Genomic DNA, 72,089 nt, shown 5'->3' on the forward strand with positions numbered 1-72,089 from the left:
TTCCAAAGAATCTGGAGTATTGGAAAAAGAGGGTCAAGAAGGCCTCAGAATTCGCAGCTTCTGAAGTACTGTCTCCAAGAAATTCAGAAATTCATTGGACAGAGTCATAGATTTAAAAAACAAATGAGCAATTTGTGGACCATGATGGAGTTCTGAAGAAACTCAGGAACTGGGGGTGGCTGGGTGGTGCAGTGGATAGAGCACCGGCCCTGGAGTCAGGAGTACCTGAGTTCAAATCTGGCCTCAGACACTTAATAATTACCCAGCTGTGTGACCTTGGGCAAGCCACTTAACCCCATTGCCTTGCAAAAAAAAAAACCTAAAAAAAATATCAAGAAACTCAGGAACTGCTTGATGACTGGATGGACTCAAAACTTAAAATGGAATTAACTGATAATAAAGAAGATGATGGGGATGCTGTGTCCAATGTTACTTCTTCACCAGAAGAGAATGGTGCTGCTGATCCTATGAAGTATGAAGAATTTGATGATTTGTGTGGAAAAGGAAAGTAGGATGGTTAAACAATTTATAGACCATCTTTTCCATAAAGATAAAGTGGATTCTGGTATAGTGGAAGATCTTGGAATAAAAGAAAATCAAGAAAAGAAAAAGCAGAAGGATCCCCATCTTACCATGGAAGGTGAGACGAAAGCAGGTAGAAGGGGAAAAAAATCCAACAAAATTGAAACGAATGCTTCTTGTGTAACACATTTTCTTTTTTTGGCAAGGCAAGGGGTTAAGTGACGTGCCCAAAGTCACATAGCTAGGCAATTATTGTCTGAGGTAGCATTTGAACTCAGGTCCTCCTGCCTCTAGGGCCCATGCTCTATCCATTGTGCCACCTAGCTGCCCCTTTGTGTAACACATTTAATAAACTTCAATAAAGATTTAGACTTTGTTATGAAGGAAAAAAAATGACTTTGAGTGACTAAGTCATTTTGACTAGTATAAAGACCCAAATTTAAAATAAATGACATATAAAAAAAGAAGCTATCTGTGTCTAGAGAACTGATAATTAGAATTATATATAGAATAAATATATATATTATATATAACTTCACACACATATTTATATACATTTGTATTTCATGGCAACCAATTCTAGGACAGGGTATTGGGAGGAAAGAAAAAAAGAAATTTATGTGATAACTTTTTTATATAATTAAAAGGAATATCAAATTGTACATGATAGATTTTCAGTTTCATGTGCAATTTCTTTTTTTTATTATACCATCATGGAAAAACTTGTTTTATTCCAAAAATTAAAAATAAAACAATTTTAAAAATTTTTATTTATTTAAGGCAATAGGGTTAAGTGACTGCCCAAGTCATACAGCTAGGCATTTACTAAGTGTGTGAGGTCACATTTGAACTCAGGTCCTCCTGACTCCAGGGCCGGTGCTTTCTCTACTGTGTCACCTAGCTGCCCCCTAAAATAATTTTTAAAAGAACTCCAGACACCTTTCAAAAATTTCCCTAAACTGCACCTCCTTATCATGTCTCAACTGCTTCTTCCAAACCAAAAGAATCCAGAACACACCCAAGACTTCATAAGGTTGCTGTCTCTGTGTGCCTGACACCACCCCTCCAGTCTCCTCTTCCTGTCTCTATAAGTCCTATTCCTCCATTGCAGAATGGAGTTCTGCTGCTTTATGACCTGTGCATCTTCACTTATATAGTAACATTATGTCAAGCTGGGAAAGGAACATTTTCCTGGACTGAGGTGGAAAGTTGGTGCCAGAAAGGAAAGTGAGAGACCCCGTGTTAAGTTCTGAGTGAGTCCAGAGATCCTTTATTTTCCCCCCCCTCAAAGTCTTCTTCTCTATTTCTGATAAAAAAAATTGGTTCCTCAGTCTCCAACTAAGAATTATAAATCTGAATGTTGTCTCTGTCTGTATGTATAAAAAATGTCAAATTGTATAGTTGAGGAAATCAAAGAGATCCATAGTCATAAAAAATTGCTCTAAATCATTGCTTATTAGAGAAATGCAAATTAAAGCATCTCTGAGATACCACTTTACACCTCACAGACTGGCCAATATGACCATAAAAGACAATGATAAATGTTGGAAAGGATGCAGGAAATCTGGGACACTAATATATTGTTGGTGGAGCTGTGAACTTATCCAACCTTTCTAGAGAGCAATTTGGAATTACGCCCAAAAGGCAACAAAAATGTGCATACCCTTTGATCCAGAAATACCACTACTGGGTCTATACCTTGAAGTGATTATGAAAAATGGTAAAAACAAGACTTAGACAAAAATATTCATAACAGCCCTGTTTGTGGTGGCAAAGCATTGGAAATTAAGTAAATGTCCTTCAATTGGGGAATGGTTTAACAAACTGTGGAGTATGTATGTCATAGAACACTATTGTTCTATTAGAAACCAGGAGGGATGGGAATTCAGGGAAGCCTGGAAGGATTTGCATGAACTGATGCTGAGTGAGATGAGCAGAACCAGAAAAACATTGTACACCCTAACAGTGACATGGGGGTGATGACCAACCTTGGTAGACTTGCTCATTCCATCAGTGCAACAATCAGGGACAATTTTGGGCTATCTGCAATGGAGAATGCCATCTGTATCCAGAGAAAGAATTGTGGAGTTTGAACAAAGACCAAAGACTATTACCTTCAATTTAGAAAAAAAAAAACCCTGTTATCTTATTATATAATTTTGCTATCTCATACTTTATTTTTCTTCCTTAAAGATACTTCTATCTCATTACATTCAACTTAGAACAGTGTATACCATGGAAACAATGTAAAGACTTACAGACTGCCTTCTGTGGGGGGGGGGTGGAGGGAGGGAAACAAGAATATGGGGAAAAAATTGTAAAACTCAAAATAAATAAAATCTTTCTTAAAAAAATGTTAAATTGCCATGTCAAGACCCATCTCCTCCATCTGAAAGTTGAATATGTGTCAATACTATTTGGTCAGCTTTGTAGAAGCACAGAAAATTCCTTTACCTAGGTCAATAAATCACAAGAGAAGAGACATCTTGATTAAGAAGAGAAAATTCCTATGTTTGTTTGTAAACATTCCCTGTTCAGCCTAAGTAGGATTCTTATCAATAGGAATTTGAAGCAAATATAACTTATGAGAGGATCATATTACAGAACTGTCATCCAAATGAAATCTTATTGATTGCTTGACTCAGTTTTATGATTCTTTGTCCTTTCTATAAAAAATCCACAAAATTTTGTATCATGGTTGGCATCTTTAAAGATACTACCCACCCATGGGTTTGGTAAGATTCTAGGAGTAAAACTTCATGGCTAAAACTAGGTTTTGTTATTTCATTTTTAGCCTTAGTTAATACTATTTACCAGGCATCTAAGTTCAGGGGATGGGCAGGTAAAGCTGAGGACCAAAGGATTGATACAAACCTCAGATGAAGAGTGTCTTACAAAAATCTCTCCCTACTCCAATCACTCCAATAGCAGCTAAAGTGATTTTCCTGAAGCTCAGGTCCCATTGGGTAACCCCCCCGCCCCAATCATCAAGGATTCTTGATTACCTTCAGGATCAAATCTCTGGTAATAAAATCTTACTTAACTTCAGGACCCTCCCTCTGATATTTCCATTCTTCTTACAATCATGTTCTCCACAATCTACTTTTTTTTTTAGGTTTTTTTTTGCAAGGCAAATGGAGTTAAGTGGCTTGTCCAAGGCCACATAGCTGGGTAATTATTAAGTGTCTGAGGCCAGATTTGAATTCAGGTACTACTGACGCCAGGGCTGGTGCTCTATCCACTGTGCCATCTAGCCACCCCCACAGTCTACTTTTTGATCTAGTAACACTGGCTTCCTTGCTGTTCCCATGGACAAGATACTGTACTCCATCTCTAAGTTCCAGGCATTTTCTCTGGTTGTTCCAGAGGTCTAGAATGTTTTCCTTCTCAACTCCAGGGTAAATTCCATCTAAAATGCTATCGGTTACAACCAAAGGCCATTTGGATATTTATAATATCATTTGCCTGCTTTATTTGATCAAATATTTAATTAATTCAGCCCTAAAAATACTCCTAGATTTATTGAATTTCTAAGTCCTACCTGCAGTTGTTATGGCAGTGCCAACGTAAATGACCCTGAAGTTCCCCACCCCTGTTCTACAGCAAACCCTTCCCAACCACTTTTAATCTTAGTGCTTTCATTCTGTTGATAATATTCTGTTTATTCTGTATATAGTTTGATTGTATGTATTTGTTAGCTTGTTTTCCTCATTAGATTATGAGCTCCTGGATGTGTTTAGGAGAGTGTCTGATTCTTAATGCTAGATTTGGAATGAGATTTGGGATCAACTCTGACGTATTTTTGTGACCTTGGACAAACCCTCTCTCTGAGTCTGAGTTTTCCCTAGGAAATGGGGAGCCACTAGGAAAAGTGGGGGTGGGGTAGGGCAGGGGATGTGACCTGGAACAGAAACTTATAGTTGCTTCTAGCTCTAAATGTAAGATCCCCATTAGGGGACTTCTTTGCTAATATTTTGGATGTATATGCTTGTTCTACCTGATTCAGGTTCCCCTGGGACACCACAAAGAGTGCTCCTCAAACTCTGGAGTGTACTGAGCCATTTTTTTTAAAGAAAGATTTGAGTTTTACAATTTTTCTCACTTTCTTGCTTCCCTCCTCCCACCCCCACAGAAGGCATTCTGTTAGTGTTTACATTGGTTCCATGTTTTACATTGATCTCAGTTGAATGTGATGATAGGTATCATATCCTTAAGGAAGAAAAATAAAGTATGAGATAGAAAAATTACATAATGATATAATGCTTTTTTCCCCCTAATTTGATGGTAATAGTCTTTGGTCTTTGTTCAAAGTCCATAATTCTTTCTCTGGATACAGATGGTATTCTCCATTGCAGATAGCTCAAGATTGTTGCTGGTTGTTGCACTGAAGGGATGAGCAAGTCCATCAGGGATGATCATCACCCCCCCATGTTGCTGTTAAGGTGTACTATGTTCTTCTTGTTCTGCTCATCTCACTCAACCTCAGTTCATGCAAATCTTTTCAGGCTTCCCTGAATTCCCATCCCTCCTGGTTTCTAATAGAACAATAGTGTTCTACAACATACATATACCACAATTTATTAAGCCATTCCCCAGTTGAAGGATATTCACTTAATTTCCAATTTTTTGCCACCATAAACAGGGCTGCTATAAATATTTTTGTACAAGTGATGTTTTTACCCTTTTTTATCATCTCTTCAGGGTATAGACCCAGTAGTGGTATTGTTGGATCAAAGGGTATGCAATTTTTGCTACCCTTTGGGCATAATCCCAAATTGCTCTCCAGAAAGGTTGGATGAGTTCACAGCTCCACCAACAATATATTAGTGTCCTAGATTTCCCATATCCCTTCCAACATTGATCATTGTCCTTTCTGGTCATATTGGCCAGTCTGAGAGGTGTTAGGTGGAATTTCAGAGATGCTTTAATTTGCATTTCTCTAATAAGTAATGATTTGGAGCAGTTTTTCATATGACTATGGATTGCTTTGATTTCCTCAGCTGTAAATTGCCTTTGCATATCTTTTGACCATTTGTCAGTTGGAGAATGGCTTGTTTTTTGAAAATTTGACTCAGTTTTCTCTGTATATTTTATAAATGAATCCTTTGTCAGAAATAGTAGTTGCAAAAATTGTTTCCCAATTTACTACATTTCTTTTGATCTTGGTTACAGTGGTTTTATCTGTGCAAAAGCTTTTTAATTTAATGTAGTCAAAATTATCTAGTTTGTTTTGAATGATGTTCTCTATCTCTTCCTTGGTCATAAACTGTTTCCCTTTCCATAGATCTGACAGGTAAATGACTCCTTGATTTTCTCGTTTGCTTATAATATTGTTTTTTTTATGTCTAAATCCTGTATCCATTTGGATTTTATCTTGGTATAGGGTGTGAGGTGTTGGTCTAATCTAAGTTTTTTCCATACTAACTTCCAATTTTCCCAACAGTTTTTATCGAAGAGAGAGTTTTTATCCCAATAACTGGATTCTTTGGGTTTATCAAACAGCAGATTACTATAATCATTTACTGCCATTGCACCTAGTCTATTCCACTGATCCACAACTCTGTTTCTTAGTCAATACCCGACAGTTTTGAGGACTGATACTTTATAATATAATTTTAAATATGGTAAGGCTAAGGCACCTTCTTTTGTACTTTTTTCCATTAAATCCCTGGAAATGCTTGACTTTTTATTTCCCCATATAAATTTACTTACAACTTTTTCTAACTCATTAAAATAATTTTTTGGAATTTTGATTGGTAGGGTGCTAAACAAGTAGTTTAGTTTTGGTAGAATTGTCTTTTTATTATATTAGCTCAACCTATCCATGAATAGTTGATGTTTGCCCAGGTATTTAAATCTGATTTTATTTGTGTGAGAAGACTTTTGTAATTGTTTTCAAAAAGTTTTTGAGTCTGCCTTGGAAGGTAGACTCCCAGGTATTTTATTTTATCTGAGGATACTTTGAATGGGATTTCTCTATGATGCTCCTTCTGCTGTATCTTGCTAGACATATATGGAAATGTTGAGGATTTATGAGGGTTTATTTTATATCCTACAACTTTGCTAAAGTTGTTAATTATTTCTAGTAGTTTTTTAGATGACTTTTTGGGATTCTCTAGGTATACCATCATGTCATCTGCAAAGAGTGAGAATTTTGTCTCCTCCTTCCCTATTCTAATTCCTTCAATTTCTTTTTCTTCTCTAATTGCCAAAGCTAACATTTCTAATATGATATTGAATAGTAGTGGTGATAAAGGGCATCCTTGTTTCACCCCTGATTTTATTGGGAATGCCTCAAGCTTATCACCATTGAATATAATGCTTGTTGATGGTTTCAGATAGATACTGCTTATTATTCTAAGTAACAAACCATTTATTCCTATACTCTTTAGTATTTTTATTAGGAATGGGTGCTGTATTTTAGCAAAAGCTTTTTCAGCATCTATTGATATGATCATATGATTTCTGATAGTTATTTTATTGATATAATGAATTATATGAACAGTTTTCCTAATATTGAACCAACCCTGCATTCCTGGGATAAATCCTACTTGATCATAATGTATTATCCTAGTGATAACTTGTTGTAATCATTTTGCTAAGATTTTAAGATTTTTTGCATCTATATTCATCAGGAAGATAGATCTATAATTTTCTTCTCTGTTTTAACTCTTCCTGGTTTAGGTTTCAGCACCATATTGGTTTCATAGAAAGACTTAGGCAGAGTTCTATCTTCACCTATTTTTCCAAAGAGTTTATAAAGAATTGGAACCAATTGTTCCTTAAATGTTTGGTAGAATTCACTTGTGAATCCATCTGGCCCTAGAGATTTTTTTCTTAGGCAGTTCAGTAATGACTTGTTGAATTTCTTTTTTCTGAGATAGGGTTATTGAGGTTTTTAATTTCCTCTTCATTTAATCTGGGAAACTTATATTTTTGTAAATATTCATATATTTCACTTAGATCATCAAATTTATTGGCATATATTTGGGCAAAATATCTGAATTATTACTTTAATTTCTTCCTCATTGGTGGTGAGTTCACCTTTTTCATTTATGATACTAACGGTTTGATTTTCTTCTTTCTTTTTTTTAATCAAATTGACCAGAGGTCTATCAATTTTATTGTTTTTTTCATAAAACCAGCTGTTGGTTTTATTTTTTATTTATTTTTCAAGGCAAACAGAGTTAAGTGGCTTGCCCAAGGCCACACAGCTAGGTAATTATTAAGTGTCTGAGACCAGATTTGAACCCAGGTACTCCTGACTCCAGGACTGGTGCTTTATCCACTACGCCACCTAGCTGCCCCTGGTTTTATTTATTAGTTCAAGTTTTCTTGCTTTTGATTTTATTAATTTCTCCTTTAATTTTTAGAATTTTTAATTTGGTATTTAATTGGGGGTTTTAATTTGTTCTTTCTCTAATTTTTTTAGTTGCACATTTAGTTCATTAATTCTTTCTCTAATTTATTCATGTAAGCATTTAAAGATATAATATATCCCCTGACAGCCACCTTGAGTGTATCCCATAGGTTTTGGTATATTGTATCATTATTGTCATTATCTAATTATCTAATTATTTAATTATTTAATTTTAATTTAATTTAATTTCTTTAATTCTTTAATTCTTTCTATAATTTGTTGCTTGATCCACTCATTCTTTAAAATAAGATTATTTAGTTTCCAATTAGTTCTGGGTCTAGATCTCCCTGGCCCAGTATTGCATATGATTTTTATTGCATTATGATCTGAGAAAGATGTATTCACAATTTCTGCCTTTCTGCAATTGATCATTAGGTTTTTATGTTCTAGTACATGGTCAATTTATATGCAAGTTCCATGTACTGCAGAAAAAAAGTATATTCCTTTCCATTCCCATTCAGTTTCCTCCATAGGTCTATCATATCTAGGTTTCCTAACAATCTATTTACCTCTTTAACTTCCTTCTTGTTTATTTTATGATTCGATTTATCTAAATCTGAGAGCAGGAAGTTGAGGTCTCCTAGTAGAGTTTTGCTGTCTCTTTCTGTAGCTCTTTCAACTTCTCTTCTAAGAATTTGGATGCTGTCTCATTGGGTGCATACATATTTAGTATTGAAATTACTTTATCGTCTATGGTACCTTTTAGGAGGATACAGTTTGCTTCCTTATCTCTTTTAATGCCATCTATTTTTGCAGCTGCTTTGTCTGAGATAAGGATTGCTACCCCTGCTTTTTTTTCACGACAGCTGAAGCAAAATATATTTGCTCAAATGAGTTTCTTGTAAACAGCATATTGTAGGATTCTGGTTTTTAATCCTCTCTGCTGGCCACTTATGTTTTAAGGGAGAGTTCATCCCATTCACATTCAAAGTTATAATTACTAATTCTTTATTGCCCTCCATGCTATCTTCCTTCTGTTTGTATTTTCCCCCTTTTTCCCCTTTATCCATATTCCCCAGTGTTTTGTTTCTGAATACTGCCACCTTCAGTGTGTTTGCCCTCTTAAATTGACCCCCTCCCCTATCTTCCCCTTTCCCTTTTCCCCTTCTTCCCTTCCTTCTGTTAGTTCCCCTTTTTCTTCCCCTCTCCTTTTCCCCTTTTAATTCTTGAAAGATAAGATAAGTTTCTTAACTTGATTAAGTGTGTCTAAATTAACTTTAAGCCAAGTCTGATGAGATGAAGATTCAGGTGGTTCTCACCTCCTCCCTTCCTCCCCTCAATTACAATAGGGAGATTTACCCCATTCAGTCTCCCTCCAACCTCCCTTCTCCTTACTGCCCCCCTTTTTAAGGAGGTATTGTTTTTAAATCATTCTGAGTCACAGAAGAGTTATGAGTTTCCATCACTTCTGGCTATGTATATACTCTCTAATAGAGTTACAGTTCTCAAGAGTTATGAGACTTTTTCTCCCAAGTGAGTATATAGCCAGTTTCATCTTACTGTATAGCAGTTTTTTTTGTTTTTTTTTTTTTACCTTTTCACATGTCTCTTGAGCCTCCTGTTTGAGGTCCAAATTTTCTATTAACTCTGGTCTTTTCATTATGAAATCTTGGAAGTCTCTCATTTTATTAAATGTCCATCTTTTTCCCTGGAAGAGAAGGCTCAGCTTTGCTGGGTAATGGATTCTTGGCTGCATTCCAAGCTTCCTTGCTCTTTGGAATATCTCATTCCAGGCCCTTTGATCCCTTAATGTTGCTGTGGCCAGGTCCTGTGTAATCCTTACTGAGTCTCCTTGGTATTTAAATTTTTTTCTTTCTGGCTGCTTGCAGGATTTTTTCTTTTATCTGATAGTCCTGGAATTTGACCACAACATTCTTTGGTGTTTTCATTTCAGGCTCTATTTCTGGAGGGGATCGATGTATTCTTTCAATAATTATTTTGCCCTCTGTTTCCATGGTATCAGGGCAATTTTCCATCACTAAATCCTGTAATATGAAGTCCAGGCTTTTTTTGTCTTCAGTGTTCTCAGGAAGGCCAATAATTCTCAGATTCTCCCTTCTCTATTGATTCTTGAGGTCAGTGGTTTTGCTGATGGTATTTTACATTTTTTTCTATTTTTTCAATCTTTTGGTTTTGTTTAACACAATCTTGTTGTCTCATGAAGTCATTAGTCTCCACCAATTCCATTCTTTTTTTTTTAGAGAAGATTTTTCTTCCTTTATCTTTTGCAACTCCTTTTCCAGTTAGTCTGTTCTATTTTTGAAGGACTTTTCTATTTTCCCAAATGTAGTTTTGAGAGAAGCTCAAAATCTCTTTTTGCATTTGCCCAATTGAAGATCTGAGTTATTTTCATTTTTTATTTGTCCAATTGTTTTTTCCAAAGATTTGTTTTCTTGTTGCAAGATGTTAATTTTCTCTTGAGTTTCTTTTCCCAATTTTTTCAATTGATTTTTTTTTTAATTTTTGCAAGGCAATGGGGTTAAGTGGCTTGCCCAAGGCCACACAGCTAGGTAATTTTTGTGTCTGAGGCCAGATTTGAACTCAGGTATTCCTGACTCCAGGGCTCGGTGCTCCATTCACTGTACCACCTAGCTGCCCCCCAATTGATTTTTAAACTCCTTCCTGATTTCTTCAAGGAAGTCTTTCTGGGCTGGAGACCAATTCATATTCTCCTCAGCAGTGCTAGATCTCTCTGGGTTAGAATCTGTCTCTTCTAAGTATTTCCCTATGGGCCCCCCTTTTCTCTGGCCTTTATTCATCTTGTGTTGGGGGGGAGCTGACTCTCAGAGGTTTGCTTTTGAGGATCCTAGAGGCTTTGTTCACTTGGCTTAGTAATTCCAAGGGTCAGCCAGTAGGGGGTGCTGGTTGCTTTCTCTGGAGTGTTTGAGGTCCTCAGCAACAGGGTCTGAGTTGACCTTGAAAACTGGGCTGGGCCCTGGTAGAGGTAGTTAATCTCTTTCTGTGGAGTGAGCTCTGCTGCCCTGAAGGGCTGGGGGTGGTGGTGGTGGTGGTGGGGTTAATTGTTTGTTCTAGGCAAAGGGTTCTGCCAAAAGTATGGAGCTCAGGTCCCTGGCCCAGCTGGTTATTCTCCAGGCCTGAGACTGTGCTGGAACTCACCCTCCCGTAGCTCTTCTCCCCCAGCCAAAGACTCCACAGTTAAAGCTGGATCTCACACCTGCCACTCACCGGAGTTTCCACTGCTGAGGCTGACCCTCTGGTCCTCCTCCACCCTCCAGCTGCTGTCCCTAGCACTGATCCTCTGCTCTCGGCTCCTGGTTCACCCGACAGACCTTCTTGGTAGGCATTCTTCTAGCTTCTCTTTCTAGGTTTTGTTGATCGAATTTCTATTAAGAGGTTTCTCTCATGTTATTTCTGAGGGGAAAGAGAGAGCTCCTATCACAGTGTCTGTGTCTCTCAGTCATCTTGACCGAAGTCATACTGAGCCATTTTTAAAAAAAATTCAAATACCCTGGAAAAAGATCATAGAGAAGAATGTTCAGTAAAGCCTGATCTCTGAATTCCTGCATCCAAGACCAGTCAGAGAACAGCAAGTAGAGAAGAGGGTCCTGAGCCATCCAAGTATACTTTTCCAAGCTCACTAGGACTCCCCTTAAACTACTTTTAAGTTCCAGCCCTCTAATTCATTCCCTAAGTGATCTTGTAACCCTCTTTTTAAAAGCTTCCGTGTATGAGCCAAAGAAAGATAAAGTTTTTGCTGCACTGAAATAAACTCTTGAGTTGAGTCAGGAGTAGAAATCCTAACAGCCATTTAATAGCTGTATGATTTTAGAGGAATTATTCAGACTCTCTGGGTTTCAGAAAAGTAAAAGAATAGGAGGGAGCTATTAAAGAAAAGACCAGCAGGAAAGACAAGGACATAAGGAAATGTGAGGGGCAAAAGGTGCTGACTTTTCAGAAACATAGTGCTAAATTAGTCTAAGCCATAGGCCTCAGTTTCTATTTCTTAAGAATCAGGTGAGCATATGAACCCGGATCTCCAGCTAGAAAAATTATGTCACCCTAACCATATAAGATGTAAACAAAGACTAACTTTCCTGGGAACGCTTAGGCATACTCCCCTTCTCTTTGGACCATCAAGTTTGACCAATTGTTGTAAGGGTCAGCAGAAAAGAGGAGGGGGAATGGGTTGTGGTTTTTGTGTTTTTTTTTTAACCCTGCTTCAGCTTCTGTAATTTGGCTTTTCCTGCTCTCTTTTTCATAGTTAGGAACTGCCCCGCTTCTTGAAAGAACCGAATTAAATTTTAACTCTTTGCTGCCACTTTGAGAGGATTCCGAGTCAGTCATTTTGGGTTAGGTTTTCGATACCCCGTACAAAAGGAAAGGCACAAAGAGGGCAGAGGACTATAAGGGGGTCAGAAAGAAAGGGAGTTGGAAGAAGATTATGTGATAAATCAATAGCCTTATCTGGGTCAGGTGGAGGACATGAGAAAGACAATGTCCGCTGTGATTCTGGGGAGTTAGTAACAGAGATAGGTGATAATAAAGGTTTCAGAGTAGAAATTGTGAAACATGTGATTTTCGAGAACAAGGGGGATGGGTTTGACATGAAGGCAGAAAGAAAAAGAAAATGAGGATATGGCTTAGGAAATTGATGAACTGGGATCAGGGGATAGAAAGCAGTTTGGAAGCACATACATGGAGAAGCAGATAAGTGAAATATTCCCATGCCTCCCCAATTTGGACAATGAGAAATGAATTCAAGAGTCTGTTTCAGAAACACCAAGAAGACTTGGAGGAGAGAAGGACACTTTCAGTGATGCCCCTGAAACCCTGAACTCTCAGTAATTTAAATTCTTACTCTTGGGCTCTACCTTATTTACATTGTGACCCTTGACCCTTTAGGGACCTCTAATCTCCACTAATCCCTGATTTTTAACCCTTCACTGTCCTATTAACTTCTGATTCCATGGACCTCTAGATGGACCACCTGGAACAAAGGGCTGCCCTTGTCAGTGTCTGCAGCATCACCCTGGATATGAGATTCCATGAAGAGAAGAAGGGGAGCACAAGTTGCAGGATAGGAATGGGACCATAGACATAAAGTGGAGTTTGAGGTGGGTGGTACAAAGGCAGATATTGGGAGGAGCATTCAAGCATCTAATTCCCTTTTTCCTTTAATCCTTATCCTAGTGTGATAGAGATTGACTTTAAATGTCTGCATATCCTCCTAAGCTCCTAGAATAGCTTGGAAGACTTTGGCCAAATCTTCTTGGGCAGCAAGTTCCCTGACCACGAACATCATCGTGATCTTCCCATCTCATTCCATTCTCTTCAATGATCCGTCTATGACATGTTATGCTTCCCCTCTACATATCAATAACTTAATACTCCATCACTGTCGTCTTTCCACTGACCATTTTATCCAGAATTATCCCTAAAGGAAACTCACTTCAGATCTCTCTTCCTGGTATCTGAGGGTGGGAGACACTGAGGAGAGTTTGAGCATAGAGATCCCTAGAGAACTATGATCTCTGCATCTGCTCCTAGAAAGGGTGCACCAGTCCTGGGAGGATGATGACTTTTTTGGCTACCAGTTTCTCATTGGTGTCAATCCTACATTCCTGAAAAGGTCCACTTTATTCCCTACTAAACTTGTAATACTACCAGAAAACACAGGGTCTTCAGGACCAGCTGGAAAAAAGTTACAGGTAGATATCAAGCTATGAAGCAAGTGTCTTTGCCCCCAAAGGACTTACAAAGAAAAGAAAGAAAATAAGAGTCTCTTCTCCACTCCAATTCTTTCTCTTCCTAATCATCTTGCTTATTATACAGAATTAAGAGATCAAATTATGTCAGTTTCTGAATATGTAATACACTGCTTGGAGTCTAGGGGAAGGAATAGGGTAATATTACATAACAATAATAGATTTGTTAAAATGGAATTATCATTTTCATAGTGATCAATATGATATTTGTCATGAATTTGTTAATATTTAGTTTCTAGAGACCTTTTTCACAGGTAGACTCTGGTCTGGGAATCAGAGAAAACAAAGCATCCTGGAGTAATTTGTTAATCCTGACAAGTCTGTATTTTTGCCCTGGCCTGTACTTGCCTTTTTTTTTTTGCAAGGCAAATGGGGTTAAGTGGCTTGCCCAAGGCCACACAGGGCCAGTGCTTTATCCACTACACCACCTAGTTGCCCCTGCCTTCCTTAAATGAAGTGAATCACAAGAATGTAAAACCTGTTCTGTACCCAAGCAAAATAATAACATACCCCAAGTACATACAACCAGTTTATTCCCACAGAACTCGAGGACACCTGTGTTGTTCTTCTTGGATCATCATGACTCCCCAAATTTGCTCTAGTTGTTGTTTTGTCCTGCACTAAAGGGCTTATCCTAAGGAAATCACTCAAGTCCAAATACTGATTGTTTTGTGATCCACCTTTCCTTCCCTTCCCACTTGTGATCATAGATATAATTGCTTTTTCCACCACAGCAAGATGGAGTAATCCCGATTTGCAAATCTGTTCCTTGCAATGAAAGTAATTAATAACACCCCTAGCTGACTCCTGGTACTCTATTTCTGGCCTGCTGTTTCACTCAGGTTAGAGACTGGGAAAATTCTGTAAATGGTGCATATCCTTCTTTATAGTCTGTAATTTCCTTATGAGCAGAAACTGTATAGATTTTCATTTTTTCTAGTCTATGTTCTAGACTCACTGAATTTGAAAGTTGGAAGGACAATCTAATCCAACATTTATTTAAAGGGAATCCCCACTCAATCTCATCCAATAAGTGGTCACATGCTGCTAATTCAACTTCTGGACAACTCTAATTATAAGGCAGGGCTTTCTTTTTCCCTTTATATCATGCCTCTTCTTGCCAATTTTACACCCATCATCAGTTCTGTTTTCTGGGGCCAAATTTGCCTGGGGGCCAATCCCTCCTGCTTGAGAGATCCATCTTCAGCTCATATTCGTAGAAAATGGACTCAAGGCCTTTCACCATCCTAATTGTTTTCTTCTTGACACTTTCCAGCTTATTAATATACTTCTTAAATGGTGGCCAGTCAGGATACTCTGGGAAGGAGATCCAGGCAAGGTATTCTTGAAGGTTTGTATTTTTAGGTATCTTATCTTCTTTCCTGGGAGTTAGCTAGAGACCAGGAGCTGGAATAGTGGGCCTCAGAACTCTAGGTTCCAGTGTGACCTTAGGCAAGTCATTTATTTTTTCGCTGTCCCAGACAACTCTAAAACTATACCTAGACGAGCAGGAGATCTGCAATGAAAAAGAAAGTTTCCCTCATTAGATCTCACTATAGTTCCCTATACCAGTGAGATCACAGGGTCAGGCACATTATTTTCTTTCTTTTCTTTGTAAGTCCTTTGGGGGCAAAGACACTTGCTTCATAGCTTGATATCTGCCAGCTCCTCTAAATCATTCCTCAGATATCTCATCTTTTTTAGCCCTGGGTCCATACAATTATGCTGGCAGAGCACAGGTTCTACCAGTTGAGGAATGCTTCCAGTGTGAAATAAGTATCCTAGGAGATTCAGCCTAATTAGTTATTTTGGCTGTTGAGCAATGAATTTTTTTCACCAGATCAATTCTTGAAAGCCATCTATTAAGTTACAAGGGAGCTACAAGCTACAGTGGTGAAGTCTATTCACACAGATTTGAAATGACAAAGATTTAAAATCCTAGCACCCTATGTGTCAGATATAGAGCACAGAAAAGGTTCTAAGTTACTGTTTGCTGAATGAATGATAATCACCAAAAGACAGCATCTGTACTCTCTCCAGATGTTTCAGTAAAGGGCACTCACTCTGACATCAATTATTTCCAACCTTCTCTAAACCTAAAGAACCCCAAACCAATCTCAAGACTTCAACAACTTGCTGTGTCTGTGTGCCTGCCACAACTCCACCCACTCTCCTTTTCCTCTTTTCATTCCTTCTAGGTTTCCCCACCTCCTTCCATTCCAGGGATGATCTCTGATTCTTTGTGACCATGTGCATCTTCACTTGTACTGGTCAGCACTCTTCTGTTCACCAAGGACAGGTACACTTACTCTATTATGAAGCCAGTCTGGGAAAAAAGGGATGAGTCTGGATTTGCTTGTGGGTCGAGGTGGGGGTGGAGTGGGGTTGGACAGGAAACTGAGAGACCATCTGCCTGGTTCTCTCAGTGACTTGAGACTGCCCTGTGTTTCCTCCTTCTAGCTGAACTGGTAGGCCTGGGTTCCTGATGCACCATGCACTATGTGTAAGCCCCCACCCAAAACAAAGGATGTGACACTGGAGATGGTGATGGCCACTCTGCCCAGTGTCCACCAGGCACCCTTCCAGATGGCTTTAAGGTGGCAACTGGGTAGAGCTCAGCCAAACATGGTGAGTGTTGGGGGGCAGTAACTTGGTCTCAACTTGGGCTGAAGCTGTTGCAGTACCAAAAAACACTGGATTGGGAGAAGATCTTGTTTTGACTCTCCATTCAACTTTATGTCCTCAGTCTCTTGAAACCTGAATTTCTTCTATAAATTGGGGGAACTGAAAAGGGAATTGGATTACAAGAAGCCTTAGGAACAGTTCCTTCTGGCTCTAAATCTATGGTCCCATTAGAGCTACTTGAGGATCTCTTCCTTGGTCTTTGGGCTGAAAAATTTTGTTCTGTCTGGCTCAGGTTCCCCTGGGACAGCACAAAGAAGAGTACTTCTCTGAATCTGGACCCAAGCTATGCTGAGCTATTGGCCATACTAGACAAGGAGATGATAGAGAGGAATACTAAGCTAGACCTACCTATGAATACCTGCAGCCAAGCCAAGTGGAGAACAGTGTCACCATCTGAGCCCTCCTGCCCCTCCCAACCAGCCTTCTCAAGTTCACCAGCATCCCTTTGACACCTTTACTTAAGTCCTACCCTCTCTGAGCTCTCTCCTTAAAGCCTTCAGGTTGGAGGGGAGGGAAAGATGAATAAAGCTTTTGGTGCACTGAAATGAAATCTAGACTTGAGTCAGGAGGGTAAAAAACAACTACTTTCTGGCTCTCTGATTTTAGATGAGTTCTCTCTGGGCCTGAATCATCTCTTCTGTAAAAGTGGAAATATTGCAACTTATAGGAAGGTTGTGAGGAAAGCACTAGATAAATCTTAAAACTCTAGAATTATATAGAAAGGGGATCAGAAATAAAGTCCTACCATGAAAAACTTTCTTTTAAAGAAAACTAAAGCTGAAAGAAATCTCTTAGTCACACTGAAGCTTCATGGGATTCAGGAAATTAATTCTGGTTTTACTGGGGGGGAGGGGTTCTTCCCTCATACCACATTAGAGGGGCCACTTTTTCACACTCAGAAATCATATGCATAATTGTGTATGTGTGTGTGTGTAAAATTATATTCCACATATTTCTATTTATCTTCCTTCATAAGCCCCTTATAGTTGATTTTAGTGATCATAATAGAATAATTTAGTCATTCATAGCTATTCTTCATACACTTTGTTACCATATATAATATTCTCTTAGTGCTACTCATTTCTTCCTTCTTTATTTATGCAAGTTTCTCTAAAATCAGCTTGCTCTAAAATCATTTCTCACAGCAGTATTCCATTATGATAATAGGTCACAACTTGTTTAGCCCTACCCATTTGATGGGTTGCCCTTCAATTTCCATTTCTCTCATTAAAAGACTTGAGTCTGACCTGTGGAGACTCAGTGGACAGCAGAGGGCAAGTCTCTTAGCAACTTTCTTATTAATTTTCTAAAAACAGTCAACTTCTCTACACTCTTCTTGTATCAATTCTTGTATAAATTATTTTCCTGGTTCTGCTCACTTTATCATGTGTTTTCCATATTTCTCTGAAACCCAAAACTTCTTCATTTCTTTTAGCACAATACTATCCCATACATTCATATACTAGCAGATCTTTCACTGTGGTGACTGAACCTCAGTACCTTTTCCTTACTCTGTGGCCTACTACTTAACAATGATCTAGAATTTGTAATTATACTGAGATTTATAGCTGACAGAAACTTGTCTCTAGAAAGGATCTTGGAAGTTATCTGAACAAACTCCCACACTCCTTTTATCTTTTGAAATCCCATTCATCTATCAAGGCTCAGTCACAACTACCATATACCTCATGAAGGTTTCCCAGTCCCTTTCTCTTGTCTTAGACATGTTCTTTCCTCAAGATATATACCTTTAATGAACCAGCATCCCTCTGAAACACTGTCACATTTATTTAATTGAAATGATCCCTATGACCCATCTCTAGATTTTTTTTATAGTATATTTCTTCATAAAGGTTTCCCAGACTCTACCAGTTCTTTCCTTTTAAGATATATACTTTTTAGAGCAGCTGGATGGTACAGTTGATAAAACACTGGCCCTGTATTAAAGAGGACCTGAGTTTAAATCCAGCCTTAGACACTAAATAGCTGTGTGACCCTGGGCCAGTCAATCATGATTTCCTCCAAAAAATGAAAAAAGAAAAATACTTTTCATGAATTTATGTCATTTGAAGAAACCCTGGCACAGTTATTTAAAAGAAATCACGTGTACAACCCAACCCAGGTAGCTTTGATAGTAACTAATGGGTAAGTAGACTATTAGAGATAAAAAGAAGCTTAGAGATTTAATTCAATTGAATGTATGAAGTACCAACTATGAATTTACTGTAATTGGCTAATGCAACTCCTTCACTTCGAAAATGAGGATACTGAAGCCCAAGATCTTACAGGGGATTAATGATTTGTGCTTGAATACTTCCAAAGACAGCAAGTTCCTCCTTATCTGAGAGTGACTCTGCTGAGTGGGTAGTAGAAATTGAAAATGTGGTCTTCATGTTCTCCTACTTGTAAATGATTTTTTCCTTAAAAGTATACTCCTGTTTCAGGCCAGAAACTGAGTCCCAAAGTTGGTCTACTTATCAAAATGCTAATGCTATATATGAGTAACAGCACACCTAGAAGGAATAGATGAAAGCATCAAAGAAATGAATTTAGGACTAATGGAAGGAGAAACTTCCTAACAAAGAACATGATTCTACCATATAGTGGACTACTTTCAAAATATTTATGTTCCCTTTAGTCCCTTGGTGGGAAATCTTCAAGCAAAAAGTTGGATAAGTACTAGTAGGATAACCTGTAATAAAAGAAATGATTAGACCCTATTTTAATCCAATCAGTATTAATTAGCTCAATGTGATTTCATAGAGGTAATGACTGTCAGTAATTATCAGTGATATAATTATTTAATAATATATATTTAGTTAGTCTAGTAAAGTAATATTTGTACAAGAATAGCATATTAATGAATATTTAACATGTATCATGTTGGGATAATAAAGGGATAATTAGGTAAGACAGATTCAAGTAGACCTCAAACTTTAAAACCATGATTTTAGTGTTCATTGCTTCTTATCAATTATAAAGTTCACTTGTATTACCACAAGAATGGTGACCAAAGTACCTTCATCCTATTTTGCTGCAATCACTATGGCCAAACCTAGCAAGGATGTGATATTTTGGAATGATATAGAAAATCCCCCAAATTATTTTTGTATCTCTTGCCAAACATGAGGAGAAACATATGATCACTTAGTCATAAGAAATGATCTTTGCCCAACCTGCAGATAGATATGTGGCCTTCCTGGAGGGTCAAAATCAAGGTCTACCAACCAATGAGATTTTGTATTTTACTTTGCCTCTTCTGTATGTCTGGGAATCAAGCCCTATAAAAGTAAGGCCTTAGGGACCAGGGAGCATCTCAGATCATGAGGAAGATCTGAAGTCTACTTCACTGGAAATGGTCATGGACCCTTTATGTGATGAGCTTGGAACTCTGCCTCTGAGGTTTTTCTTGCAGATTGGACCATTTTGGACCACACATTATTCAACCTACCCAAGGTATGGGGATTTGCTTTGATACCAGGTGACAGGTCAACCTGCTTCTGAGAATCCTCAGCTTCCTTCAAGGCTCAGCTCAGATGCCAACTTCTACATAAGATGATTTAGACTCCTCTTCCCAAGAAAAATATTTATCTTTACTGTATCCTCCAAATAGAACATAAGTTCCCTGAGGACAAGCACAGTTTCATTTTTGTAACTTAACATAGTACCTTGTGCAAGAGTAATTATCTCTGTTGAGTTGAAGTTGAATTGTTTCTTGTTTAAGTAAAGGGTGGAGCAGATCACCTCAAATACCTTCCAATTCTGATAATCTGTCCTTAGCCGTGTGTGTGTGTGTGTGTGTGTGTGTGTGTGTGTGTGTGTGGCATGCGCAAATAGATTTTTCTGTACAGCTCCTTCTTTTCTGTAGCACCAAACACAGGCAGAGTGATTTTTTGGTAAATAGACCTGGGTTCAAATCTTACCAAATTTATGACATTAGGCAAGTCCTTTTACCCCTGAAGTTTCAAGTACCTCATTAATATAATTTATAAAAATACTTCAGTTTGTGAGGTATGATTATAGTTCTCTCCCTCCTGATTCTCCTAACTTCCCCTCCACTCACACACTAGATGGAGGATTTTGAAGATGATGTCCCAGAAGACCTGGGTCCCTTCCAGTTTTTGAATTTTCAAAAAATTCACCTCCTGCTAAATGATGCCTGGTTCAGCAGTCACAGAACTGTTTGGGCTTTGACCAGAGCATGAAGGGAGGAGAAAATAATGTTCTGTTAGCACTCGGTGCAAGAGGATGGCATCATATGCCTGCCTGAGGCCACTAGTGAGAAGGGTGCAGTCTGGGGAAAGGAAAGCCAGAGGACTTAGGAATGGAAGGGAGCTAATCTAAATTAATGCCTCCATTTTAAAGAAAAAGAAACTGTGGGGCTTTACAGGAATATGATTTTCCCAAAGATAAGGTGATATTGGGGTTAAAGTGAAAGAACAGTTGTTGAAGAAAGAATCAGAAAGAAGGTAGAGGATATAAGGAAAGGAAGGCTCTAGGAAGGCAGAGTTCAATAAGGGGGCAGGAGATCAGAAGTAGAAGGAGCAGGAAGAAGGGTTATGTGACAAATCAATAGTTTTACCCAGGTGAGGCTGGGGACTTGAAGAAGAGAATGATTCTAAGGAGTTAGTAAGAGAGGCAGGTGACAATAAAGGACTCAGAGTAGAAAATGTGAAGAATGTGATTTTGGAAAATGGGAGATGTGGGAGAGAGTGACAGTTGGGTAGGGACAGAAAACACACCATCCAGAACTAGGGAAAGTATAAGGTGGGGATAGGAGGCTTGAGTTAGGGACACAGAAGAATAGACTGGAATGGTGGATGGGCTTGATATTCTGGCAGAGAGGAACAGAAAATAGAGATAAGACTCAGGAAACTGGGGAGCCAGAGTCAGGAGATAAAGAACAACTTGGAAGCACTTACAAGGAGAAGTGAGACCTTGTCCCATGTCACCCCAGCTTAGATGATGAGAAATGACTTCCAGACCTGTTTCAGAAACACCAAGAAGACTAGGAGGAGAGAAGGATACTCTATGGTGATGATCCTGACTCCTGACCTCTCAGTAACTTAAACTCTGATTCCTGAGCTCTACTACATTTATATCCCTTTTCACAAATATTCTATCACTGCTACCTTTCCATTGACTCTCTCATCCAGAAATGTCCCAGAAAGAGTCACCAGAGAAGATAACTGACTTCAGACTTCTTTCCTAAGGGTATCCTGAGCATCTGAGAGTGAAAGGGGGAGTTCAAATGCCTGGGGTCATGAAGAGAGTCCTCTGGGTGCAAGCCCCAGACTGGGGAAGTATGGATGCTTGTTCTTCTTTAAATCTGGTCAGAAATTCAGTATGAGACCACCAGGGTTAACATAGCAGCTAGAAGGACTAAGATGATTTTTATGTCACAAGAATAAAGGCAGAGAGATCAAAACCAAGTAGATGAAATCCTTCTGCTTACTGTGTTCCTGCTAGTGCCATGTTCATTTTTAGTAGACAAAGAGAGTATCCAGAGGAAGGAAACTAATTATGGTGAAGGATCTCAAGATCACATAAGGATCAGTTAACAGAACTAGATGTGTAGGTGCCTTCAGGTTGAGTGCTGAACTGTTTCTACTTGATCACAGCAGCAGGGTTAGAAGAAATGGATGGGGGCAACCAAGAAATGACTTTAGCATTAATGGAAAGGAAAACTTCCTAACAAGGAGCAAGATCCCAATGTCTAATGTGTGGCCTTCAGATGAACTAGGCTCCCCTTGGCTGGAAATCATCAAGCAAAGACTGGATAAGTGCTAGTTGGAAAGGTGCTAGTGAGATTATTGGACCCCTATTTTATTCAGTACTATTCAATAGAGCTAATGATTGTAAGCAATTATTAGTGATATACTAATCTAGTAATATACATTTAGTTAGCCTAGTGAATTAATATTTGTAAAAGAATAACATTAATAAATATTTCACATGGATTATATAGGATTATTACAGATAGATTTATAGTAGTCTTGAACATTAAAAGTATGGTTTTAACATTCATCACTTACTTATCAGTATCATCATGGTCAAACCTGGTATGGTTGCAATGCTGGAAAATAATTTTGTATCTCAGCACTACCAGACGTGAGGAGAAATACATGATTACTTAGTTAGTAGAGATGATCTTTGCTTTGCCCAACCTGATGATATTCCTGGAGGGTCAAAATCAAGGCCTATCAATCAATGAAATTTTGTATTTTACTTTGCCTCTTCTATATGTCTGCATGGCAAGCCAAATCTACTCACTACCACTGCTAAGCATAACTTCTCAAACTCAGATGGATCCCTGGACTCCCAATCCTTAAGGCCCAGACTTTATCCCTAAATCATGAAGCACATTCTTCAAAGTTCTCAGGATGGTGGGGAAGGATAGAGAAATACAGGTTTTGCTAAGTGAAATGAACACTACACTTGAGTTAGGAGAGTGAATCCTGTCAGTCACTTTTTAGCTGTGTGATTTTAGACAAGTCATTTAGGCTAATTGAAATATTACTATTTATAGAAAAGAGGTGAGGAAAGCACTGGGTAATCCTTAAAACTTTAGAATAATGTATTTTTTTTTATCATAAAATATAATATATCTGAACTAGAAGGAAGATTAGAGATCATGCCCTAGCATGAAAAATCTTTGATTTAAAGAGCATTAATTCCTACAGAAATCACTTAGATAAAGGCAATATGGAATTCAGGAAATTATCCCTGGAAAGGAAAAGAGGAAACTGAGGCTACTTATTTTCTGGCACCTGGTCCACCCTAGATGAGTCAACAATAATACTGAGGCCTCTCAATCTCAAACAAAGTTATTTTTTTGTCTCCAAAAGCCAAACCCTACCTTTTATTTCCCCACCCAGACAGTCCATCTGCATCTTAAAAATCTTAAAATAAGAGAAGGGAGGAGACTGTGAATGAATAAAAGCAGGTGTAGGGAGAGCTCCTTCACCAAAAAGGTTTGAGGCTGTGCCAAGGAAGCGTGACTGACAAAGTGCACAGGGAAGGTTCCCAGCAGCTTTCCTGTTACTCCTCTCAAAGCAGCCAGTCTCCAGACAGGATGGGTCACTACCGGGTCCGCGTGGCCACCGGGAACTTTGCCTTCTCGGGGTCCAACAACCAGGTGCAGCTGTGGCTGGTCGGGCTGCGTGCAGAGGCAGAACTGGGGCTGAGGCTGCGGCCAGCTCGGGGACAGGTCAGTGAGGGGGTGAGGATGTGAAGAGGAGGTCCAGGAGCTGGATAGGTGGAATGCCAGACCCAGACAGCTGAGAAAGGATCGGGAAGGGATTCTGGGCTTGAGGGTTTCTAACTTACTACCATGATGATCATTGATTGGAGGACAGGAAAATGATGAAGTTGGAGCATAAGGGATACTTGGAAGTCTCCCATTCCTGGCCAATGATCTAGAATAGGAAGAAAGCTTGGTAGGGCATAGTCAGGATGTAGGGCCTTCTGGGATGCTTAGAAGAGTCCATTTACTTCAGATCCAAAAAAGGTAGGGGATGAGGAGGAAAAGTGTTGAAAGAATGCTAGACTTGTGTCAGATGACCTGGGTTTAGATCTTTTGACTTAGCTGGGTCCCAGCAGAGTTACCTTGTCACTGGGTGACTATATCACTTCTAATTTCTAGGATTCAACTCCTACCCCCCCAGACATGATGGTTGTAGAGGAAATTCATGATGGAAATGTGAAATGTTCCCATTGCTATCCTGTAGGTCCTACTTTCTTTCTCTCTTTTTGTTTTTTAATTCAAAAATTTTCTGCCTATATAAATTCTATCTTCTCCTTCTCCCTCCCACCCAACTTCCTAATCTCATAGCAAAAGAAAAAATAAGATCTTTTAAACAAATTTAGAGTCAAGAATAACAAATTCCCCAACTGATCACATCTAAAATCTGCATCCTGAGTTCAACACTTGCCTATCAGGAGATGAGTGGCATGTTTCATCAGGAATTCTCTGAAAAAAGGGTTGCTCAGTCACTGATGGGCTGATCAGAGTTCTGAAGCCTTTCAAAGTTGTTTGTCTATATACTATTCTTGTTATTGCATACATTGTTCTCCTGGTTCTACTCACTTAATTCTGTATCTTTTCATGTAAGTTTTTCCAGGTTTCTCTGGAACCCACAACTTCATTTCTTATAGCACATTAGGATACCATTATACTCATTCACTACAGGTCTTTCACTGTGGTGACTGACCCTCAGTGCCCTTCCTTGCTCTCTGGAATATAACTTTTCAATGATCTAGATGTGTAATTGACAGAAACTTGTCTCTAGAAACAATCTTGGAAGTCATCTGAGTGAACTCCCACACTCTACCTGTTAAAATTATCTATCAAGACTCAGTTGCAATATCACATCCCTCATAAAGATTTCCCAGGCCCTGCCTCCTGACTTAGATGTGTTCTTTCCTCAAGATAAAAATATATCTTTTATGAACCTAAGTCACTTAAAAAAAAAACATTGTTGGGGCGGCTAGGTGGCATAGTGGATAAAGCACCGGCCCTGGAGTCAGGAGTACCTGGGTTCAAATCCGATCTCAGACACTTAATAATTACCTAGCTGTGTGGCCTTGGCAAGCCACTTAACCCTGTTTGCCTTGCAAAAAAAATATTTAAAAAAATTGAAATGCTACCTATGACCTAATCCAAATATCTTCCTTCATGAAGATTTTCCAGTCCCTGTTTCCTGCCATGGACATGTCCTTTCCTTGTGATATAAGGGAAAAGAGAGGTAGAATGGGCTAAGATATTCACATAAAAGAGGCAAGAAAAAATTTTTGTAATGGAGTGGAAGCTGGGGGGGGGTGAGGGGAATGAGAGAGCCTTCATTCTCATTGGAAGTGGCTCAGAGAGGAAATAATACATATAACTCAATAGGATATAGAAATCTATCTTATCCCAAGGAGAGGAAAGAGATGGGAGAAAGGGGGCAGGGGAAGGGAAGAGGGATGTAGGTGATAGAGGAGAGGGAAAATTGTGGTGAGAATAGTCAGATACAACACACTATTGAGGAAGGACAGGGTGAAAGGAGAGAGAATAGAATAAATGGGGGTGGGGAAAAATAGGATGGAGGGAAGTACAGCTAGTAGTAGCAACTATGGGGAAAAAATATTGAAGCAACTTCTTTGATTGACTTATAAAGAATGCGATCTATCCTAGAGACAGAACTGATGGTATTTGATCACAGAATGAAATACACTTTTTTTATCACTTTATTTTTTTTTAAAGTTTCTCTATCTTTGTTAGGGAAAGGAAGAGTTATGTTTACTTTTACAATAAGAATATTGTAATGTGAGAATAAATAAAAGATATATACTTTTTATGAACTTGTATCATATGTAGAAACAATGACATTTATTGAAATGATTCCTACCCAGGAATCTCTGATAGTATCTAATGTAAGTCTATCTAAAGTAGACAATTAGAGTTAAAAAAAACCGTGGAGATTTGGTTCAATTCACTGAATATAAAGTACCAACTATGAATTTACTCTGTGGGTAATCCAACTCCTTCATTTAAACATGAGGCTCTGAAGTTCAAGGACATACAAAGGATCTTCCAAAGAAAGCAAGCTCATTCCTCAAACTCTTATCTGAACAGGACTCTGCAGAGTGGGTGGCAGAAGCTGAAAATTGAATCTTCATTCTCTCTCCTAAGTGTAAATAATTGATTTTTGGCTTAAAAGTTTATCCCTTTCCAAGGTTGAAAACAAGGACCCCAAGATGGTATGTTTATCACATTGATAATGGTTCAAAATGTGGAGGGTAAGATAATTGGTTGAAGGAAAGGATTCAAAACAAGTCTTAAAAGCTAAAACAGTGGAACAAATCTAGTGAGATGGAATTTAAGAGAAACAGATATAGAAAAGATTTGGGGGCAAATTTTCCTTAACAGTGGCAAAACTAAAACAAAGTGGGTCTGGAGTATTTGTCTTCCAAAGACAATTTGGGAAGACCTTAGGGAAAAACTAGAACTCCAGGTGAAGAGAATCTACCCCAGTAAAGTGCAGTCACCTCCAGTCAGTCTCAGCTGAATCAACAAACAACAGTCCTAGAGGAAGTTGGGTCTGTTGGCTGCCTAACATGGGCGGGGGGGGGGGGGGGGGGGGGGGGAGTGTGGCGGGGAGCAGCTGAGCAGGGTAAGATTGAAGGACCTCTTGGTATTGGTAATGGGAATCAGATTACCAAATTACCATGTTCCCATTCCTGGGCTGTAGCTGCTGGGGACAAGGAGTGAGCGCAGAGTGAATGTGGTAGTAGAAGGGCAAGGGACCTGCCGGCTGTGGGCACTTGCAGGAGAGTTAAGTCCAGGACAGAGGAGAGAGCTGAAATTAGCAGCCTTGGGAGGGATTGAAGGGAACAAGAGTGTTTACAGGACAGCATGGCTAGGAGCCCTAGCCAGGGTTTGGGGGCAGAGAAGAATGTCTGAGCAGGAGGAATCTGAACAGAGGTCAGAAAATAATAGTAAGAAGGATGGTGAGGCATGAAAACCTTTCATCATATCTTAGAAATAAAACCTGATTACAGTCATATATTCCTACAAAGAAAAAAGAAAAAAGAGAAAATATTATAAGCAACAAGAAAAAAATTCAAAAATAAGCAATAATATGAATTACACAAGAGCTAGCAGCTTCCACACTGAAAGATCATAACATAGGTCTTAGATCATTATATTTTTGAAGAGCGAAAGAGCTGGGGTTGTGACGAAAAATAACTTACCCAGCAAAGTTCAATGTAATCTTGAATTGAAAAACTGAACTGCAAGATTTTCAGGTATTTGTGACCAAAAAAAAAAAAGCAGAATTCAATGGAAAATCTGATATAATATCGAGAAGACCAATTATAAGTGACTTATTAACATCAAATTATTTGTTTCTTTTATGTTAAAATGTAATCATTCTTTTTGAGACTGTATCATTTGAGTAGTTTGGAAGAAAGATTGGGGCAAATGGAATATGATGAGATGATTCAAGAAAACAAAATTGATAAAGAAAATATTAAAAGGAGTAATTATTTCATACAAATGAGATGTGAAAGGAAGAAATGATATAGAGGAAGCATGTTAGGGTGCCAGACTGGTAGTTCTGGAACCTAACTCTTATTGGCTCTGGGGTAAAAAAGGAACAACAAATACATTTAGAAAGCTATAAAAGTTTTTTAAATTCATAAAGAAATAAGAAGGTGAGGGGGTAGGATAAGGGAGGGACTTTTAGAAAAATGTATATTAAGAATTAGAAGGGAGAAGATGAGGGAGGAACCTTTAGAGGGGAGGGTAAAATAAAGACTAGGAGGATAAGGGAGGTGGTGGTTAGAAGGGTAAAAAGAGAGGTTGATAAGGACAATAGTGAAGAAAAATATGATGAAGGGAAATACACAAATAATAATTATAATTTTGAATGGGGATGGGATGAATTAACCCAGAATCCAGCAATATATTCTTTACAAGAAACACATTTAAAAATGAGAGATACACACTGAATTAAAATTAAGAGTTGGAGTAGAATTTATTATGCTTTAGCTAATGTAAAAATCAAGGCTCCCAATCATGATCTCAAAATTAAAGCTAAATTAGATTTAATTAAAAGAAACAAACAGGGAAACTATATTATGGTAAAAGGTATCAGAAATGAATCAATAGCAGTACTAAACCTATATATATCAGACACTGTAGAATCCAAAAATTTAAAGGGAATTTAAATGACTTATAGATGAAATTGACAGTAGTATTATAATAGTGGAGGACTTCAATCTTCCCCTCTTAGAACATGAAAATATTAACTAACAAATAAGAAAGAAGTCAAGAAAGTTAATAGAATTTTAGATGTCAGATAACTATTTGGAAAAAATTCAATGGCAATAGAAAGGAATCTTTTTCTTTTACTCTACAAACACACAAAGGTACAAAGATTGACCATGAATATAAGGTCATAAAAAAGCATAAAAAAATTGTATCACCAAAAGCAGGAAAGATAAAATATTAAATGCATATTTAGGATACAATGCAATTAAAATTATATTCAGTAAAGGCTTACACATACATGGCATAAAAACTCATTAGAGATTAAACCAGCTAATATTAAATGAGTGGGTTAAAGAACAAATCATAGAAACAATAATTTTATTCAAGAGAATATCATTAGTAAGACAACATACCAAAACCTATGTGATAGAACAAAATCAGTTATCAGAGGAAAATTTCTATCTTTAAATGTTTATATCAATAAAATAGAGAAAGTATTGAATAGACCAATGAATTAAGTATCTAATTTGAAAAAACCCTAAAAATCCTCAACTAAACATTAAACTTGAAATACTAAAATTAAACATCAGATTAATGAAATTGCCTGTAAGAAAACCATTGATATAATAATGAAAACTAGAGTTAGTTTTATGGGAAAAAAATAAAATAGATAAAACATTGATTAATATGATTTTAAAAAGAGAAAACCAAATTACGAAGTATTAAAAATGAAAATGAAATCTTAGCAATTATGATTTATTTTCATCGATTATATGCCAAAAAATTTAAGAATTTCAGCAAAATTTACAAAATTTACAAAAATTTTTACAAAAATACCAAGTTAAGGGCAGCTAGGTGGAGCAGTGGGGAGATCACTGGTCTTGAAGTCAGGAGGACCGGAGTTCAAATCCAGCCTTAGAAACTTAATAATTACCTAGCTCTGTGACCTTGGGCAAATCACTTTAACCCCATTGCCTTGCAAAAAACAAAAAAACAAAAATAACAAGTTAGCAGAAGAAAAAATAGAATATTCAAATGAATTAATTTTAGGAAAAAAAATAAATTGGCTATAAATGAGCTTCCTATGAAAAAAGCACCAGGATCAGAGAGATTTGCAAGTGAATTCTATGAAATACTTATCAACTAATTCCAATATCAAATAAATAAATTATTTGGAAGAATAGGCAAAGAAGGGATCTTAACAAACTCCTTTTATGAAACCAAAATGATATTGATATATAAACCAGGAAGAGCAAAAATGGGAAGAGAATTAGAGATCAATCTCATAAATGAATATGGATGAAAAATCCTTCATAAGATTCTAGTTAGGAGATTGCAACAATTTATTATAAAGATTGTACATTGTGACCAAGTGGCATTTATTTATACCAGGAAGGCAGGAATTGTTTAACATAAGGAAAACTATTAATACAATTGATTATATTGATAATAAAAGTAACAAAAATCATATATCAATAAATGCAGAAAAAGCTTTTGAAAAAATACAGTACTTATCTGTATTAAAAATACTTGAAAATATATGTATAAAGGGATTTTTCATTAAATTGACAAGAAACAATTATCTAAATCCATCAACTAGTATTATTTGAAATGGGGCTAAGCTAGAAGCCTTCCTAGTAAGATCAGGTACAAAACAAAGACATCCACTGTCATCAACATTACTTAATAATATGTTGGAAATCCTAGCAATAGCAATAAGAAAAGAAAGAGAAATAGAAGGAATGAGAATAAGCAAAAAGATAATAAAACTATATTTTTGAATGATATGATAAATATAAAAAATCCTATAAAAGATAGTTGAAACAATAATTTTAGCAAAGTATCATATATAAGTAAATCCACATAAATCATTAGCTATATGTGTATATAGATAGATAGATAGATAGATAGATATATTAACAACAAAACTCTGCAAGAAGTGATAGTAAAAGATACCCACTTAGAATAATACTAAACAGTATTATAAAATCCTTGGGAGTACATCTACCAAAACAAACAAACAAACAACAAAAACAGGAACCATATGAACAAAATTATAAAAATCTCTTACACAAATGAAATCAGATTTAAATAACTGGAGAAATATTGTTAGTGGGTAGGCAAGGAAAATGAATAAAAATGGCAATTTTACCTAAATTAATCTATATATTCAATGCCATCCCAATTAAATTATCAAAAATTATTTTACTGAGTTAGAAAATATAATAACAAAATTTATTTGGAAGAACAAAAGATCAAGAATATCGAAGGAAAAAATATAAAGGAGGGAGGTTTAACAAGACCAAATCCTAAACTACATTATAAAACAGTAACTATCAAAACTATCTGGTCTTCACTAAGAAACAGAACAGTAGATAAGTGGAATAGAGTAGACATACAATCTACAGCAACAATAGTAACCTTATGTTTGAGAAGTGTAAAGTTAAGTTTTTGGGATAAGAATTCACTGTTTGGTAAAAAAATTTTAAGAAAACTGGAAAACAGTCTGGTCAAAGTTGGTTATAGATCAATATTTTATACCATTTATCAAGATAAGGTCAAAATGGATATATGCTCTAGATATAAAGGGAGATATTATAAGAAAATTTGAAGAACATGGAACATATTACTTCTCAGACTTATGGACATGCTGACAATTTGTGAGTAAATGAGAATGAGAGCAAAGTTAGTGTAAGATGGATAATTTTGGGTACATTAAATTTAAAAGTTTTGCACAAATAAAACAAATGTAGGCAAGAGCAGAAGGGAAGCAGAAATTTGAGGGAAAAATTTTTACAGACAGGTATATTCTTTCTTTTTTAAAATTTCTTTTCCTACTTCATGCAAAAATGGTTTTTATCATTTATCCTTTTGCAAGCTGTTGAGTTCCACATTTTTCTCCCACCCTCCCTTCCTTTCTTCCATACCTAAGTCAGCAAATAATTTGAAATAAGTTATACAATCATTTTTTAACACATTTCCGTATTAGTCGTGTTGTAAAAGAAGAATTACAACTGGAGTGGGCAGAACCTCAGTAGAAAGAAAAAACATAAAGAAGATTTAAAAAGTGAACATAGGATACTTTGGTTTGCAATCAGAATTCATAGCTATATGTGTATGTCATTTACCCCAATAGGTCTCTCAGGATTGTCTTTGATCTCCTAGAGAAGCTGCTTCTATTGTAGTTGATCATCTCACAATGTTACTGCTAATGTATACAATGTTCTTCTGGTTCTGCTCACCTTACTCAGCATCAGTTTATGCAAGTTCTTCCAGGATTTTCCAAAGCCAGGTCACTCATGTTTTCCCACAGAACAAGAATACTCCATAACAATCATATCACAGCTTGTTCAGTTGTTTCCCAGTTGATGGGCATTACAAGGAGTACTTCACAAAATCTCACAAATATATCCTTCAGTTAGCCTTAGCTTTACAATGTCTTTCTCTATCCTTATCCTTATTTTTGCTTTTGCTTTATCTGAGATCAGGATTGCCAACCCTGTTTTTTTTCCTTCTTTAGCTGAAGTGCAGTATATTTTGCTCCAGTCTTTTATCTTTACCCTATGTGTATCTCTGTGCTTCAAATGTATTTCTTGTAAACAACATAATGAAGGATTGTTTTTAATGCATTCTGCTACCTTCTGTTTTATGGGAGAGTTTATCCCAATCACATTCACTGTTAAGATTACTAATTCTTATTTCCCTCCATCCTATCTTCCCCCCTCTCTCTCCTGTCTCCTCCTTTTTTATTTCTGCTACATCTCTCAGGCTGCCCTCCCTTCTACCACCCTCTTCCTTTTTTTCTCCCTTCCCCCTTTTACTTTACTTTTATTTTACTTAACTTTACTTTTATTTATCTTTCCCTTTTATCACTCTCACTTTCTCCTTTCTTTTCTCTTCACCCCTTCTTCCCTGTAGGGTAGGATTAATTTGAAAACCCATTTGAGAATGTATGTTATTCCCTCTTTGAGCCAAATCTGTTGAGAGTAAGATTTACTCAATGCTCAAACCCTCCTTTCTTTTCCTTTTTTTTTATAATATGTCCTTTGTACCTCATCATGTGGTATTATTTATTCTCTAATGCCCTCTTTTCTAGGTATAATTGTCTTTTTCATGTCTTAATTTTTTTTATACCTGTCTTGTATCCACACTCTCTCATGTGCCCTCTGTACAGTTCTCAAGAACCATAACTATCCTTACATTAAAATCAATTTAAATTCACTTTTCAAGAATAATCCCTACAACTATCCCAATATAAATAAAATTCTCAAGAGCTAAAAAGTATGATCACATCACAGTCAGTTTATGTTCCTTTCAATTGTCCTAAGAGAAATACACTTTTCCAGAGTTAATGAACATTTCACCTCCCCCCCTTCCATTTACCTTTTTATGCATTTCTTGAGTCTTGTATATGAAGCTCAGATTTTCTGTTCAGTTCTGGTATTCATCAGGCAAGTCTGAAAGCCCTCTATTTCATTGAAAATCCATCTTTTTCTCTGAAAGAATATGCTGAATTTTGTAGAGTAGTTGATACTTAGGTGTAGTCCACACTTCTTTGTCCTCCAGAATATCATATTCCAGACCCTTATATCTTGAAGCTGATAAATCCTGCATAATCCTGACTTTTTCCTTGTATTTAAAACACTTCTTTTTGACTGTTTGCAAGTAATTTCTCCTTTAGCTGAGAATTTTGAAATTTGGCTACAATATTCTTTGGAGTTTTAATTTTAGGATTTCTTTTGGGGGATTTCTTCTTGCTTTAGGGTATTAGAGCAGTTTCCCATGATAATTTCCTGCATGGTTTCATCCAGGCTCTTTTTCTGATCCTAGCTTTCTGGGAGAACAATAATTCGTAAATTATCTCTTCTGGAACTATTTTTCAGGTCAATCATTTTTCCAAAGAGGTACTTTATATTTTCTTCTATTTTTTCAGTCTCGATTTTGCTTAATAGAATCTTGGTGTCTAATGGAATCATTTATTTCCATTTTTTTCTAATACTAGTTTTTAAGATTTTATTTTCTTCAATTAGTTTTTTTTGTTTCCTTTTCCAGTTGCCTAATTTTATTTTCCAGCTGGTCAATTTTACTTTTGAAATTGTTGGGTTTTTTTGCATTAATTTTTCACAATTCTCCTGCATGACTCTCATTTCTTTACTCCATATTTTTCCTTCCTCTCTTCTTTGCTTTTTAAAATCTTTTATGAACTCTTTCAAGAGGTCTTTTTTGAAATTGAGATCAGTTCATTTAACCCCTTAGAGATATCACATGTAGGTATTTTGAAACTGCTATCACACCTATCAGAATACTAGATGTCAATGGTTATCACTTTTTTGGATTTTTTTTTTTTATCATTTTGTCAGTTGAGGTCGGTTCCTGTGGTATAGATTATATAATATCAATTTTTTTTTGTTGGGGGCCAAGGTTATGGTCCTGTTCTGGTATTTCCAGTGTTCCTAGTTTGTTCCCTGTACTAGGGTAGACCAATGCCAAACAAACTTCCCAGGGCTCAAAATCTTGCTCTCAGAATTAGGATTGTGACCCTCACTGCTGGCGTAGCTACACCAGGGCATTAGCTATGCTGTAGCAAAAAGCCTCTCACTGGCTTCCCATTCTTCCACCTATATTGGGCTATACTTCCTTTTTTACTCATGCTACAGACCTTTTCCTCCAAGATATCTTACTGAAAAGTTGATTCACTGTTTTGGGTTTTTGGTTTTTTTTTTTGGTGGATTCTGTTTCTTTAAGATTCATTTAGAGGATTCAGAGTTGTTTTGGGAAAGCTCCAGGAGCTTCCTAGCTTTCTGCCACCATTTTGGCTCTGGCCTAGAAGTCCCCTGGATAGATATACTCTTGGATAAAGAGTTCTATTCAAATATATAATTGTCAACCTTATAAGAATTTGAGTCATTCCCCAATTGATAAATGGTTAAAGGATATGAACAGAGAGTTTTCTGGTGAAAAACTCAAAGAAAGTTATAGTCATATGAAAAAATGTTCCAAGTCATTACTAATTAGAGAAATGGAAATTAAAGAAACCTTGAGGTATCATTTTATACCTAGTAGATTGGCTAAAATTATAGAAGGAGAAAGCAATAAATATTAGAAAGGATGTGGAAACCATTTTGGAGAGTAGTTTGGACTTTTGCTCAAAGAGCTTTAAAACTGCTCATATGGGGGCAGCTAGGTAGCACAGTGAATAGAGCACTGGCCCTGGAGTCAGGAGTACCTGAGTTCAAATCCAGTCTCAGACACTTAATAATTACCTAGCTGTGTGGCCTTGGCCAAGCCACGTTGCCTTACAAAAGCCTAAAAAACAAAACAAAACAAAACCAAAAAAACCCCAAACTGCTCATACCCTTTAAACTACTGTTAGTTCTAGTATCCAAGAGAATTAGAGAAAAAGGAAAAGAACTAATATGTTCTAAAAAATTTATAGCAACTCTCTTTGTGGTGGCAAAGAATTAGAATTTGTGAGGATGCCCAACAATGTGATAGAATGCTTCTATAATATAAGAAATGATAACATCAATGATTTTGGAAAAACAAAAAAAAGACATATAATGAAGAGTGGAAACAAACAGAACAAAGAGAACATTTTATAAAATAACAGCAATATTATTTTAAGAAAAACTTTCTGTGCCCAAATTAACCACAAAGGTCCATGAAGGAAGAGGCTATCTGAATACAGAGAAATTCCTAATAACTAGGTGTGTGTGTGTGTATAGACATACAAACACACACACATACTCATATTTGTGATGGTTAATGATAGTCATCTCTAGGGCTGTGGGGAAGGGAGGGAAAAATAAGAAAACTGTATGATGTTTATTAAATATTTAAAAAGAAAAGCAAGTTGTATATAATAGGTTTGTAGTTTCATATACAGTGTTCTTAATTTTCTATCTTTTTTTTTGTTATAGGAATGCCAATTTTAAGTATTAATTTCAGAATAAAAATTTTTAAAAGAGAGATAAATATAAAACCTTAAGTTTAGCTTTAAAATAATCAACTTAATAAGTACCAGATTGGAGCAGTATGGATGAGCAGTTCTGCAAACCTGGACAGCAAACTCAGAATGAGACCCCTGGAGTAACACAGCAGGTAGAAGGGTTAAGGTTTTAGGCCCCTGGAAGAAAAGTAGAGAGATCAGAACTAGGTAGATGAAAGTCTTCTGTATACTGTGTTCTTCCTCAATATTGGTAAACTAGAGAATATTCAGAGAAAAGTGAAGGGCCTCAAGATCAATTCACCTGAGGATCATTAAGAGAAGTGGAACATAAAGTTTGTAGCAGAACAGACCAAGAGGAGATGTTCCTTTACTTTGAGCATCTGAAGTGCTATTTGGTAGAGAAGGGATTAGATTTATTCTCCTTGACCAAAGTAGCAGAATAAGAAGGAAGGAATGGATGGAAGAAGCAAAGAAATGTCTATAGGGTTAATGGAATGGAAAATTTTCTAACAATAAGCATGATCCAAGGTGGAATGTGTTCCCTTCAAAAAACTGGACTCCCCTTGGCTGTAATTTTCAAGAAAAGAATTGATGAGTGCTTGTTGGGTACATGGCCCCTAGCCTGTACCCAAGGTATAGGGACCTGTTCCTGTACCATAAAACAGGCCAACCTCTACCTCTAGGAATTCCCAGCTTCCTTCAAGGCTCTGCACAGGTACCAACTTCTATGAGACTGTCTTAGATTCCTCTCCAATGATTTTTGTATTTAATTGTCAAGTTGAACATAAACTCCTTGAGGATGAAGTTGGTTTAGTTTTTTTTTTTTTTTACTTTAGCATACCTCAAGCAAGGTTCATTTGAAATTGAATTATTTCTTGTTTAAGTATAGGTTGGAGCAGATGGCCCCAAATCCCTTTGAACTTTTGTCTTCTATGAAATGGGCATGTATTTTGTTAGTGTGTTTATGCATGTATGTGCATGCATACATGCATGTATACTTGCATAGTAAACAAGCTTCTTTTCAGTACTCTATACAGGCAAAGTGTTTTTTTCCTTATATATATATATATATATTTATTATTTTATTTTTTTTTAGAGATTTTATTTGGAGTTTTAACAATTTTTCTCCCAATCTTATTCCCCTCCCCCCCACAGAAAGCAGTCTGTCATTCTTTATTTTGTTTTCATGTTGTACGTTGATTCAAATTGAGTGTGATGAGAGAGAAATCACATCCTTAAGGAAGAAGCAAAAAGTACAAGAGATAACAAGATCAGACAATAAGATATTGGGTTTTTTCCCCCTAAATTAAAGGGAATAGTCCTTGAACTTTGTTCAAGTTCCACGGCTCTTTATCTGGATACAGATGGTATTCTCCATTGCACACAGCCCAAAATTGTCCCTGGATGTTGCACTGATGGAACGAGCAAGTCCATCAAGGTTGAACATCACCTCTATGTTGCTGTTAGTGTGTACAGTGTTTTTCAGGTTGTGCTCATCTCACTCAGCATCAGTTCATGGAAATCCCTCCAGGCTTCCCTGAATTCTTGTCCCTCCTGGTTTCTAATAGAACAATAATATTCCTGACATACATATACCACAGTTTGCTAAGCCATTCCCCAATTGAAGGACATTTACTTGATTTCCAATTCTTTGCCACCACAAACAGGGCTGCTATGAATATTTTTGTACAAGTGATGTTTTCACTCTTTTTCATCATCTCTTCACGGTATAGACCCAATAGTAGTATTGCTGGATCAAAAGGTATGCTCATTTTTGTTGCCCTTTGGGCATAGTTCCAAATTTCTGTCCAGAAAGGTTGGATGAGTTCACTGCTCCACCGACAGTGTAAGTGTCCCAAATTTCCCACAATCCTTCCAACAATGATCATTAACCTTTCTTGTCATATTGGCCAGTGTGAGAGGTGTGAGGTGGTATTTGCATTTCTCTCATAATTAATGATTTAGAGCAATTTTTCATATGGTTATGGATTGTTTTGATCTCCTCATCTGTAAATTGCCTTTGCATATCCTTTGACCATTTGTCAATTGGGGAATGGCTTTTTTTAAAAATATGACTCAGTTCTCTGTATATTTTAGAAATGAGTCCTTAGTCAAAATCATTAGTTGTAAAGATTGTTTCCCAATTTACTACATTTCTTTTGATCTTGGTTATAGTGGTTTTATCTGTGCAAAAGCTTTTTAATTTAATATAACTGAAATCATCTAGTTTGCTTTTGGTGATGTTCTCCATCTCTTCCTTAGTCATAAACTGCTCCCCTTTCCATAGATCTGACAGTAGACTAGTCCTTGATCTTCTAATTTGCTTATAGTATTGTTTTTTTATGTCTAAATCCTCTAATCATTTGGATCTTATCTTGGTAAAGGGTGTTAGGTGTTGGTCTAATCTAAGTTTCTTCCATACTAACTTCCAATTTTCCCAGCAGTTTTTATCAAAGAGAGAGTTTTTATCCCAATAGCTGGACTCATTGTGTTTATCAAACAGCAGATTACTATAATTATCTCCTGCTTTTGCACCTAGTCTATTCCACTCTATTTCTTAGCCAATACCAAACAGTTTTGATGACTGATGCTTTATAATATAATTTTAGATCAGGTAGGGCAAAGCCACCTTCTTTTGTACTTTTTTCATTAAATTCCTAGAAATTCTTGACTTTTTATTTCTCCATATGAATTTACTTACAATTTTTTCTAACTCATTAAGGTAATTTTTTGGAATTTTGATTGGTAAGGCACTAAACAGGTAGTTTAGTTTTGGGTAGAATTGTCATTTTTATTATATTAGCTCTACCTATCCATGAGCAGCCAATATTTGCCCAGTTATTTAAATCTGATTTAATTTGTGTGAGAAGTATTTTATAATTGTTTTCAAAAAGTTTCTGAATCTGTCTTGGCAAATAGACTCCAGAGTATTTTATATTGTCTGAGGTTACTTTGAATGGGATTTCTCTTTCTAACTCTTCCTGCTGTATCTTGCTAGACATATATAGAAAAGTTGAGGATTTTATTTTATAACCTGCAACTTTGCTAAAATTGTTTTATAATTTTATAATTTTATAACCTTCAACTTTGCTAATTGTTTCCAGTAGTTTTTTGGATGATTTTTTGGGATTCTCTAGGTAGACCCTCATGTCATCTGCAAAGAGTGAGAGTTTTGTCTCTTCCTTCCCAATTCTAATTCCTTCAATTTCTTTTTCTTCTCTAATTGCTGAAGCTAACATTTCTAATATGATATTAAATAGTAGTGGTGATGATAGTGGGCATCCTTGCTTCACCCCTGATCTTATTGGGAATGCCTCTAGCCTCTCCCCATTGAATATAATGCTTGTTGATGGTTTCAGATAGATACTGCTAATCATTCTAAGGAACAGTCCATTTATTCCTACACTCTCTAGTGTTTTTAGTAGGAATGGATGCTGTATTTTGTCAAAAAGCTTTTTCGGCATCTATTGATATGATCATCTGATTTCTGATAGGTTTGTTGTTGATATAATTGAGTATACTAACAGTTTTCCTAACATTGAACCAACCCTGCATTTCTGGGATAAATCCTACTTGATCATAATGTATTATCCCAGTGATAACTTGTTGTAATCGTTTTGCTAAGATTTTATTTAAGGTTTTTGCATCTATATTCATTAGGGAGATAGGTCTATAACTTTCTTTCTCTGTTTTAATTCTTCCTGGTTTAGGTATCAGCACCATATTGGCTTCATGGAAAGAGATAGGCAGAGTTCCATCTTTCCCTATTTTTCCAAAGAGTATATAGAATTGGAACCAATTGTTCCCTAAATGTTTGGTAGAATTCACTTGCGAATCCAACAGGCCCTGGAGATTTTTTCTTAGGGAGTTCAATGATGGCTTGTTGAATTTCTTTTTCAGGCAGAGTGTCTTGAGGTCAATTCCTCTGGGTTCAAATTTTACCATATTTATGATATTTAGGCTAGGCCTTTACCTCTGAAATTTCAGGTTCCTCATTTATAAAAAATCAGTAAAAATAATTGACGTTGTGAGTTATGATTACTGTTCTCTTCCTCCTGATTCTTCCCCTCCACCCTACCCTAGATAGAGGACTTTGAAATTGATGTCTCAGAAGACCTGGGTCCTCTTCAGTTTGTGAAGCTTCGTAAAATCCACTTTCTGCTGAAGGATGCCTGGTTCTGCAATTACATAACTATTTGGGTCTTTGAGCAATGCATGGAGAAAGAGAAGGAGATAGTGTTCCCCTGTTACTGCTGGTTGCAAGGGGATGGTATCATCTGCCTGCCTGAGGCTACTGGTAAGAAGGGTAGATTCTTGGGCAAGAAGAGGGCAGTGGATTTAGGACTGGAAGGGAGCTTAGGGGGTTATCCTAATTAATGCCTCTTTTTAAAGGAACAGAAACTGTGGGACATGAAAGGAATGTGATTTGCCCAAAGCAGGGTGAAAGAATAGGAGGAAGATATTAAGGAAAGGATCAGGAGGAAGGTAGAGGATATAAAGAAGGGAAGGCACAAGAAAGGCAGAGTATAGTAAAGAGGCAGGAGGTCAGAAGAAGAAAGAGATGGAAGAAAAGTTATGTGACAGTTTTGTGATGTAAAGCAGTAGCTCTATCCAGGTAAGGTTGAGGATGTGAGGGGAGTAAGATGGGAATAAGAGCTTTGCGATAGGGACAAAGAATAACAGGAAAACTGCCCTAAGATTGGGAAGCAGGTAAGATAATGGATGTGGGATGGTTTTGATATGGAGGCAGAGAGGAGGAGAAAATGCGGATAACTCATAACTCAGGGAGAGCAGCTCAGAGTTACACAGGAGAAGAAGATAAGTGAGACCTTGTTCCCATGACTTCCCAGCTTGGATGAAGAGAAATGATGTCCTGGGCCTGTTTCAGAAACACCAAGAAGAAGAACTGGAGGAGAGAAGGACACTCTATCGGTGATGTTCCTGACCCCTAACCTTTCAGTAACTGAATCCCTGATTTTTGAGTGCCTACCTTATTTCCACTTTGATCCTTGATCCTTTAATGTCCTCTAATCTCCATTAATCCCTGATTTTTAAACCTTCACTGACCTATTGACTTCTGATTTCATGGACCTCCAGCTGGGCCACTTGGAAGAATGGGATGCCCTTGACAGTAGATGCAGCATCAGCAAAAGACCTGCCCCTGGATGTGAGATTCCATGAAGAGAAGAAGATTGATTTTAATGGATCACAAGTTGCAGGGTAAGAATGAAACCAGAGGCATGAACTTGGAATCAGGGTGGGAGCTCCCAGAAACAATGACAGATATGGGAGGATTTTGAGTGCTGAGGGGAATTCAAAGATCTAATTCCCTACTTCATTCCTTTATTCTTTATCCTAGAGTGATGGAGATTGCCCTGAAGCGTCTGTCTACCCTCCTGAGCTCCTGGAATAACTTGGAAGATTTTGACAAAATCTTCTGGAACAAGAGTGCCCTGGCCAGTCAGTAACAGCCCCATAACCTTGGTGATCCTCTCCCATGACCCATTCATAACATTCTGTGTTCCTCCTTCCCATATTATTAATACCCCCACTCCACACATATTCTATCACTGCTTTCTTTCCATTGATAATCTTGTCCAGAAATGTCCCAGAAATAGAGTCACAAGAAAAGGTGATTCACTTCAGGCCCCTCTTTGAGGATATCCTGGACATCTGAGGGTGGAAGGACTCAAATCCCTGGGTCCATAAGGAGAGTCAGATCATAGAAGTTGGCATTTCTGGGGTGCTATGTTCTCTGCCTTTTGTTCTCAGAGAGGGTACAACAGTACTGGAAGGATGATGCCTTTTTTGGTTACCAGTTTCTCAATGGTATCAACCCTACATTGCTGAGAAGGTCCACCTCACTCCCTACTCGACTTGTGATCCCCCCAGGGATAGAAGGTCTTCAGGTCCAGCTGGAAAAAAAGCTCCAGGTACCTCCTCTCCTCTCTTCTCCAGTCTTTCCTTCTTTCTTGGAAGCTCTCTGACAATATGAAATTAAAAAGGCTCCTAGGGACCCAGTTAGGTTACACTTATTCAACACACTACTTGAGATTTAGAGAAAGGAATAGAATGAAATGCCAAAAAGATAACTTGATTTAAAGAATGGAAGAACTCTTAGCATGATCCTTGATCAATTAAGAGAGTACAAGTATGACACAATTGAAAAGTCCAACAGGTAACCTTTCTGGATAAGTAATAATGGATTTATTAATTAGACTAGTAGATAATCAATACATTGAGGTCAGTGGTTTCTCATAGTAAGCAAAGACCTGCCATGGAGGTCCCTGAATACTTAAATACTTTTGCATTTAGAGCCATCTTCAGTCATCCTGATTCTTATCTGGTCACTGGATCCATATGACTCCAGGACAGAAAGTGATTTAGCACAGTCCCCCTCACTCAAATCCAATTCATTAGCTATTCAGGGCATCACCTTCCTGATGTCATTGTTTTCTTGGAGAATAAGGAATAAACATCATCATTATCATCATTATAATTATCAAATACCTTTGCAACTCAATTGATTAATAATTAATGAGAAAATGATTATTATAATGAAAGGTGGAATTTTTTCTAGTGAAGAGCTTTGGAACTTGGCTTTGATTTCATCAACACTGGCAGATCATTCCTCCAGCAATCTATACAAAAGAACCTAAACTCCATCCAGTCCTACTTAAATTGAACAATGGTGGGATTACAGTGACAATTCCAATTAGATAAAATGGTGGGGTGAATTTTTAGGCCAGCTCATAAATGTCTTTAAGAAACAGGGCTTAGAAGAAGAAACCAAAAAGAGAAATTGTGGACCAATATACCAAAGTGCTTTTTATTATAATGGAAAAATAATCATTGTACTTAACTGGAAATGAGGTTAGTCAACCATAGTAATTTAACACTCAGCCTTCATGCAGAACCATATTGTGGGAGAACCTTGTGAAGATGTAAAACACAAGAAAGAAAAAAAACAAAAGTAAAATGAACCTACTATTCTTTTTCTTAAGGAGCATGGAATATAATAAGATAAACAAGAAAAAAGAAGAAACAGATGGAGACAGGAATAAGTCATTTTACTTTTCTGAACCTTAGTTTCTTTCACTGTAAAATGAGGTGTTGAACAAGATGATATCTAAGATGGATTCCAGGTTTCATATTTTGTGGGTCTAGTTGAGTATCTAGACTCCTCTTTTAGTTCTTTATGCTGATTCTTTGACTGTCTTGCACTGAAATTGCTGTTCAACATGAATCTTTGAATCTTAACTTCATATGTCCTCCAGGAGGGTTGCCTGTTTGAAGTAGATTTTTCCTTGCTGGATGGAATCCAGGCCAATGTGATACAGGGAGAGAGGCAATATCTGGCTGTGCCCCTAGTTATGTTAAAGATGGAACCTGATGGGAAACTGCTACCTATAGTCATTCAGGTGAGGGAACCCAGGCATTCTTCTATCCAGCATTTTCTGCCCCATTGCATCCCCATCACCTCCTTTCCTGGGACAAAGACCTCTAACTCTCTACTCTACCTCATCAACCCCTTTTTCTTTCAAAGATCCAGGGATCTAATGGTCTACCCATGTAGATCAATTTAAAAAAAAAGCATTGACTGGAACACAGTCCCCTGTCTAATGTAGAGCAAGTCATTTAATGTCCCCAGGACTTTTCTCTCCATTTCTTACTCTATGATTATAATGATTCTTTATCCTCCAGCTCCAGCCTCCCTGCCCTGGCTCTCCAGTCCCACCACTTTTTCTGCCCTCAGATCCCTCCCTCACTTGGCTCCTGGCCAAGGCCTGGGTCAAAAATTCTGACTTCCAGCTGCATGAGTTGCAAGTACATCTGCTGAAGACCCATTTGGTGGCCGAGGTGTTTGCTGTAGCCACCATGAGGTGTCTACCAGGGATTCACCCCATCTTCAAGGTACCTAACCTACTTTATAGCTACCCTTCACATATCACCCCTGTGAATCTAAGACAAGGGATTGCTTCTAAGGGTTATAGAAGCCAAATCCAATTAAAGGTGAACATTCAGTTAGAGTGTCTTTTCTTTTTTTAATTTAATTTCTTTTTTCAAATCCAAATTCTCTCTCTCCCTTCTCCTTCACTCATAGAGAAGAACAACAAAAACACATTAAAATTATGTATAGTCATGGAAAACAACTTTCTGTACTAGCCACAAACAGGAAAAAACATTTTAAAGTCAAAACATAGAAGAAAACTTGTCTCAATTTGTAGTTCAAATCCATTACTTCTCTATCTGGTAGATGACATTAGTTTGCACGAATCGAGGTTGGTAATTATGTTGAGTAGTCTTTCAGAATTGATTACAATATCTCTATTACAATCTACTTTGTTTTTCTGCTTCTTCTCATTTCCCTTTTATTCAGAACTGATTCATATCTTTCCAGATTTTTCTGAAACCATCATAATTTCTCAGAGTACAATATTATTCTATTGATTTTATAATCCATACTTTTGTTCAGTCATTCCCCAATTGATGAGCATCCAGTAAATTTCCAATTCTTTGTCATCATAAAAAAAAGCTGTTATTTTCTCTTTAGGTATTGACTTAATAGGTCAAGAAATATACACAGTTCAATAGAATTCAGGGATAGAACCAAAACGCTTTCCATAATGAATAATTTATCATTTTCACTTTTTGAATATCTTAACTAATGGGTGTGAAGTGGTACCTCAGAGTTTTTTAAAAACCAATATTTCTCTAATTATTAGTGATTCTGGAGCATCATTTCATATGGATATAGATAACTTTGATTTCTTCCTCTGAAAATCACCCCTTATATCCTTTGTCCATTTATCAATTCAGGAATGGTTCTTGTATATTGGAGTCAGGTCTCTATATATTTCTGAAATGAAATGTTTATCAGAAAAACTTACTGTAAACACCTCTTCCACATGATTTAATCTAATTTTGGCAACATTGGGTTTGTTTGCACAAATTTTTTTTTAGTTTTATGCACTCAAAAGCACATATTTTATCTCCTGTGAACCTCTTTCTCTCTCCCTCTTGTTTCTTCATAATCTCTTCTACTATCTATAGATCTGACAGGTAATTTCTTCCAAAACTCACTAATTTACTTATGATTTCTTGTTTTATGTCTGAATCAAGTTTTTTTAGCTTCTCTTGGTATATTATGTAAACTGTTGATCTATGCCTTGTTTCTGCAAGACTACTTTTTTCTAAGTTTTCATCAAATAATGAGATCTTAGCTCCTATAGCTGGGTTCTTTGAATTTATCAAACTTTTAGGCAACTGTGTTCACTTGCTTCAGTGTATGGAGTTTCATTGATCAACCTCCCTATTTCTTTCCTAGTACCTAATATTTATGATGCAAAAAGTGATATTTATATATCAATATTTTTTGGCAGAAGATAACTCCTCTGTCTAAAATATACTACCTTCTCAGTTCTGCCTTACCATTGAACCTTCAAAGTTTAACTTAGGTATTGTCTCCTCAGAAAAAAATTTCTCAAATTTCCCAGCATTAGCTCCCTTCCTTCTGAGATATACAAAGCTATAACCTATAGTTTCTCCTTTTCCCCAATTTGCTCTCTGCCCTTTATTGAGGATGAACTCTATGGTCATGCAGTATTCTTTTCAGCTGCTGGTCCCTCACATTCGCTACACTATGGAGATCAACACCCGTGCCCGGACTGCACTCATCAGTGATGGGGGAGTTTTTGACCAGGTATGATGGGGTGGGACTCTGGAATTGGAAAACCTTGGAAGAGTCAAGGAGGGACAGCAAACTCCATCCCATGTCCTTCATCCATTAGGAATTCTCCCTTTCTAACCCTCCAAATCAATGATCTGATTCTGTATTACTTTTAATCCAATTCAACATTTACTGAGCATCAAGTATGCACAAGATACTATGAATGAATGAATTACCCTGGTAGAATGGAACAGAAATACCCAAATGAGAACAAGATGATATAAGAATATAGGAAGGATCAAAGAACAGTGCAAGATTAAAAGAAATAGATACCATCTCCTTGGATATACTAGGGGAAATATCATGAGAGATAGTACTTAAGGTGGCTCTCAAAAGAAGAGAAAGATTTCAATAGGTAATATGCAGATGGATGATGAATATTCCACATGTGGGGAAACTATTCCAGTTTAGCTGCATTTGAAGGGGAGTAATGTGAAATAAAATGAGAAAGGTAGGGTGAGAAGGCTTTGAATGCTGAAAATTTCTGTTTTATTCTGTAAACCTGAGAGCCACTTGAGGTTGGGCACAGAGCAATGACAGCATCAATGCTATAATTCTGGCAGCACTGAAGAATGAAAGGAAGAGCCTGAAGGCCAGGAAAACTATCAGAAGGTTATCACAATAGTCCAGGATAAAAGGAACAAGGAATGTTATTAACATGTATCATAATGGTCTGTCAACTGCATAGACCTGATAAAAGCCAAAAATGACCAGCCTTCTTGAATTCCTTCCATTCTCCTTCCTAATTCCTAAATCCCACCAGCCACCTCTATCTCATGCTAATCTCCATTCAACCCAACACAGGCAATTAACACTGGTGGTGGAGGTCACCTGGATGTTCTCCGAAGGGCAACAAACTCTCTGACCTATCGATCCCTTTGCCCTCCCTATGACTTGGCTGATCGAGGGCTTCTTGGGATTCAATCATATCTTTATGCTCAGGATGCTCTTAGGCTCTGGGATATTATCTTCCGGTAAGGAGTGGTACCCAGGGGAAGAATGGAGGGGAAACTCCTGAAAAGGAGAAACATGGACCCAGGGATTCCAATGTTGAAAAGGCAAGAAAGGACTGGGAACTGGAGGATTTCAATAAAGCAGACAAGACAACCAAGCCTGAAAGGAGATATGAGAGAAGTATGAGATGGTGGTTAGTCTGAGAAAGAATAGATCATTGCAGGGGTTGTGTTTTTAGGGAACCAATCAGAGCTCACATTAATATGGCACATTACTCACAACTCTCTTTGAAATTGGTAGTACAAGCATTGTCAATGTTGAATGATAACATCCTTTTTAGAGGTGAGATTCATCAACATTAAGTGATTTGTCCTTGGATAAACAGTAAAGACAAATGAATTAAATGGCATCAATGGAAAAGAAGGTTTGAATGAAAAAGTAAGGACAAAGTTACTAGCCATCTAAATAGAGAGAGACAGAGACAGAAAGACAGAGATAAGGGACAGAGACAGAGAACAATATAGGAGGAAGACTAGATAGAAATCCAATAATTCACAGGAGACAGAATGCTAGAAAAAATCCATAAATAAAATACTGGTGAAATGTGAATAATAAGATGACAAATTAACACCAATGAGTCTTGGAGCACAACTCATGACTAGAACAAAGCTGTGGATAATTATGTCTTAATCAAAAAGAAAATCAAAACAGGGAAAAAGGTAAGAAGCATGCATATGTTAAGTTCCAAACCTGAATCAGAAATGATGTGCCTCTGCTTTGGAAATGGAATGAAATAAGACACTCCTACTACTTGACAAAAGTATTTCACTCAACCACAATACATATAGAATATACAAGATAGAAGTTCAGTAGCTCCCTTCACCATCATATTTGGCATGATTGTTCACATGATCAGAAACATGTCTTGAATCACAGGGTACTGAGAAATCAAAAATACCTAAAGAGTACTGACTATTCATGAGCTGGGTTTAATCGCTTAGCCAATGGATCTTCACAACTTTTATGATCATACAACAATAATTTTTTATAATATTGATAATTTAATACATTACCTCTAAACTATCTGTTTATTTAGAATTTATAGCCATGCATTTAAATGAAAATTTATACATGTATATTAATACAATGAGTGAACTTACCAATAATTAAATATGATAAAAGACAAAAACAGAAACACATAAAGTTAGCATAATTTTTCAATCAAAAGTAAGTCACAAGACTACTAAGTTAAGCAAGGGAGTGACATGTTTAGGTCCCAAAATCAAGAAAGTCCTTTTGCTCATTGTTTGGATAGAACAGAAAGCAGAAAAGACTAGAAAAATGTGTATTAAAGGTCACTGCAGAAATAAGTATGAGTCCATGTGAGAAGGAAATTGATGCAGGAACTGTCATGGAGATAGAAATGATTAGCTTTGACAGGAGCCTGGACAGGTGGGTAAGGAAGAGAGAAAAGAATCAAGGATAATAACTAGGTTGCAAAACTGGGTGTTTGGGAGAGCAAATTACAAAAGTTTCAGAAATAGGATAGAAAAAAATCCATGATCCAAACAGCAATAGGCAAAAATCTATCAAAGAAAAATAGGAAGCTCTGAAGAACAAAACAGAAACAATGCCAGTAAAGAAGAAAATAAATATAATATCACTTTTGCCCTTTTAAAGGTCTTTATTTAATGTGGGAAAATGGGTAGATAACTGGGGATCAACACAAAAGAATAGAACAATCCTATAAAAATAGTGTGAAGCACAGAATTGCCAGGGTCTGATAACACAAGGATTTCCAAGTTACATTTGGGCAAAAATGAACTAAAGACTCCTGCTTTGGTGGATGGGATGATGATAAGAAGAAGAAAGAGGGTAAAAGGGAAATTGAAAGCCAAAAGAAGTAAGGAGATAGAAGTATGGTTGTTTGGTAGCATCTGACTCTGTGTAACCCTCTGGGATTTTTTTGGCAAAGAGTTTAGTTTACCATTTCCTTCTCCAGGCATTTTTATAAATGCAGAAACTGAGGCAGAGTAAGTGTCTGAGGCATAATTTGAACTCAGGTCTTTCTGATCCCTGATTTTAGCCTGGTGCTCTACATCAGCTCTACCTAGCTGCCACTCCTAGGAGAATACCTAAGTCTTTTGGACAAATGCTATTCACTGGGTCCTGAAGACCTGAAAAATGTGATTGCTTAATTAATGTTAGGGAAATATTAAAAGTAAGGGAAAATGGGAGAGATGCTGCACATCTGGAGAAGAACCAAGTTTCCAACTATTTAAAGAGGAAAGAGAGAGTAGAAGACTTGAGAGGAAAAGATTAACTTTCAATTACCAAAAAGGACCAGTATGGGAAGAGGCATTAGATTTGCTCTGTGTCGTTTCAGTGGGGTGAGCACTGGGAGCAATGGGGGAAGTGATAGAGAAGCAAGACCTAAATTTTGAGGAAAAGTAAAGTTATCTAATATAATTACCCAAAAAGTAATGGGATACCTCAGGTATTGTCTCACTCATGATGTTCAATGAAAGTATAATCATGACTTGTTGAGGATGATAGAGAAAGGATTTTGAATCAGTTTTGGGTGAAATAGATGCTCCTTAAATTTCCTTCTAAATATGATTCTGGGATTACGACCTGGTTGCCCTCAGTTGCTCTTCCATGACCTTCTTATCTCTTGGGGAGCAGGTATGTGCAAGGAATAGTCCATCTCCATTATTCAGAAGATAAGGTTGTGCAGAATGACCCTGAGATACAGGCTTGGTGCCGAGAGATCACTGAGATTGGGTTGTGTGGGGCCCAGGAACAAGGTAAGGCATATGACATCTGCCATACTGAAAATTCAACTCCCCTTATTTTTAGACTCTTTCCAAAGACCTCTTTAAAATGTCTCTGAGCTCCACTACCTTTATGTTCCCACTTAAGATAATCTCAGACCCCTGTCCCGTAACATTTTCCTACATTCCAAGTGTTTCCAAACAAACAATACTGAAACATAGACAACCCCAGCCCAAAAACACAAGGCACCAAGAAACACATAAGGCAGATTAGCAGCACATGGCAGCAGAGTTCTGTTGCCAGTAGATAGTCTTAGAATACCCATCCTCCTACTTCACCTCTGCTCAAGGTTAACATTGAGAGACATTTCCTCCATCAAAGATTAAATTCTTCTTCCTCATCTCTAGATCCTCTGCCTTTTTCAATAGTCAAGATTTTTTTCTCCTTCCCCTTACCTGCTGTAGGACTTTTCATACAGTTCACAGGTGAATCTATACTTGTAATCTCAATTTACAACATAAGGGAATGAGTCAGAGTACAAAGACTTGTAAATGGAGGAAGCATTATACTTCTAAATCTCTCTAAAGAAAAGGAGAAATATGACTTTTGATCATAAAAATTCACAAAATCAAAATTTTCTTGAGACCACACATCCCAGGATATTAGCCATATCATGAGGACACTAATCCTTATTTTTCCCTGAGTTTTCTGTGTCTTCTATAAACTTTTCTCTCTTCCAGGGTTTCCTGTCTCCTTCCAGTCCCGTGCTGAGCTCTGCCACTTTGTCACCATGTGTATCTTCACATGCACAGCTCAACACTCGGCTGTTAATAAGGGACAGGTATAGTAATTCAGAAATGTGATTCCCTGAGAATAAAGGGTATATAAATTCCTTTATGGGGGAAGAGGTTGGGGGGAGAAGAAATAGGGACCAGATTCCTTGATTTCCATGTGACTTCACTGTTCCTCCTAACCACAGCTGGACTGGTATGCCTGGGTCCCTAATGCTCCATGCACTATGAGGCAGCCACCCCCTACCACAAAGGATGTAACATTGGAGATGGTGATGGCCACACTGCCCAACGTCTATCAGTCTTGTATCCAGATGGCTATTGTATGGTTGCTAAGTCGGAACCAGCCAGACATGGTGAGAGCCAGGACCCAGAGAGGGAACATGGTCCAAGGTGTAGGGGATGCTGGAGGTAAAGGGTAAGAAGAATTGGCAGCTGGAGGACTTCAAACCTGAAACTTATGACTATAAGATGACCCTCTTCTCTGTCTCAGGTTCCCCTGGGTCATCACAAGGAGCAATACTTCTCAGGACCTGGGCCCAAGGCTGTGCTGAGACATTTCCAGGAAGATTTGGCCACTCTGGAAAGGGAGATAGTGGCCCGTAATGAAGGCCTGGACTTGCCCTATTATTACCTTCAACCAAGTCAGATAGAGAACAGTGTTACCATCTGATTGTGTTGTAAAAGTCCCTTGGTCCCCCTTCCTAACCCTAGAGCTTTTGCTTTCATATCCACAGATACAAAAATCATGAATTTGATGCTCTATCCCCAAATCTGACCTATTGCTCTTTCTTACCCCTTCACTGAGGAATCCTTCTTCTTCTGGTATAAAGCATGCTTAATATCACACTCTAGAGTCATGAGTCATTAGTTCCCATTCAGCTCCTTAAAAAAAAAAAAGGAATTCATCACCTGTCCAAAAAACTCCTCACTCTTCTCTCATTCCTCACACACATATTTCTCATTCTCTGGTACTTGTGTTCCTGGAAAAAAATGATCTTTCCTTTGACCCTGCTCCTGGTGCAGGCAGCCCTCCTAAATCATTTTGCCCAAGGATGGGAAAGTTCCCAGTGTAATCAAATAGGAAGAGTCCAATTCTCTATTGTCAATGCTAATAGTCCCCCTAGCTATACTATCTCAGTGCTTCTGTGACCTTACACATCTCTGCCCCTTTGTCACAACCTGCAATGAATAAATGGATAAATATATAAATGTTAAGGCATCTCAATCTATGTTGCTCAGGAAGCAAAATAATTGCAATGATGGTATAAGGCCAGAGACTAGTACTATTTTTCATATCATATCATCAAGGAACCAGGTATGAAAAATCATAGTCGTCATCTTTGGCTCAAAAAGTTAGAGTAACTTTCTAAATAGCCATGAACCTTCTAAGCAGCCTAAATAGGTCTTCTTTTATCTTCCATTATCATTTTGTGCCACAACTTTGGGTAATTGGCTATACAAATTCACTGTATGTTTGTGTGTATGTGTGTTTACCTGTGTTTGTGCCTGTGTATGTGTATCTTTTTCCAAATTTGTATCTTTCAAGCTTCAAGGGGGTACCCTGCAGTTTTGCAACAGCTGGAAAAACATTAGGCAGATCTTTATCTTTCCAGAATAAGTAACAGTTCACTTTCACATACTACCATAAGAATTTACAGAGCAATTTAAAGTACTTTTTAAATGTGATCCTTTTAACTATGAAATAATATGAGTATTATTATTATTTTATACATATTTTAGAAACTAAGCAATTTATTTGAAGTCACTCATCTAGAAAGAATTTGAGGTAGATTTTGAATCCAGGACTCTGAAATCAAGTACAGCTTGCTTCTTCCAATAAACTATCCTCACCAACAATTATAAACTTTTAGTCTCCTTACTTTAACTCAGCCCAATAATTTTCATATTTGTATAGAACTTTAAAACTTATTAAGTATTTTCTTCAAAACAACTTTGTGAGATGGTTTAAATATTATTATCCCTGACATATGAGAAAAATGGATAACCAAATAACTCTAAATCACAAAGTAAGGGATCAGAGTTAGGAATGGAACTGATCATCTGTCCAAAAAGCTTCCCACTACAGCCACATTTGGTTTCCCTGAATTATCTCCAAATCTATTCCACTTTCCCATAAATTCATGAACATGAACTGAATACCAACTTCTAGGAGTGGGCACTTGATGATTATGTAAGAAGGAAAGCAAAGGGTAGTAGAAAGATTATTTCATTTAAAGAACTAGGTTCAAATCTTGACCTCAGACACCACCACCTGTGATACATTGAACAAATTACAACTTTTCTGGGCCAAAGTTTCCTTTCTGGCAAAAGGTGTTTGACTATAAAGGTGTTTCTAGCTTTAAATGAATATGATATTTCTCTAATTGATTTTAACTGCTTTCCTGATGATGCCCAGGTTCTCTCTGGGCCATAGAAACACACTGACAGGGATTTGGTGTTTAGCTTTGAGAAATAGTCTGAAATGCTCTTCCTAGTTCATAAATAATTCAAACAAGAAGGGGGGAAAAGGTTCTTTCCTTCTGTGCCTCAGTCTCTGAATCTTCCTATATAAATCCTTCTTCTGAAATTTCAGAAGACTGACTTGGTAGATATCAAAACATAAGCTATTGCCCTCATCAAGGAACTAGGCCTGCACCACATCCCACTCAAAGTCCTTCTCCAGAATGGATAAAACCTTTCCCTGAATCCCCTTAAGGGATAAATGGAGCCAACAAACTGGTCTTGGAAATGAAGAGTTCACATCCAGTCACATGATTAGTACATGGTCAAGCATGTGAATACTCAAGGTATTTGACCCTTAAGTGGACCCTATTCTTGAAAAAGGAGAGGATTTCCATTTTCCCTCAAAACCTGGAAAACAGGACTTTGTGGGAACTGAAAGTGCTATGCATATGGTCCTTCTCTTTTCTTCTGTATGACCTTACTCCTTTCCATTCCTTATTTAGGAAAGGCTGGTCTCTAGAGCCCCCTTCTCTAATTCTGTACCTCCCCTCAACACTAGCACTTTGAGTCCACCTTTCCCCAGTTTGAGGTCCACCTATACCCCCCATTGCAGGGTAACCCAGGTCCCCAGAATAATAATCTGCAAGAATATAGTCATCTTTCTTGGCTGAAAACATTAGAATAGTTCTCCTATTGTTGAACCCAAAGAGTGAGACAGAGACCAGAATTTGATAAATTTGGAGATCTTTATTCCCAGGAATTGTCTGGGGATAAAGAATACCCAAATCAGACAGCACCTGAGTGTTCAGGGGATAGGGTTTTTATAGTGTTTTGAGGGGGGGGTTCTGAGAGTAATCAGGATACATAAGCAAAGACAGCAGTTAGGTATATTGTCTTGTCATACTAATACAAACATATGTAAACATATGGCTCAGTAAAGATAGGGGGCTAGACAGAGTAGGAAAAGGGTCAAGGTCTTTGTGTTATATCTGAACTTGTTTCCTGAGACAGAGGGAGTCATATATTCACAGACTTCCCCCAAGTTTAAGGGAGTGAAATGTATGATTTTATGGTTCCAGCCGCATCTGGAGAAGGGTGAGGCAGTCCTGGAATTTAACAGATACAGCAAGATAATTAGGCTAACAAGGGTACTTTGTAAATACTTAGACAATTTTATGGTATATATCTGTAACCCCTTGGTTCCTATTCAGACTATTTTCAGACCCAAAGGTGCCTAGTCAAAGTTATATTTCTAAGGAATTTCTCAGGGCCCAGAAGGATGTCAGGGACTCCTTTCTATACAGGAATTTCACAAACATTGATATTGTACTTCACTATCATCCTTTAAATGTCTGTAATCATGAATACACCTAAACTTATTTTGAAGTTGCATCATCATCCTCATCTTGTACCATGACTAAGGTTAACAAGTTTTATACCCATCTTTTTGTTGCAAATTTGCTTCTTCCATGCTTCTTGGAGATACCCTGGAGTTGCAGCAAAATTCACAAACTTCCTATCTTCATCTTTCCAATGAGTTAAATCTTAATCTTAATGTTCTTTTAAGACTTTCAAAGTAATTCATGTATATTGTCTTATGTTCTTCACAACCCTTAGATAAATAAGTTATTATTATTCCTATATTACATATGGTTATATAAATTCAGAGGCTAAGTGAATTACCCTGGTTCACTCAGCTAGTATTATTAGAGGTAAGACTTGAACCCAGCACCTGGGTTCCAAATCTTCTACTGCACTATGCTGACTCTCCAATGACAAACACTAAACCTTTTAGTCTGCTCACACTGAAGCTCTTCCAAAGTAGTTCTTTAATAACTTATATTGCTTTGAGGCTAGTATGGTGTTTTCTTCTCTCTATATATAGTAGGAAGTATAAATAGGATTATCATCGACAGATATGGAAACGGAGACTTATAAAGATGAATCAAATTACCCAAAATCAAGAAGTTAAGGATCAGTGGATTCAGGATCTACTGATTACCTGCCCAGTCCTCTTTCCAGTACAGCTCTATTTGGCTTTCTCTGTACCAGTTCCAAATCTGTTCATGAACCAGAATAGATTTTAGTATTCCAGGTGTGGGTTATATGACGGCTTTGTAGGAAGGGAAGAGCATTTAATTTAGAGACCTGGGTTCAAATTTTGATCAAGTCTGTTCCAATGGACAAACCCACAAACCTTAATGTCCTTTCTGGAATAGATGGTTTTCAAAGCTTGAAAACATGGAGCATATAGCATTCTCTCACTGATTTCAGTTCTCTTCTGGTGATTCCTAGCTTCTTGGTTGGGGTGCAGTGTACTTCTGTGACCCAACCAAGAAGGGACTTGGAATTTAACTTCAAGAAATGACCTAAAGATGCTAACTATTACTGAGTAAAAAGGAACAAAAGCTCTTTAGATCTAGAAGTCTCAGTCCTCGGTTCCCCTTACACCTCCCTCCTCCTCCTCCTCCTCCTCCTGAAATTTCAGAAGGCCCACTTGGCAAAGCTGAAAACAGAAGTGCTGTCACCCCCATTGGACAACCAGTTCCAAAGTCAAATGTGAAAATGGGTCTCCTTCCCCTCTCCAAAATAAGGTGCAGCACCAGATTGTATCCCAGTGCACGGGGGTGCTCAGGGGCCTTCTCCTGCAGTCCCCCCCGTGAAGCGATGAGGGAAACAAGGTCCACGTCCAAAACCGGCCCCTGGCGCCGGGAAGTCATAGCTCCTCATTATTCCTTGGACTCTGGAGGCTGCCTGCACTTTGGGGGGTCACAGGACGCTGAAGGCTTTCGGTCACGTGACGACCTATCTCCACACCTTTCTTATTTCCACTTCCCCATGCACCCAACCAAATTCTCTTGGAGAAAGAGGGGCGAATGATCCGTGTTTGGCCCTGGGCTCGGGGGACGGATAGTCCTGTGACTGTTGTTGCAAGCAGCCCTTCACTTCGAAAAGTTTCCCAGCTCTTCCCTCCTCTGGGATGACCAAGTCCTCTTCCCATTTCCAGGTTTTCCTTTTCCCGGACTCCCGGAGCCCGCGCCATCCAGATGTCCATCCCGCTTCTCTTTTGTTGAGCCCGCCCTGCCCCGTGGAGCTCCACCTCCCAGCAGCCATCCGCCGTCCGCCCCTCCCGGCCACGCCCCTCCGGCCACGCCCCGGACCCCGCCCCTCCGGGCCCCGCCCCGAACCCCGCCCCTCCGGCCACGCCCCGGACCCCGCCCCTGCAGACCCCGCCCCAGGACCCGCCCCAGGACCCGCCCCTCCAGACCCCGCTCCCGGATCCGCCCCTCCGGACCCCGCCCCCGAACCCCGCCCCTCCCGGCCGCGCCCCTCCCCGACCCCGCCCCTGCGGCCCCTCTACTCTCGCAGCCCTCCCAGCCCCGCAGATTCACCTGTTTAGTTTAAAGCTCCTCCTCTTTCCCCGCCCCTCCCTGCTCGTGCTCCGCCCTCTCTCACACTCAATGGGGCACCTCCAGCCCAAATTTTCGTATTTCCCAAAAATAAGGCAGGGTCTTAGATTAATTTTTGCTCCAAAAGATGCATCAGGGATTTTTTTTTTAATATACAACAAATCTACATTTATTCAAATACAATCTGTCATCTTCTTCTGGAAGATCATTCTAATTCTCCAAACCTTGTATTCTGGCCTGAATTTCTGGTGTAAATCCACTGATCCCAGTCTCTCATATCCAGCAATAGAGTTCTTAAAATGAGCACTTCTCGTCCGTGTAACTTGTTCCTAATGCATTGGCAACACAGTTGTCAGTGACTTTATCCTACAAGTTTTTCACCCAGGACTACCTCTTGCTGGCTAGGTTTCACAAAGTTGCCACACTGATTTCTCTTAATTCTTTTTTTTTTCACTGTAGACACTGATTTCCTTGCCCCAAAAAGAGGGGTTTGGAGTTAGTCATTCCCACGGTAATCATTATTTGATCTATTCTTGGTTCTGCAAGGAAATTCTTCCACTCTTTAGCTCAGTGGGTGCTGGCTGAGTCTCAGACTACCTACCAGACCCCTTTGGCCACCTGGCAAAACAAGCGGCAGCATTAAATCAACTCACTTCCTTATAACTGCTTGTGTACTTCAGGCTTTTTCAGTTTTAAGAACATAAATGACCAAAACATATTCAATCTTATCTTTCTTGCCATTCATGATGATAGAGATGGGCCTTTCTTCCCATCCAAACATTATCAAATGCCCACATTATTCCTGAGCTTTGTCTGTACTCTGGTCATTTGGCAAGGTTTCCAATTCTTCTGTTTACATAGGCATTTACCTCTAGTTCAAAGGCACTCATTTGGCTATTTACAAATACTTAATTATAATTTATATTATCATTTATTTTAAATATCAGGGTCGATGATATTATGTGTTTATATATATATATTAATATAATTATTTTGTAGCCCTTGCTTTTAATTATCCACCTGTGATGAATCACAATTCAGACCCAGGAACGCAGGTGTGAAAAAAATAGAGATTCATTAAAAAGAAGTTAACAACCCAAAAGAAAGTGATAGGTAAAGAGAGCCAGAGATAAAAGAACAATCAAATAGAGTTGACTGGGCCAGAGAGTCTGAGACGATTGGCTCCAAACAGAGGTCCAACTGAGATTTTATGGTCTTCCGGCTTATCCAGAGGGCAAAAGGTGAATTCCCTTACCCCTTACTGGACAGGAATTTGGTAGAGGGTTGAAGCCTGAGGAGATCAGGATACAAATTTTACACTGAATAATGAAACAATGGGAGTCAATTTACATCCCAAGATTTTTAACATTTAACAAGATTTAACTGCCTTTAAGATTACAAATTTTGTTTCTACTACATTCATAATTTCCTACATCATTTCCCCTCTCAAAATTATTCAGGACCCAGATTCTTCTGGGTCTTTCAGAGTCCATTTGGAGATGAATGCATTGCAGTGAGAATTTCTTTCAGGCAGGGTCTAGAGAACGATTGGCTGGCGCAGCTGGGTGGCATCCTGCAGGGGTTGGGCTTGAAGATATACAGATAGAGAAACGAAACTCAAGGGGAAACAAGCAAAAACCAGAGATATTATAACAGAGAAGGCTATTTAACAGAGGTCCAATAATTAGGAAAAAAACTGGAAGGTCTATAAAGAGCAAGAATTATACTTTATGATCCTAAGCCAATATCAGAATACTTTTTTATAAGAACATGGGTTCCAGTATAACAGATTTGTTAATGGATGTCACATTAAGTTGTAATCAAAAGCTCAAAAATAGTACAAACAAATGTACTGAATAAGCATTTTAAAAACTGCACATGTCCAAAAAGTAATTTGCAACAAAATTTTCTATTTTGTTTTGGCCCTGTTTAGAATGAACAAAAATTCCAGTTGAAGAATGGATCTCTCTTTTAAAGCAGTTAAAAAATAGACCAATAGGCAGTATCCTGATATAAAGTCATATTGATATTTCTTTTCCTTAAGAGAACTTGTTGTGATAAAAATTCACATCCTATGTTAAAAGGCCAAGACAAAATACTTGCCAATTATTTAAAATTCAGAAGATAGAGTTCCAACAGCTCACTCTCTTACCTAATTACGATGCACCTGGAATGGTCATGGCAATTTGCCATTATAGAGCAGAGAGGGACATGAGGACATGCTCCTATATGAATTAAATGTTTTTTACAGGCATAAGTCACACAGACAATCCTTTTCTTTTTTTTCCCCAAAAAATTTATTTCTTTTTTATTTTTTTTGTACAAATGATGTTTTTATACATTAATAAAATATTCTTGTTTAAGAGTAAACATAATACACCCTCCCCCCAAAATAGACCCTCATGAGCATAAAGTAAAGAAAAAAATTAAAAGAAAATAATAATAATAATAATAGGGGCAGCTAGGTAGCATAGCATACAGAGCACTGGCCCTGGAGCCAGGAGCACCTGAGCCCAAATCTGGCCATGTGACCCTGGGCAAGTCACCCCAAACCCATTGTCCTGAAACCCCCCCAAATAAAAATATAATAATAATAATAATAATAATAATAATAATAATAGAGGCTAGGTGGCACAGTGGACAGAGCACCAGTCCTGGAGCCCAGAGTACCCAGGCTCAAATCCAGCCTCAGACACCCAACAACCACCTAGTTGTGTGGTCCCAGGCAAGCCACCCAACCTCACCCACCTGCAAAACATCCCCCATAAGAAAAAAAAATAATAAATGTGCTTCAGTCTGTGTTCCAACACCACCAGCTCTGTCACAGGTGAATCACATTATGATAACTCCATCACAAAAGCTGCTTCCATATTTTTCCACTGTTGCCATTGCTGATCGCAACTCCTTCCATTTGTACTTCCCTACTACCATATACCATATTTTCTCTCTCCTTTCATTCTGTCCCTCTTCTTAAATATGCTGTAGGGTAGCTGAGTGGCACAGCAAACAGATCCCCAACCCTGGGGCCAAGAGGCCCTGAGCCCACATACCACCCCTTAGGCTCAGCATCCACCTGGCCTTTTGGTCCCAGACAAGCCACCCAATCCCAGACCCTTGCAAGAAGTTAAAAAGAAAATGTATTATATCTGACCACTCTCCCCCCATGGTCCATCCTCTCCTCCTTCATTCACATCCCCACCCCTCCCCCCGTCCCCTTCTCTCTCCTTCTTACTCCAGATGTCTATACCCCATTGAGTATATATGCTATTTCCTCTCCGAGCCACCTCTGATGAGAGTGAAGGTTCCCTCATTCCCCCTCGTCTTCCCCCCTCCATATCATTGCAATAGCTCATTGTAATTAAAAACATCTTATTATATGAAATATCTTAGCCTATTTCACCTCTACTTTCTCTTACTCCCATTACATTTCCCTTTTAGCCATTGACTCCATTTTTACAATATATTATATCTTCGAATTCAGCTGTCTCCTGTGCTTTATCTATAAAAGCGCCTTCTACCTGCTCTATTAAATGACAAGTTTCTTATGAGTATTATCAGTATCATTTTTCTATGCAGGAATACATGCAGTTCATCATCATCATCATCATCATCATCATCATCATCATCAAGTCCCTCATATTTTACCTTTCTCCTCCACTCTCTATGCTGCACCTGAGTCCTGTATTTGAAGATCAAACATTCTGTTCAGGTCTGGCCATTTAAACAGGAATATTTGAAATTCCCCTGGTTCATTCAAAGTCCATGTTTTTCCTTGGAAGAAGACATTCAGTTTTGCTGGGTATTTGATTCTCAGTTGCATTCCAAGCTCTTTTGCCTTCCAGAATATTATATTCCAAGCCCTACGAGCCTTTAATGTAGTTGGTGCTAAGTCCTGTGTGATCCTGACTGTAGCTCTATGATATTTGATTTGTGTCCTTCTGGCTGCTTGTAATATTTTCTCTTTGACTTGGGAGTTCTCTAACATGGCTATAATATTCCTGGGGGTTGTTTTTTTGAGGATCTTTTTCTGGGGGAGATAGGTGGATTCTCTCAATTTCTATTTTGCCCTCTGCTTTTAGGATATCTGGGCAATTTTCCTGTAGGAATTCTTTAAAAATGATGAGGGGGGGCCAAGATGGCAGCATGAAGGCAGCATTTTCCGAGAACTCCGACACCCCCAAACCCCAGAAAAACAAACAAAGGATGGCTCTAGCCAAAATTTAGAGGGGGCAGAACCCACAGAAAGACTGAGTGATACATTTTCCCAGTCCAAAATAACTTACAACTTCTGCGGGAAAGGTATGTTTCACCAGGACCGGAGATTGGAAAAAAAGCTGCTGCACAGCCCAGCCCAACCCAGAAATCACCTGCTAGAGCTTGAAGGGGCGGTGAGAGAACTCTGCTGCACCTGGGTGAGTGTGGAGTGAGGAGCACTGCCACAGAACCTGCAGCAAGAATCAGGAGAAAGCAGCCTGCACCCCCCAGAGACAGTAAGGGAAGTCTGCAGAGATTTCTCTGCTCTCCCTGGGGTAGGACTCTGCTGTTTGCCTACACTCAAATATTGCAGTTTGGGCTTCCATACTAAATAACCAAGCTGGATCTCTCCTTATAGCCCTAGGGCAGAGGGCAGTGCTGTGGTCATCTATATATCAAAGCACAGGCCAGAGAGCATAAGACCTTGGAGGAATAAAGGTCACAGTGGGGTGTCCCCCCCCCAAAAAAAACCCCAAAGCCTTGGAAGTGCTGTAATTGGTCTTAGGTTGAGGAAATGAGTAAACAACAGAAAAAGAAGAATCTGACCATAGAGAATTACTTTAGTCCTATGGAAGATCAAAACACATACTCAGATGATGACAAAATCGAAGTTTCCATATCCAGAATCTCCAAGAGAAATGGAAAACAAGCTCAAGCTGTGGGTGAGCTCAAAAAAGACTTTGAAAAGCAATTAAGGGAGGTGGAGGAAGAATTGGGAGGAGAAATGAGAGCAATGCAGAAAAATCATGAAAACCAAATCAAAAGGTTGGTGAAAGATATACAAAAAATACTGAAGAAAATAATATGTTAAAAACCAGTTTAGGCCTAATGGAAAAAGCAAAACAAAAAGCAAATGAGGAGAAGAATGCCTTAAAAAAGCAGAATTGGCCAGCCGGAGAAGTAGATTAAAAAGCTCTCTTGAAGAAAATAACTCCTTCAAATGCAAAATGGAACTAAAAGGAAGCTGATGACTTTGCAAGAAATCAGGGAGAAATAAAATTCTGCCAAAAAAGCCAAAAATTAGAAGAAAATATGAAATATCTCATTGGAAAAACAACCAACCTCAAAAACAGATCCAGAAGAAATAACTTAAAAATTATTGGGCTATCTGAACATCATGACCAGGAGAAGAGCTTAGACTTCATTTTTCAAGAAATAATACAGCAGAATTGCCCTGAGATCCTAGAAGCTGAGGATAAAATAGAAATTGGGAGAATTCACCAGTCACCCCCTGAAAGGGATCCCAAAAGAAAAACTTCCAGGAATATTATAGCTAAATTCCAAAACTCCCAAATCAAAGAGAAAATTCTAAAAGCTGCCAGAAACAAAAAATTCAACTACCAAGCATCCATAGTCAGGATTACACAGGATCTGGCAGTATCTACATTAAGGTCTTGTAGGGATTGGAATATGATATTCTGGAAGGCAAAAGATCTTGGTTTACCACAAAGAATCAACTACCCAGCAAAACTGAACATCCTCTTTCAGGGGAAAAGACAGACTTTCACTGAAACAGGGAACTTTCAGACTTTTCTACTGAAACAAAAAGAACTGAGCAGAAAGTTTGATCTCTAAGTACAGGACTCTGGTGAACCATAGAGGGAGTGGAAGACAGGGACTTAGCTATGAGGAACTTGATGATATTGAACTGTTTGTATTCCAGCATGGGAAGAAGTTATTGATAACTCATGAACTTTCTCATTTATAAGAGCATATATAGACAGGACATAGGAAGGAGTGGAATATAATGTCATGATGTGGTAAAGGGATGGAGTGAATGGGCTATGGGAGAAAGTACTGGGAGGAAGGAAAAGGAGACGAAGAAGAAGCCGAGAGATTTCACATAAGAGTCAATAAAAAGCTTTTTCAATGGAGTGGAGGGGGGGGTGAAGGCAAGAGGGAATGGGAGAGCCTTCATTCTCATGAGAAATGGCTCAGGGAGGATATGACATACACATATAATAGGGTGAGGAAATCTATCTCACCCTGGAGAAGGATGGGAGGAAAGGAATGGGATAAGGGGTAATGGTGGGGAGGGAAGGGGGAAATAGGTGATAGGAGAGAGGGAAGATCAAGAGAGAGGGTACTCAGATTCAACACACTTTTGGACAGGGCCAGGATGAAAGGAGAGAGAGAATAGAATAAATGAGAGTGGGGAGGAATAGAGTGGAGGTACAGCTAGTAATAGCAACTGAGTGAAAAATATTGAAGTAACTTCTCTGTTGAACTTATGATAAAGAAAGCAACTCACTCCAGAGACAAAGCCATTGAAATCTGAACACAGAATGAAGTACAATTTTCTCTCTCTCTCTCTCTCTCTCTCTCTCTCTCTCTCTCTCTCTCTCTCTCTATATATATATATATATATATATATATATATATATATATATATATATATATATATATACTTGATGTTCCTCATCTTCTTGGGGGGGGTTATGTTTATTCTTATGGTTACTCTTAAAATAACATTTCCATCATTATATTATGTATGAATCCACAGATTTAACCCAGAAGGGCTAAAATTTATGATATTTCCCTTAGCACACCTTCAAAGAAATCACATGTTAATTCCAGGCTTTAACATTACAGTATTCAAATACCTTATATATCTCTACAAGAGAGAACCAAATATTGTAAATATAATCTCTTTGAAGTTACAAAAGAATATCACATAACTGATAAATGAAACTTATCAATAAGTTACCTTACAGAGAAATCAATAATTGCTATGTTCAGTCATCTATTGGAGCCTCCTTCCCCCACATTAGTTGTCTGCAGTTACTATGAGAAAGTACACATTCTTGACTTCTTTAAAATTAAACATACATTATTAATTTACATTGAACATAATATTCTTAGGAGAAGAAAGAAGAGGGGAGGGGAGGAGAGGAGAGGGGAAGAGAGGGGAGGATAGGAGAGAATAGGAGAGTTACAATAAAAAAGAATCTTGATACAATATTACAAGAAATTAATAAGGAAAATTGCTCTGCAGTTCTAGAATAAGTGGATAAAGTAGAAATAGAAAAAAGATCTACCAATGACCTATTGAAAGAGATCTGAGGATGAAAATTTACAAGGATATTATACACAAGTTTCAAAGTTCCCCACTTAAGGGAAAAATATTAAAAACAGCAAGAAAAAATTACAAAAATAAGCAACAATATGAATTATACAAGACCTAGCATCTTCCATACTGAAAGAGCATAGGTCTTAGGTAATTATATTTTGAAGAGCAAAACTTTTTTTGTGACCAGAAATAACTTATCCAGCAAAGTTCAATGTAATCTTGAATGAAGGTGGTAAGGGAAATATCATAAATTATGACCCCTTCTTGTATAAATCTGTGGATTCATGCATAATATAATGATGGAAATGTTACTTTCTAAAATTTAGTGAATTGAAAGATTTTTCCAGTATGTGTGACCAAAAATAGAAAAAGCAGAACTGAATGGAAAATCTGAGATGTAAAATCAAAAAGAAGTATAAGGTATACATTAAAGATCAATTATAAGGGACTTATTAAGATCAAACTGTTTACTTTTATGTAAGATTGGGGGGGAAATTGTAAAACTCAAATAATATCTTTTAATAAAAATAAATTAAAAAAAAAGATTTGTTATGAGAAAACTGGAGAATACCTTACCAACAAGGTTATATTTCTCAAGGTCTTTTGGCTTGGAAAGATTGTGAAAAGCTGTACTCTTCCACCCAGTGTTTCTTAAAGGGAATATTTATATGTATGATCAAAGTAATTTATTTAGTATCTGTTATTTAAGAAGAAGAAACTATATATGTATCCTGTAACCCTGGCATTGGTAAAAGTTTTACATTGATTTTTTGAAATTATTATATACATATATATATATAATTAAATTCATAAAGAATCTTATTTTCTTTTTGAAAATAGGAGAGTATTTGAAAAAAGGAAAATAAACTTATAAAAAAGGGATGTGAAAGAAATTTTTATGTAACAGATATTTAGTTATAAGGTTAACTTTAAGAGAATGAGATGTCAGCATGGAAACATGTTTCATGTAATTTAAGAATTTAATGTTTAATTTTAGGTGGTTTTTTTGGGGTGGGTGTTGCAAGGCAATGGGCTTAAGTGGCTTGCTCAAGGCCACACAGCTAGGCATTTATTACGTGTCTGAGTCTGGAATTGAACTCAGGTACTCCTGACTCTTGGGCCAGTGCTCTATCCACTGCACCACCTAGCTGCCCCCTAATGTTTAATTTTAAAGAAGCAAAAATGGTAAACTTAGAAGAAGGTTGTATAAGAAATTGGGAAGTATAGCTTAACTGCAATTATTTCCAATAATAGTGAATAAATGTGAGAGGCTTTGAAAAATGATTGGGGAAATTGAAATTTATGTAACCCATAGTTAGGTTATTTACTGATGAGCAAGAAAAGTTATATGATCTAGTTTTATCAATATAAGCTATTTTACTATAATGATATCAAAGCCTGGAGTTAATGATTGATTGCTCTGTAGAGGTAATGAGGGAAAACATCTGAAGTTGTGACACTCTGGGTTTACTGAAATTTTTAAAAAATGTGATGGACCTTATTCTAGAACTGTATGAATTGAAAGCTTAAATGCAACCAAAATAATTTTTTACAAACTCCTTCCTAGGAAAGGCTGTTCTCATGCTGCCATCTTGGCTCCACTCCCTCCCTTCTATTTTCAGTTTAGTCTTTGATTTCCATGTGTAAATATCAGTAGTCTGGAGTTAGTCATTCTTGTGGTAATCATTATTTGATCAATTCTTCTTTCAGCAAGGAAGTTCTTCCTGTCTTTAGCTGAGTGGATGCTGGCTGGATCTCAGACTACCAAACCTCTTTGGCCACCTGTCAAAACAAGTGACAGCATTAAATCAACTCACTTCCATGTACCTGCTTGCGTGCTTCAGGCTTTTTTAGTTTTAAGGATATAAAAATGGCACAGTAGCTAGAGCTCTGGACCTGGAGTCAGGAGTACCTGAGTTCAAATCAGACCTCAAACACTTAATAATTTCCTAGCTGTATGACCTTGGGCAAGTCACATAACCCTATTGCCTTAAATCAATAAAAATTTTAAAAAAGAATATAAGTGACTAAAACATATTCAATCTTATCTTTCTTGCCCTTGGTGATGATTAGAGGTGGGATTTTCTTTCCATCCAGACATTATCAAGTGTCCACATTATTCTGAGGTTTGTCTGTACTCTGATTGGTCATTTGGCAATATTTCCAGTTCCTCTGTTTACATAGGCATTTTGCCTTTAATTCAAAGGCACCTGCTTGGTATTTATAAAAACTCAATTATAATTTATTATTATCATTTATTTTAAATGTCAGGGTCAATGATATTTATTTATTAATATTTATTTATATATTAATATTATTACTTTATAATTTAATACATCTGTCAGGTGTTGTAAGTGAAATACTAAATGCTTCCATCTGTTTGACAGTCTTAACTGGGGTTTATTTTGGGGGTAGGACTTTGATACAGAGAACCATGGACATGGGAAATATTGAAATCAATTGGATATAAATTTTATAAATCCTTTGCACTGTAAAAAAAAAACTTCCTTCTTTCTTTATCCCTCTGTTAAAATACTCTGTTCTGCCCTTCAGTCCAACCTTGTTCTCTTTTGGTAAGGGGCAGCTAGGTTGCTCAAGCATTAGAAACAATATTTGAAACTACCCATACTGGAATCCTTCCACCCCTCCCCAAAAGGCAAACTCTCCAGTTCTGGACTTGGGTCACTCCCAGGTCACCACCTCCTCCCATGGACCGTGAGAGGGAATTTAAGGAGATTTCAGGAAGGGCTAGGTCTTTCTCTTTTTCCAGACTTCTGCTAAGCCTGGCAGCTGGCCTGCCAAGATTAATTAGCAATCCATGTGATTTTTCCTTTAATCTTTTCTTAACTTTCTTCTTATTTTTTTGTGTGTTGCAACTTCTTTTAATAAATCATTATTTTCTTTTTCACCTGCATTCCTGGATGAAAAAGTGATTCATCATAGCAAAATATGGAACAATTGGCAACAGCTTAAATGACCTGCATCCTGAAAAAAATCATGGTAGGGGTAATTTCCCAGTTAGGTCTTATTGTTCAGGGAACTACTGTAGGGAGGCACTTTTTGTCTGAAACTTCCTTATGTCCCTCTAATTGCACCTGCAAGTTTTACTGCAGAAGCTGTGTAAACAATCAATTAAGGACCATCCTGAGAAGGACCATCTGCTCTGGTTATCTAAATGAGAACCTGAATAAATTCTTGTACTTATGACATTCTGGAAAGGAAGAAACTTCAATTTTTATATATCTATATCATATGTAATAACATTTAAAACATAGTGTCAGAAGAGGATACAGTAGTCCTAGGCTAATTGGATCTTTGTCAGTTCTGACATAGAACAAACCTTGTGGATGGGTTAGAGAATCATAAAGGAATCAATGATGCCTTTACATACAAATGTGTAACCTGATTGGTTGGCTGCCAAAATTTTATGATCCTTTGTCAAAATTCTATAAATCTTGATTAATCAGTTAGTTTGGGTGTTAGCATTTGTAAGGATGCCATCCACCCATGGGTTTTGGTAAAATCCAAAGAATTAAATTTCATTTATAAAACTAACTTTATTGTTTCATGTTAGCCAAAGGGAAATTATGGTTAAGAATAAATGGTGCCGTGACTTGGATCTAGGCTTAAATTTGGAAAAGGATAAACTTTTCCTCTGGACTACTCATCAAAGGAATCTCTAAGAAAAAGGAAAAGGAAAAGAAAAGAACTAATTAAAAAAGTCAGATATCGAAGCTACTTTTGAAGAGCTCCAAAGCATAGATTGGGTGGCATATGAAGACCAAAAAAGGCATTATGTCAAAGTAAGGACAATTGGGGATGCCCTTCTAGACGCCATTCCCCTGGCATTTTCCTGATCAGTGGACTTTTCAAAAATTAAAACTATTGTTCAAAAGGAAGATGAAACAATGTTTCAGTATTTTGATAGATAAGCAGAAGCCTTCCACGCAAATTCAGGATTGAAGCATGATAAGAAAGGAGGAAGACAGACTCAGTTTCTCTCTTATTTTGTCAATAATCTGTCACTCTGCAGCCTATTCCATCAAGGAATATTAAGATAAGTGAGCCAAGCTGGAAAGATAAACATTCTCTATACAAGGTTGAACTGGCTCAGAAACTGAGTCAGAATTTAACAGAGCAAAAATATATGATCTGAAGGAAAAGAGAGAATTAAGAGCAAAGCAGGATAAGGTGCTGAATATGCAGCTCAATTGACAGCTCCTATGCAAGATCCTCCTGCCACTGAGAGGCAGTCTGAGAATTCAGCAGCAAGAGTTTGTTACTATTTGTCAAAAGCTGGGCATTTGAAAAAGCAGTATAGATCCCTTCTAAAGGATTTAGAAAATAGTTAACACCAAAAAATTAAAGGCCCTCTCCCACAGCCTTAGGGTTGCTCTGAGGTGGGTTTCCAGGATCTAATTCCCATCTGTCCATCTCTGTCTATCTCACAATTGGAAGAAGTGCCCATGGTAGTGCAGGGTCACCCCATCTGTGCTCTGGTGGACACTAGGGCCACTTTATCTGTCTTAGATCCTGACAAAAGCCCCTCCCCCCCTTCCTCAGAGTTCTGAAAACATGATGGTAGTAGGGGTATCCAATAAACCTTTTTGAGCTTATAGAACAGTTCCCCTTTCTGTCACTCTGGAAAAGGAGGATTTCCAGCATACTTTCCTCCTAGTTCCTAAAGCTCCCTGTCACCTTCTCAGTAGGGCGAGTCTATTCTTCTTATCTTCAGTTTTTAGATTCACTCTACCGGTTGTAAATTAGACCATTGTTCCTTAGCCCAAGACAACTTAGAAGTTCCATAGGAAAGGTCTGTTTCACCAGGACCAGGAGTTGGAAAGAGTTACAATGCAGTGCAGCCAGGTCAGAGCAAACCAGCTCTATCTAGCCTTCCAGGAACAGCCTGTGGGGTGCCTGGGTCCCTAGGGGCACCTGGGTCTAGGGCAGAGGAGCCAGTTTCCAGACCTCTTGGCCCAGGGATCACTGAGGAAAGCTTGAAGGGGTGATGAAGAACTCTGCAACACCTGAGTGAGCACAGAGCAGAGCACTGGCCTCAGAATAGACCTGCAGTGAGAACCTGCAGTGGGAATTGGTAAAGTCACCTAGTACTTCCAAAACTCCCAGCCCACAGATGGTAAGGGGGTCAGGGGAGATTGCAGAAGTCTCTCTGCTCTCTGTGGTGCAGGACTCTGCCTACACTCAGATCTAAGTTGCAGTTTGGGCCCCCCATACTACCATAGCCAAGGAGGGACCCTCCTCACATCTCCAGGGTAGAGGGAAGGGCCTGTGGTCATCCACATCCCAGAGCATAGGTAAGAGAGCAGTCATAGTCTCTCATAAGTCCTTGGAGGAATTAAGGTCCCTGTGGGGTGTCTCCAAACCCTACCCCCAAACCTTGGAAGTATGGTAAATCAGTCATAGGCTGAGGAAATGAGTAAACAACAGAAAAAGAAGAGTCTGACCATAGAAAATCACTTTGTTAACATGGAGGATCAAATTACACACTCAGAAGATGACAAAGTCAAAGCTTTTGTACCCAAAACCTCCAAGAGAAATAGAAAATGGGCTCAGACTGTGGGTGAGCTCAAAAAAGACTTTGAAAAGCAATTAAGGAGGGGGCAGCTAGGTGGCACAGTGGATAGAGCACTTGCCCTGGAGTCAGGAGTACCTGAGTTCAAATCCAGCCTCAGACACTTAATAATTACCTAGCTGTGTTTCCTTGGGCAAGCCACTTAACCCCATTGTCTAGCAAAAAAAAAGCAATTAAGGGAGGTAGAGGAAAAGTTGGGAGGAGAAATGAGAATGGTGCACATAAATTGTGAAAATCAAGTCAGCAGCTTGGTGAAAGAAATACAAAAAAATGCTGAAGAAAATAACATGTTAAAAGCCAATTTAGGCTAAATGGAACAAGCAGCACAAAGGACAAATGAGAATGCCTTAAAAAGCAGAATTGGCCAGCTGGAAAAGGAGATAAAAAAGCTCTCTGAAGAAAATAACTCTTTCAAATGTGGAATTGAAGTAAAAGAAGCTGATGACTTTGCGATGAAGCAGGAAGAAATAAAACTATATCAAAAGAACCAAAGATTAGAAGAAAATGTGAAATATCTCATTGAAAAAAAAACTGACCCTAAAAACAGATCCAGAAGGGATAATTTAAAAATTATTGGACTACTTGAAAGTCATGACCAGGAAAAGAGCCTAGACTTCATTTTATCAAGAAATAACACAGTAAAATTGCCCTGAGATCTTAGAAACAGAGGATAAAAATAAAAATTGAGGGAATTTACCAATCACCTCCTGAGATTCCCCCCAAAAAACTTCCAGGAATATTATAGCCAAATTCTCAAACTCCCAAATCAAAGAGAAAAATACTAAAAGCTGCCAGAAACAAACAATTCAACTACTGTGGCTCTAGAGTTAGGATTATACAGGATTTGGCAGTGTCTACATTAAGGGTTTATAGGGCTTGGAATATGATATTCTGGAAGGTAAAAAAAGCTTGGATTACAACTAAGAATCAAATGCCCAGCAAAACTGAACATCCTCTTTCAGGGGAAAAGATGGACTTTCAATGAAACAGGGAACTTTTAAACTTTCCTATTGAAACAACCAGAGCTAAACAGAAAGTTTGATCTCCAAGTAAATGATTCAAGTGAAGCATAGAAGGGTGAATGAGAAGGACTAATTATGAGGAACTTAATGATGTTGAACTGTTTGTATTCCTGCATGGGATGATACTGATAACTCCTGTGAACCTTCTCATTTATAAGAGCAGTTAGAAGGAGCATATATAGACAAAGCACAGAAGGGAATTGAATATAACAATAAAATATGGTATAAGATAGAGTCAATGGGTGATAAAGGAATGTACTAGGAGGAAGGGAAAGGAGAGGAAGAAGGGGCTAAAATATTTTACATTAAAGAGTCAAGAAAAAGCTTTTGCAATGGAGTGGAATGGGGGAAGGCAAAGGGGGGAATGAGAGAGCCTTCATTCTCATCAGGCTCAGAAAGGAAATAACATACACTCTTAATAAGGTACAGAAAACTCTTACCCTAGAGAAAAATGACAGGAAAGGGATGGGATAAGGGAGAGTGAGGGGAGGGGAGGGGTAGTAGGTGATAGAAGAGATGGAAGATCATGGAAGATGATACTGAGATTCAACACATTTGAGCAGGGATGGGGTAAAAGGAGAAAGAGAATAGAATAAATGAGTGTGGAGGAATAGAGTAGAGGGAAATACAGCTAGTAATAACAACTGTGGGAAAAAGAGTGAAGCAACTTCTCTGGTGGACTTGTGATAAAGAAGGCAACTCATCCCAGACAGAGCCATTGGAATCTGAACACAGACTGAAGTACACTTTTTTAGTATTTTCTCTTTGACTTGGGAGTTCCTGGGAGATTTTCTTTTGGGATCTCTTTCAGAAGGTGATCAGTTAATTCCCTCAATTTCTATTTTATCCTCTGCTTCTAAGATCTCAAGGCAATGTTGCTGTATTATTTCTTGAAAAATGAAGTCTAGGCTCTTTTCCTGGTTGTAGCTTTTGGATAGCCCAATAATTTTTAAATTCTCTCTTCTGGATCTGTTTTCAAGGTCAGTTGTTTTCTCAATGAGATATTTCACATTTTCTTCTAATCTTTGATTCTTTTGATATAGTTTTATTTCTTCCTATTTCTCACAAAGTCATCAGCTTTCTCTAGCTCCATTCTAAATTTGAAAGAATTATTTTCTTCAGAGAGCTTTTTTATCTCCTTTTCCAGCTGGTCAATTCTGCTTTTTAAGGCATTCTTCTCATTTGCCTTTTGTATTGCTTTTTTCCATTTGGCCTAAACTGGTTATTTTCTTCAGTATTTTATTTATTTCTTTCACCAAGATGCTGACTTGGTTTTCATGATTTATCTGTATCACTCTCATTTCTCCTCCCAACTTTTCCACCACCTCCCTTAATTGCTTTCAAAAGTCTTTTTTGAACTCATCCATAGCCTGAGCCCATTTTCTATTTCTCTTGGAGGTTTTGGATACAGAAGCTTCAACTTTGATATCTTCTGAGTATGTATTTTCATCCTCCATGTTACCAAAGTAATTTTCTATGGTCAGATTCTTTTTCTGTTGTTTACTCATTTCCTCAGCCTATGACTGATTTACCACACTTCCAAGACTTTGGGGTTTTTTTGGGACACCCCACAGGGACCTTAATTCCTCCAAGGACTTACAAAAGACTCTGCTCTCTTGCCTGTGTTCTGGGATGTGGATGACCACAAGCCTTCCCCTCTGCCCTGGAGCTGTGAGGATTTCTGCTTGGCTATAGTAGTATGGGGCCCAGACTGCAACCTAGATCTGAGTGTGGGCAAACAGCAGAGTCCTGCCCCACAGAGAGCCGAGAGACCTCTGCAGTCTCCCCCGACCCCCTTACCATCTGTGGGCTGGTAGCTCTGGAACTGCTGGGTGGCTTCCCTAATTCCCACTGCAAGTTCTTACCACAGGGCTGTTCTGAGGCTGACACTCTGCTTCATGCTCACTCTGGTGTGGTAGAGTTCTCTCATCACCACTTCAGGCTGTCCCCAGCGATCCCTGGGCCAAGAGGTCTGGAAACTGCCTCCTTTGCCACAGACCCAGGTGCCCCCAGAGACCCAGGCACCTGACCAGGCTGTTTCTAGAGGGCTAGAGCTGGTTTGCTCTGGCTAAGCTGTAGCTGCATTGCAGCTCTTTCCAACCCCTGGATCCAGTGAAACAGACCTTTCCCATGGAACTTCAAAGTTGTCTTGGACTGGAAAATTGTATCACTCAGTCTTTCTGTGGGTTCTGCCCCTCTAAATTTTGGCTAGAGTCATAATTTGTTGGCTTTTGGAGTTATTTGGGGGATGAATTTCCAGGAATTTCTGCCTTCACACTGCCATCTTGGCTCTGTCCCTTCCCTTTTTAATGAACAAGATACTCCATCTCTAAGCTCTAGACATTTTCTCTGGTTATTCCAGAGGCCTAGAATGTTCTCCCTCCGATATCCTGGATAAGTCCCAACTAAAATGCTATCTTCTACAGCCAAGGGTCATTTGGATATTTATAACATCTTTCACCTATTATAGTTGGTCAAACATTTCACTAATTCATCCCTAAAAACTTCTAGTTTTTTTTTTTGAATTTCAAGTCCTGCCTGTAATTGCTATGTCAGTACCAAACTAAATGACCCTTGGGCCTGAGGTTCCCTGGTTGACAATAGGAAATCCTTCCCATCTATTCCTAATCTTAGTGTTTTCATTCTGTTGATAATATCCTATTTATTCTGTATATAATTTGCATGTGTATATATTTGTTAGTTTGTTGTTTTCCTCATTAGATTATAAACTCCTAGATTTTTTATAGATCCAGAGTTTGATCCCTAATATTCACTAGAAAATGCTAGATTTGGAATGAGTTCTGGGCTCAGCTTGGACAAACCCTCTCTCTGAGTCTGAGTGGAGATAACTTGGAACAGAAAGAAGCCTACAGTTACTTCCAACTCAAGACCCCATTAGTAATACTAGGAGACTTCTTTGCTGGTCTTTTGGACTGATATGCTTATTCTACCTGGCTCAGGTTTCCC

The 72,089-nt window shown here is 37.9% G+C and overlaps 1 protein-coding gene across 1 annotated transcript; it reads left to right on the top strand.

Moving 5' to 3' along the window:
• Nucleotides 1–1,599: 1,599 nt before the first annotated feature.
• LOC141511524 (polyunsaturated fatty acid lipoxygenase ALOX12-like) lies at nt 1,600–50,472 on the top strand. The gene is made up of 14 exons (XM_074220676.1): nt 1,600–1,775; nt 39,141–39,354; nt 39,908–39,989; nt 40,155–40,277; nt 40,417–40,517; nt 40,830–40,990; nt 42,335–42,478; nt 42,762–42,971; nt 44,674–44,760; nt 45,592–45,761; nt 48,427–48,548; nt 49,257–49,357; nt 49,496–49,663; nt 49,801–50,472. Exons 2-14 carry the CDS (start codon nt 39,273–39,275, stop codon nt 49,978–49,980), a joined length of 1,731 nt encoding a protein of 576 aa, XP_074076777.1. The 5' UTR covers nt 1,600–1,775; nt 39,141–39,272; the 3' UTR covers nt 49,981–50,472.
• Nucleotides 50,473–72,089: the final 21,617 nt, after the last annotated feature.

This window comes from Macrotis lagotis, chromosome 2, assembly GCF_037893015.1.
Source record: "Macrotis lagotis isolate mMagLag1 chromosome 2, bilby.v1.9.chrom.fasta, whole genome shotgun sequence".
Classification (NCBI taxonomy): domain Eukaryota; kingdom Metazoa; phylum Chordata; class Mammalia; order Peramelemorphia; family Peramelidae; genus Macrotis; species Macrotis lagotis.

Coding starts and splice junctions, on each gene's coding strand:
- LOC141511524 (XM_074220676.1), top strand. CDS start 39,273: ATGGAGAAAGAGAAGGAGATAGTGTTCCCCTGTTACTGCTGGTTGCAA. Junction 42,972..44,673: donor GGATTCACCCCATCTTCAAG/GTACCTAACCTA, acceptor TATTCTTTTCAG/CTGCTGGTCCCTCACATTCG. Junction 49,664..49,800: donor GTCGGAACCAGCCAGACATG/GTGAGAGCCAGG, acceptor TCTCTGTCTCAG/GTTCCCCTGGGTCATCACAA.